The sequence below is a fragment of the Telopea speciosissima genome, chromosome 4 (assembly GCF_018873765.1).
Source record: "Telopea speciosissima isolate NSW1024214 ecotype Mountain lineage chromosome 4, Tspe_v1, whole genome shotgun sequence".
Classification (NCBI taxonomy): domain Eukaryota; kingdom Viridiplantae; phylum Streptophyta; class Magnoliopsida; order Proteales; family Proteaceae; genus Telopea; species Telopea speciosissima.
The window spans coordinates 59647447-59708394 of NC_057919.1; the positions used below are offsets into that span (position 1 = coordinate 59647447).

Here is a 60948-nt window from a genome sequence, read left to right on the forward strand (position 1 = left end):
CTACATTTATGATCCAACCATGAGTTTGTGTTTTTAAAAAAAAAAAAAAAAAATAATGTTAATCGATCACATGGTTTCTATGCCTAGATACAAGACCGTGCAAAATTACCTCTCAGCCCCCAATTAATTAAAAAATCACATTCAGTCAAATGCTCTTGTATGTGCTCTTATTGGCTCCCGCACTGATGCAGGGCGCTACATGACCAGACTGTGGTCTCTCGCCCTTTTTTTCATTTTATTTTGTTTTCAACCAAACACACTCTGAGTCAGACCAACCTTGCTCATTATTTCATGGAGAAATGTAAATCATAACCAGGATCCGGATCCTCTACTTCTGAGCTGCTGCTACTGCCGTCTGTCCCAGACAAAGCAAGGCGGTAAAGACCGCCCTACCCTGCCCGCACGGCAGTAGAGGAACCTGACGCCATCAGGAAAGTGTCCCACCAAAATCAGATAGTATCTTCGTAACTTAATAAAGTCGACCAAATAGTATGAGATCCTTCCCCCCTTAAACCCTTCGAAACCTTTCAGGAGTTCGTCTCTGCAAATGTTTACCAATTTCAATCTGCACAAAAGGCTTTGGAGACAGATCTCCCGATCACAAGTTTCATGAGTTGCATTGGAATAGTATCAACTTTCTAGCGGGATTTGGGAATCACGAATGGCTTTCAGACGATCAACGATTAACCATCTCTTGCGGTCGCTCGAAAGTCAAAAATTATCATCGCTGTGAGTCCACAAGTTTCAGTCTTTACTGCATTTCATTTCGTTGGTTTTCTAATTTTTTCCAATCCATCCTTGTTATATATATATTATTTTCAAGCGTAAACTTGTTTGAATTAATCAGGCACGGAAGCTCAAGAAATGACTCAAACATTGATGTGAAAGGTAAATTGTATCGACGCGTTATGATTTCCGATTGGTTTACAGTACTTATATGGCTTTTATGGATTAAAATGCAAGAGATTCGTTATCTGATTTAGTTGTTGACAAAGCTTTCTGTTTCAGTACTCATTCATGGGAGGAGTAATATGCTTTCCTCGTGCAAGGAGCATAGCTCGTTTCCTTGGATTCAGGGAAGTTCTGCGACCCTTCGTTCTACAATGGTAACTTCTTCGAGCATAGAATCCAAATGATTGAGCCAAAATTTCCATCTCATATGTATCTCTCTCCATTTTAGTGATTTAATTCTTATGATTACATGGGTTAGCAACAATATTTTTTTTAATTTAGTATTTATACTTTCACTTTTGAGATTGAGGGCCAGAAAAAAAAAAAAAAATTCCTCTTTAATTTTCTCAAAGATGTGTATATGCTTCTGTTGTCTTCAGGGTGCAGAGTTATCATTCTTTCTGAATGATACTAGGCTGCTAACAACGCAAGTGAAAGCACCTCCTCAAACACGACAAATGGTATGGAAACAGACTGAAAATAAAAAGAAAACGCCAATACATTGGGGTATATGATTTTTTGCTTTAAAATTTGCCAATCCAGACTGTATCCTATCTATCCAACTGTTGGATTGTCTTGCTGAATGGCAAAACTGGGTTGTATGTGGAGGAAGGCCTCCTTTCGTAGGCCGTGCTAATGACCTTCTGCCACACCTTTTTTCTGGTTAAACCTAATACAGCACAGTTGGATGGCCTTTCGTAATTGGCCATGCTTAACTGAGCTTCTTGTGCATTGAATCAATAGTATTTGATTTTGTTATTTTTCTACAAGCCAAGGATGCATATATTTGAAATTCAGTATGGTTTTTAATATGCAACTACAAGTCTTTGTCAAGGTGAGGACTCAAGATCATTTTAGAGTTAGCTCCTTTTGAATGAAAGAGTCCGCCATATGGATTATTCGAATCTTCAATAATAGTCATGTGCTTTCATTTTTTTTATTGTGGCTATTTGTTCGCTGACAGGATGTCTCTTATGATTTCATGTATCCAGGGGGCCTTAAAAGTGTCCATGCAGAGTCCTGGAATTATCTATGAGCCGTATGCACCCCGCGAGCCCATTTCATTTTGGCGAAGGTTGGTTTAAGCTCCACTTGTTTATTTCCTTTGCTGGAGGATTGAACCTCCAGCTATGTGGTCATTTACTATGATAAGACAAGTAACTGATTACTGATGCAAGACCAGAGTAATAAAGATCTGAACTGTGAATGTATGGCTCACAATAATCATAAATAACATACTCCCAGCACCCAACAGTTGATCATAGATGACCCTCTCTTCTCAGAAATTAAAAATGATCCAATCAAACTCAAACTTGCGAATGGAAAGCTTCAATAGAAGGACATTGCCCCAGACAATCTCATAAGGATTCAAACCCTAACAAAGTTTTTGTCATCCAATGGCCAAGGGTGCTTCTCAAATCCAACTCATGAGAAAATGACTTTCACTTCCAATAAACACAAAAGACTTCTGAATCTGGTAGGTTTGTACCCAGATAGACCAATGTAATTGACTTTGCAACACTTTTAAGCTGTTAATAAGATCAGCAAAACAGTTCTAAGCACTGACCTGTGTTGCTGGATGAAGAGCTTCAGAAAAATGTGAAAACCGTAGAAGAGTAACATTGGCAATCACATCAGCAAAGCTTTTAAAGTAGATTAATGGAGAACAAAATCTTCTGCTGTAGGAACATCAATAATCAAATACTCCTCCATATAAATAAATAACATCAGTGAAGCCAAGATGAGGATTTTGAGACAGATGTGGTAAAACTAGAAAGACAAAGTAAGGAGTGAACAAATTAGAGGTAATTTAGGAGTAGCTCTGGTAGATGATAAAAATGAAAGTCGTTTTAGGCAGCACGATTACGAGCAACAAAGATCTTTGAATGCAGTGGTAAGGAGTAGTGACATGATTCAGATTGGACAAGCTAAAAGAGCTGGGTAGGCGTAAAATGACTTTGAGATAATTGATGAGAAAAGGTATTCATGGTTTAGGTTTCAAAACAAGCTTGGCTTTGAGTAGAATTGAATGGTGAAACAGGACCCGTGTAGCTGAACCCATTTAGTAAGGATAAGGCTTACTTGAGTTTAATCAAATCCTCCCCATGGGATGTCCAACCTTATTTATGTTAGTAGTTGTCCTACTTAAGAAGATCTCACATTTACAGAATACAGAACCCTAACTTGCCAAAAACCTTCTCAACTTTGCCCTTTTCAGCCTAATGATCTTGGGCTGGGTTTTTGTGGCCTCATGTGTTGGGGAACATGAGGGTCAGTGACTTCGTTGGCTGCTGATCTGATATGGAGCTTTAACATCTAATCATCTATAATGGTCCCACATCAGTAAAATATCAAAAAATGTTGAACTTGATTGAAGACTTGTTAGCAATCTTATGCTGTGACTCTCATCAGTTACATGAATAAGATTCTAACCACCTAAATGACGTAAAGGGTGACAAGCAGTCATAGAAGCTTTGCCAAAAAGAAGCGATGAGGGACGAAGATTAACTACGAGGAGAGGAAGACTTGTGGCTGTTGACTGTCCTGACAAAATTCAATAGACATGGATCATTGAAGTAGAATGTTTGTATGTTGTGGCATGGGAAATATGCTTCTGCAGAATTAAATAAATAAACAATCAAAATCAAAGATACACAATTGAAAATAACAAACATATGGATAATACCGGGAGATCAACCATTGACACATTGATCTAATTTCTGAAGCATTCTGTCTGTCTTAACTGTGTCTTGGTCAGAGACTTCCTTTACTAAACCTCAAGTTCAGAATCAGAGGTTGAGGAATGATGTGACTTGTCATTAATGACAGTGGTCCTCTCTATTTATAATGTAGTTACAATCCTAATGGGGTAAAAAGGTAAAAAGGGAAAATATAGACCCTAATGTAACCTACTGTAAGGTGCTAATATTCTAATCCCACGGTTCTCGACACTCCCCTCAAGTTGGTGCAAATATATCATAAATGCCCAACTTGGAGATCAATGGATGAAACACCTTACAATTCAAACCCTTTATAAATACATCAGCAAGTTGATTAACAGAACTAACAAAAGGGATCCAGATAATTCCTTGCTCAAGCTTCTCTTTGATTAAGTGTCTGTCGATCCCAATATGTTTTGTCCTGTCATGCTGGACTGGATTATGAGTAATACTGATGGCAGCCTTGTTACCACAGTAGAGGGGCATAGGATCTTTAGAAGCAACTCCCAGTGATGCAGGTCCAAGCATGAGAAAGAAGAAGAAGCCTTGACTTGGCTGTTTCGTTGGAGCCTTTCTTTTTTCTATACTTAGTTTTTTTTTGAGCTCTTAAATTGAACCGGTCCAACCACTGGTCCAATTTAAGTGACTCTTTCTTATTGGTTGTTTTTGTTTTATTTCTATTGGCTCTTAGAGCATCTTTTGTATTTCTTTTTAAAACTTTGTTTTTAGTCTCCCCTCCACGATTTTAAGAGGGTTGAGTTATATTGTGACTATGACTATAACTAGGACTCAGGTCTGGGATTCCTAATCCAGATCTGAATATCTGTAAGGTCCTTTGGCCCCTTTTATTACTATAAATACACCTATCGTGGGCAGGCTCCCCCACTATTTTCTGCACTAAAAAATCTCCTATTTCAAGCTGTGCTTGCTGCCATCGAGCTGCTGCCTCTGCTCCTCTGTGAGTTTTGCATCCTTGTGGATCTCAAGGTGGTGAAGGGTAGGTGGACTCCTGCGACTCCTTGCATTGTGAAGATCGGGAGGTTTTATCAAGTCTTTATTCCTGCATTACAGTAAGTTCAAACCTGCAAGTTATTTTAAAGTCTTCTTCCACCTAGCCATTACCCTTCCCTTAGACCTAACCCACATCCCCTTCCATCCATCAAACCCTAAACTCCATTAAACCTGCAACTCCTACCTCAACTAGGACTCCCTTATAATTCCAGATTTAGCCCTCACCCTCAAACCTTACTTCCAGCCCACATTCCCCACATCACTCTCCACACTCGACCTTAACCCTAGCCTATAGTGTCCACTCTAACCCCTCCATCCCCTCACTCCATTAAACCCTAAAACCTGCAACCCGATTCTGCCCAACTGCAGAATTTTAAAACCCCTCCAAACCCTAACATCTTTATATCATTAAGACCTCCTAAACCTGCATATTAAAACCCTATAAACTCCATTATCATTACTCAACCCTAACCCTAAATTTGGCCCTAATTAGCCAAATCTGTCCCATTTGGCCAACCCTATTACATAACCCTATTCCCCTGGTTCCTAGTGGGACTTGTCCTACCTAGGACTACATTACCTAGATCACTCAATAATCTCTTAAGCCACATGAGTTCACAAATCTCTTGGGCCATGGCACTATACTTTGCTTCAGCAGTGGACTATGATACAACTGACTGTTTCTTGTTTCGCCATGTGACAAGTTTACCTCCAAGGAAGGAACAATAACCAAAAGTAGATCTCCGATCATCAACAGACCTAGCCCAATTGGCATCAGTAAACGCTTCCAATCTTAGGTTCCCAATGTTAGAGAAGAGAATACCTTTCCCAGGGGAAGACTTCAAATGCCTCAATATACGGTGCACAACATCAAGGTGAGATGTCCTAGGATCATGGAGGAACCGACTAACAATGCTCACAGCATAGGCAATATCAGGTCTAGTATGAGACACGTAAATTAGCCGACCAACGAGTCTCTGATACTATTCTCTATCAACCGGATCACTCATGGCACTGCACAGCTAGTGATTAACTTCACCGGAGAGTCTGTAGACTTACATTCAATCATTTCTGTTTCATTGAGAAGGGCCAAGACGTACTTTTGTTGGGAAATAAAATGCCCTTGTTTGATCTTGCAATTTCAATCCCAAGAAAGTACCGAAGAGGTCCTAGATCATTTGTTTCAAACTCCTTTGTTAACTGTGATTTAAGATGGGAGATTTCGGCATCGTTTTTCCCAGTGATCGTTATATCTTCTACATACACAATGAGGGTTATAATTTGGGTACCACTTCTTTTCACAGACAGAGTATGATCAGCTTAGCTTTGTTGATATCCAAACTTCTGCATGGCTTTCAGGATGCGATCAAACCACTCCTAGGAGATTTTTTGAGTCCATAAAGGGACTTTTGCAATCTGCAAACACGGCCAATATTAGTTGCGGAAGCCAAACCTAGAGGTAAGTCCATGTAGACTTCTTCTTCAAGGTTTCCATTTAAAAAAGCATTATTGGCTCCAACTGTTGAAGGTTCCACCCCAGATTGGCAGCAAATGATAACAATGCCCTAATCGAATTCATCTTTGCCACAGTTACAAAGGTTTCTTGATAATCAATCCCATAGGTTTGGGTGAAGCCCTTGGCTACTAGACGTGCCTTGTATCTCTCAATGGTGCCATCTGCCCTTTGCTTGACTATAAACACCCATCTGCATCCAACCAACTTCTTCCCTTTGGGCGAGGGACAAGTTCCCAGGTACCATTTTTGTCCTAGGCTTGCATTTCTTCCAGCCATAGTACTAAATCTCACGAAATCTTGGATAAGATCTCGAATATTTCGAGTATCTCGACCTGACCGAAACGAAACACAAGCTCAAATTAAAAAAATGCAAAAACTCGGTCGAAATTTCGACCATCTCGCGATATCTCGAGACAAAATCAAAATCTCGCGAGATATCGAGATTATTTTTTCAAAAGTAGCTTTATAAATACCAGAACTCGTTAGTCTCCGAGACTTAACAAGCTCTGGTTTTTTTGGGTTTTTTTCTCCTCGTTAGTCTCGGTCGTTTCTTCTCCCATACTATGTCGTGGCATTCATTTGTCCTACAGGCGGAGAACAATGCATGTCGGCTCCATTGGACTATGAGTCGATCCTGGACGTCGGAGTAATTATTATTAGAATATTTGTAAACATTTGAGTCACTAGATGACTACTTGACTTGTATTGGACTATTGGGGATATTGTCATATTGATATCATTTTCTTAACTTGTTATTTACTTATTGTACTTAATATTATGACTTAAGTCATGACTTATGAGTCATTCACTTTATGTTTCCAACTTCTAAGTCAATTTACTTGTTTAAATTGCTTATTAATCCTTAATTTATTATGTCCTCTAGTACTTAAAGTCTTAAACAATGTTTATGTGTAATTAACTAAGTTATACATTAGGATTCGACTGTACATTGCCAATCAATGTTGCAAATCCAAAACACCACTTTGGGTGACTATTTTTGCAATTCGAACATTTAAATGTGTTTTTTATTTGGTAAATGAATATATTACCGAACCCCAAGGGGGGCAGGGAAAGAGAACCAATATACAAAAAAGAAAAAGGAAAAAGGAGAGAGAGAGAGGGGGAGGGGAAAGGGGCGGCCAACCAGCCTACGCAAAGGAGGTAGGCCGCAAAAGGGCAATATCTAGGCCCCAAAAAATCACAATGTGCCTGTTCTTACGGTTATCCATGGAGGGCCTTTGACGGATGCAGCTGAGCTTGGAAGAAACCCACCGAAACATAACAGAAAAATGCAAAATTTCGACCGAAATATCCGAAATTTCGGTCAGCCCGAAACACCGAAACGAAACGAGTTTTCGAACTATGCTTCCAGCATGGCAGCCTTTCACTTTGGATCTTTGATGGCTTCTTTCCAATCTTGTGGAATAAACGTAGAAGACAAAGAGGAAAAAAAGGCCCGATTGAGAGTGATATAGATTCATAAGAGAAAAGTGGGAAATGGGATGTTGAATACAGGAACGAACGCCTTCTCTAATAGCAATGGGACGATTATCATGCATAGGGTTAGCAATATCAGGCACATTATCAGAAGTAGAGAGATATTACCTGATGGTGAAGGCAAATCTGGTGAAGACGTCACAGTGGATAGTGGTTGGTCGTTCATGGTACCCTTTTTCTTGGATCTATTCCGAGTGTAGGTTATCATTTTTGGACCTAAAGCAGAGTGAACCAGCATCTCCCCCTCACTACTGGTACTGTCAATTGTAGGCTCCCCCTGAACTTTAACTGGAAGGCTATCAATAACCATAGGGACTACTGGTAACGGCAACTCTTCCTCAAGACTCTCCCCCTGAAGATGTATCGTTAAATATGGTTCAGACTCATGGAAGGTGACATCCTTGGTGACATAAAGATGGTGAGAAGGAGGGAATAACATTTATAACCCTTTTGAAAGGCCGATTAACCAAGTAAAATACACCAACGAGCTCGGAGATTCAGTTTAGACCGAGAAGGGGAGGAGTTATGGGCAAAACAAACACACCCAAATATTTTGGGAGGAAGGGAGGAGGCAATGGTGGGGTCCAGAAGAAAGGAGAGAGGTGTCTTAAAATTGAGGATACTAGAGAGAACCCTATTAATAAGGTAGGGAGCAGTAAGGACAACATCTCCCCAATAGGTTTTAGGGAAACTAGTAGTAAACAACAAGGCACGAGTCACGTCTAGGAGATGACGATTTTTCCTTTCAAGAATGTCATTCTGTTCTGGTGTCCTAACACAAGAAGTTTGGGAGAGTATGCAATGGGAAGCATGATATTGCTGAACCCTACTATCAATATATTTTGTACCATAATCACTTTGAAGAACCCTAATAGTGGCATTAAATTGAATTCGAATCATGGCATGGAAAGATTGAAAGCAAGAAAAGGCATCAGATTTATTATGTAGAAGGTAAACCCATGTGAGATGAGTGCAATTGTCAATAAATGTAATGAACCAACGAAAACCATTACGATCAACAGTCCTAGAGAGACCCCATATCTCAAAATGAATAATGGAAAAGGGAACATTACTTTTAACATCACTAATAGGATAAGAGTTTCTAGTGTATTTAGCAAATTCACACACATCACAATGTAGTTGTTCTAAACCCCAAACTTTAACTAAGTCTAGAAACATAGAACGTAAAATATGAAAAGAAGGATGTCCCAAACGGCGGTGCCAGTAATGAAGCTTTGTCAATGCGCTATCAGAACGGTGGGTGTGAGATGAAGATGGGAGTGGTACTATTGGTGTAGATTCCAATTAATAAAGACCATCACAGACCCGACCATACCCAATCGTTGCACCCGTCACCAGATCCTGAAATAAGCAATGAGTATAAAAAAAATTGAACAGAACAACACAACTTGTTGGTTAAATAGTAAATGGATAATAAGTTTGCACGTAATTTTGGGACATGTAAAACAGAGGAAAGATGGGAAGAATAGGAAACTAAACCTTTACCCGAAATGGAGAACATAGACCTATTGGCAACGCGTACCTTATCCCGGCTAGAGCAAGGAGAATAGGTTGAGAAGGCCTCTGGGTTACTAGTCATGTGGTCAGTAGCACCAAAGTTAATCAACCATAAGGGACTCGTAAAAGAGACATGGAAATTACCTAATTAGGCAAGGTTAGAGACATGAGAAGAGGAAGAACTAGTGGTCAGCTATGTTTCCAATTTTTGGATAGCAGCCATTTGATCTGGAGAGAGATGTTGTAGTAGAGGGAGCAGGGCAATTGTCAGGTGCTTTAGAGAGATGAGCTTGGGAACAAGTCATGCCCTGTTTAGGATTGTGGCCACCCTTGGGACACCCATGGAGTTTTCAACAAGTATCCCGTGTATGACAAGGGCGACCACAATAATTACATTTCACGGGTTCCCGCGTAGAAGGAGCCTTGGAATAATTTGCAGTGAGAGGTGCAGGTGGTGTAGTGAGCAAGGCAAACCATACGGGAATAGCTGGCAGCATCATAACAATTGTTCTTCGGACTGAACCAAATTATATGCCTGAAGAAGAGTAGGGAATGTATCACGCTCTAGTATCTATACCCGAACTTGATCATATTCAGGGTTCAAGCCGGTCATAAATTCATGCACACATTCCATCTCCCTCTCCTTCTGAAATGTACCAGCATCAATAAAAGTCTAATTGCTGCCAAAGAGTGGTCAAGGCAGAATAGTAGGCAGTGAGAGATAGCTCCTTCTGAGTAGTGCTACGAACCTGACGTTATATCTCATATATTTGGGCATAATTCCCTGCTTGCGAGTAGGTCTGTCAAACTGCATCCCATAGTTCCTTGGCAGAATTAAAGAGAACAAAGCTGGGACTAACGGATGGTTTCACAGAGTTGAGCAGGAAAGACATAACCAACACATCATTAGATGACCATGTGGTAGTTGTAGTAGGATCCGTTGGCTTGGGGTGCCTCCTATAATGAGGCTAGAGTAATTGTGTCCCCAGAGTGTGAGAAGAGATGCATGGGTCCAGGTGAGGTAGTTCTGACCATTTAACTTCATGGGGCTAGGTTGGAGAGTATGATGCCCAGAGTTACTTGAACAACCAAGTGGGTGTACCTCAGTTATGCTAGTGGAGGGCACATCGGTGGAGGTAGCACTAGCATTTTCATTGGCCATGGTAACTGCAAAGTAGGAGTATCACTCTACAACCAGAAAAGCATGCAACACCGGCTGTAGGAGAGACCGGTGGAAGGGGCGCGACAACAAGGAAGGCTGCGGTGGCATCGACAAGAGAACCAGGCCAGTGAGAGGGGTGGCGACTTTGTGGGTCCCGGCGGGTCGAGGCAGCGATAAGGGAGGCCGGCGAGAGAGCCGTGGCGACTAGGGTTGCAGTGGCACTGGCGATACAGGCCGGTGGACAGAGGTGCGACGAGTAGAGTCACGAAGGACGAAGAAGGTGCAACGACTGGGTCGTGGTGGCATTGGTGATAGAGGCCGGCGAACAGAGGCGTGGCAACTTGGGTCGCGTCGATTGGATCGCGACGGCAGCATCGAGAGGCGACCAGAGGGGTCACTGCTTAGTGCTCACTGCAGGAAAGGCACGACAAGAGGCGACCAAAAATGTGGTCGCGGTGGTGGGAGAATGTGCAGTAAGTGAGGCGCGATGGAGAGAAAAAACTAGGGTTACATGGTTCAGGTGTTGTCTACCATACAAGACGAGGAGGCAATGGCCTCCAATAGGCGGCAACAGTGGTGGAGAAGAGTAACGCGGAAAATGAGAAAACTTTCTAGGGTTTTGGACTCTGATACCAAGTTCAGAATCCGAGGTTGAGGAATGATCATGGTTCAAGAACTCGCGAGATCTCCATTTTTTGAGAAACCAAGTCGAGTCCCTATACGATATTAAAAATTACACTTTCTTGGCGAGATCTCGGATCTCGGTTTGACCCAGATCTTGACCCATCTAACACTTTAAAGTTCACCTAACTCGACGAGACTCGACAAAACTCGATCGAGTTTTGTCCAGAGCCTCTTTTCTTCTCCATTTGAAGGCTGTGACTTGAACTTGAGTCATTTTGGCTATGGATTTGAACTTGTAACTTGTGGGAGAGGTGATTCAGCTGCACATATGGAAGATTCAACTACAAATCTTCAAGATTCATCAAAAATTTGAAGGATTTTTCAAAGGTAAACTATTTTTCCCCAAATCTATTTTTTCAAAAAAAATTGTTCAATCCTTGGTAGATTCATGTCATTTTAAGATACGTTACATAACTTGGATGATCTATCACTTGATGGGGTCTGAATTTTTTTTCTGTTATTATTATTTTTATTATATTTCCTGCACACAATGATTTTTTTGAAAAAAGAATTTGAAAAAAATAGGATGAATAGTGATTGTTTGGAAGTGATTTTCATGTATTTTGGACAACTTTGGATGCTCTACAGCCTCATAGAGTCATTTTATTTTTTCACCCATTAAAAATGTAACATTTGTTTAAAGATTGATGTATTGTACACTTTAACATTTCTAATGCTTATTTAAGTTGTTTTACATTAATTGAATGTTTTGATTGCTTTCTATTACTAAACTATGTGTAGAGTAGGGTATTTAAGTACGTTGTCGCCTAGCAACTTATGGTCCGAAGTGAAACTCATATTTGGACTTTGTTTTGGCAAAATCTGATAGTGCTATTGTGTTTAAATGGCCTAAAATAGGTTGAATATCAAGTTTCAGACCCAAACTAGGTTTAAAACCCACCGAGTTGAGGCTTCGAGTCGGGAAAAAAAAAATGCACCAACGCGGCGAGATCTCGACTCGACTCAGTTTTTCCAAGGGTTGAGTTGGTACCGAGTTCCGAGTGTTAGTACCTTGGGAATGATGTGATTTGTCATTAATGATACAGGTTTTCTTATTTATAATGTAGTTATAACCCTAAAGGGGTAAAAAAGTTAAAAGGGAAAATAAAGTAAAACCTAATGTAACCTAATGTAAGGTTATTCTAATCCCACGGTTCTCAACACCTCCCAAATTTTTAAAAAAAATGGACATATATGGTTTCTCTTTCACATGCGTAGACTTGGGACTTGGTTGGCAGGTTGTGCCCAGAAATCTGGGAACTCCTCAAATTCTTTCTAATGCAGCTGCTTTACATCTAGTATTATTATAAAATTTTATGTGAATTGTTATATTTACATCAAATCGCACAATCTAAATGATCATTATTCATACCCAAAGAAAGGCTTGTGCATAATGATATTTCTTGCATGCTTTTTGTTCTTAGAGAATTGTGATTTTGTGGGTTTTTACTGACTTTTTGATAATTTTTGAAGCAGATGGTTCACAAGAAGTGGTTGGAAAAGAACAAAGGAGGATATGATTCTAGAGGTACCATTTGATTGCTTGCAGTTATAGTTCTCTCATGGAGGCGTTATAAAAGGTTTTAGTGTAAAACTCAGAACAATATGTAGGGAAACAAAATATATAACATGTCACTATTATCCCCCCCCCCCCCCAAAAAAAAAATCCCTTTACGTGGCATTCTTTTTTGTGTAAAGAAAAATAAGCTACCTGGCTATTCTACATTGTGAATAATTAAATATGAGTGGTTAATCTAAAATGCACATATGGTTTTTCTAGTTAAAACTTAAAAGCATCAGTTTACACATCATTTTCGTTGCTACTCTCTTTCTAAGACATGCATAGTTACTGATGAGATTCCTCCAGTGACTGAAGTGGTTTATGTGCTGCATCACAGCCAGTAGTTCATGGATTTAATTCCAGCTTAACCCCAAAAAGATATAAGTAGTCATGAATTTTTCTGGGCTTTAATGTTTGCAGCTCAAAAGTGCTTATGCTATTAATAAATTAAGGAAATCTGGATATAACAAGCAGAAGTTTTATCGAGAGGCGGTACAGCTATACAAGGAGGTGATCTTATGTTCTAATTTTTAGTTTTGATTTTTATTAAGCTATTTGGCTTATTTGTTTTCTGGAAATATCCTCTCTACGAAAGCAGGGGTAAGGCTGCGTACATTATGACCCTCCCCAGACCCCGCAATGGTGGGAGCCTCGTGCACTGGGCATGCCTTATTTGGCTTATTTGTTTGCATTAGCGAGTTTGTTGACAACATTCCATGGTGACACAATTTGAACATCAATAATCAGATTCCCTATAGCATACTGTGCGCTGCCATGAAAATGGGGAAAAAGTATCTGATGGGCAGGTGCATACAAAAACTTGCATTGTTGTCATTGATATACCCCCTTGCTTTTCCCCACCTACTCAAGAGTAGCTTTATGAAAGCTACTCAAAGCCGAAGCAACAAATATAGAGGATCCATGTTGCCAACATGAGCCGTGACTAAGCAAAATCTTGGCCCACTATACTGGATGAGTTCAGTAGTACATAATGTTTGTTAGTCTCAAGCAATTGTGTACACATAATTAGTTGGTTTAGCTCCTATGGTCATGGTTAATTTATCCACTCATTAGGCTCTTATACTGGTTAGTTCTGCTTTGGGGTCCATGCCTTTTGAATTATTCAATCACTTTGGCTTGCCTTCCTCGTAATGGACCTTTTGGAGTCGGCCAAATGCCATCTTGCTTTGATTGATGGAGCTGCTCCTTGAAACCTTCCATTCGACTTGTATGTAATATTATAATCATATGTTAGTTTTAATTCTCATTTTCTATAGTATTATTTTTCCTCAGATAAACACTTTAATAGCCATTGGGGACAAAACATCTGTAAGGAAACTAGTTACAGAGAATATGTACTCAGTAAGTTTCCATTCTTTTGTTGTCCACTGCTCTCTATTATATATCAACAATCGTTGCATTTGTGCTCAAGAATGAATGTTGTGTTGCTTTTTTTTCCTTTTAAAAAAAATATTAATGCCATTATTTTCCAATTTGATATTTGACAGGGCCTTAAGAATGAAATTAAACAAAGAGAATCAAAGTGGAGTAGTGTTTACTGGGAATTGATTGAGCCAGTGGTTAAAATACGAACGCTGCGAGCTCGTCTGGTAACTATCAGTTTGATGACTATATGTATATGCATTATCATAAGAGAGTGAGCTAGACAGATGAGCTTAGTAGGTGGAATCGACAAGGGAACCAAGCAAACCAGCCATACTTTGAAATTTAATAAACAAAGTAGCACCTAGGTTTCTTAAACCCCATGGGGAGAAAATAAGAAAGAAAGATCTCTGCTTTTTTTAAAGAATAACAAGAACTCCTACTTAGCTTTTGGCCATTCAATGCTTGTATAAGGAAAACCCTTCTAAGAACTAATCTTGACCCTCTATTCTAATCTAATAGCTAATTTTTATTACTACAATAAATAAAATATCCTTGATATTCTAACTAAGTCGCAGATGGACACCCATCCAATAATCAGTCAATAACTTTCTCGATATAGCTCAAGATCGCAATATCTTGGTCCCATGGGATAGGTAACCGAATAGCCTTTTGAATGGCATCAAAATCACCAAAACGGATTAGTTTTATCATCCAAAATTAATCCTAAAGAATAGTGATGGACTGCTTTGTAGCTACTGAAATGTCTATTCCCATGCCATTGATCTACCGTATTTTTGTTTACTTTAATCTTCCATCAATATCAAAGAGATCTTCTATTGATTAGACACATTTAATCTTTATGAATTTGCTTATCTCCATCTTATATAAAATTTCAAACGGCCTCCTTACCTTGTGTTAGTAAACCAGAACTTAGTAATCAGATCAGAGCATAGAGGAATAGAGGAAGAGAAGAGAGAAGAAGAGAGGAGGAAGAAGACCACGCAAGTTCCAAGAGGAGAGAGAACCTGCGGACAGAATTGAATAATCTGCCGCAGGTCTGCCCCTCATATATTTATATTAGAATCCAAAATAATAAAGGACAGATATGCCCTTACATAAAACGACATAGCAAAGAGTAGAAGTAAAAGAACAATAAAACAGAGTACAAAGACAATTTTGCCCCTATAAATACATATTTCAACACTCCCCCTCAAGCTGGAGCATATATATCACCCATGCTCAGCTTGTTACAACACGACCGAAACCCGGGGCAAACAAGGACTTTGTGAACACATCAGCTATCTGATCAAATGAAGAAACAAATGGAGTCTAAACTAGCGGTCACTAGCCGAACCTGCCCAATTTGCATCAGAATAGGCAACAAGTTCCATATGTTTATTTGGACGATAAATCAGTCCCTTTTAGGGGCACCCTTCAAATACCGAAGAACCCAAATTGCTACATCCCAGTGAGACTTAGAAGGGTACTGCATAAACTGGCTAAGAACCCCAACTGCATAGGATATGTCTGGTCTAGTGACAGTCAAATACAGCAATTTTCCAACCAAGCTTCTGTAAGCATGAATATCCTTAAGACCATCATCAGAGCCAAACTTGTGATTAGGATCCATAGGAATATCTACTGGTTTTGCAGCAAGCACACCAGCTTCGGTCAAAAGGTCTAATACATATTTCCTTTGGGACAGGCTGATTCCTTTTTTACTTCGGATAACCTCAATCCCAAGGAAGTAGTGAAGCTGGCCCAAGTCTTTAGTTTGAAAATGCTGCTGCAAGTAACTTTCACCTCCTTGATCCCACTCTCATCATTTCCTGACACAATGATGTCATCAACATAAACAACCAGAACAACTAACTTCTCTCCTTAGCGACGAACAAACACAGAATGGTTTGAGAAGCACTGGATAAAACCAAAATCAGTCACAACAGAACTAAACTTCTCAAACCATGCTCGGGGAGACTGTTTCAGCCCATAAATGGCCTTGTGCAGCCTACACACGTGTCTACTATTCTCCCCCTGAGCAACATACCCGGGAGGTTGCTCCATATAGACCTCTTCAAGCAGGTCACCATAAAGAAAAGCATTTTTAATGTCCAACTGGTACAAAGGCCGATCAAAATTCACAGCAAGAGAAATAATGAGGCGAACCGAATTCAGCCTAGCCACAGGAGAGAAGGTCTCAAAATAGTCAACCCCATAAGTCTGGGTGTACCCCTTAGCAACCAGACGAGCTTTAAGCCGCTCAACAGACCCATCAAAATGATACTTAATAGTATACATCCATCGACACTTGACTAGGTCTTTACCAGGAGGTAAATCTACTAACTCCCATGTATGTCGAGTCAGTAAGGCATCCATTTCTACATCCATGGTAGTCTTCCAAGCAGGGATAGTAAGAGCCTCAGTGTGAGTGCGAGGAACAGTGTAAGAAGACAAAGTAGTAGCAAAACTACGAGGACAGGACGGAAGATGGGACAAGGAGACAAATTTCTCAATGGGATAGACAACTAAAGACTTTTGTGTATAGGAACTTTTACCTTTCGAGTGGCAATGGGTAGTTCAGTAGGATCCGGATCAGCTGGTAAGTCATCAGGAGGAGTAGGTAAGAGCGGATCTCCACCAGAGGTTGAGGAAGGTACAGGAAGCGATGCTGAGGGGCCAGTCTGATCTGAATGGATTTGCCCAAAGTGCCTCTTGCACTAGTACACCTGTAGTAGAGGAGACAAAGGAACAATGGCGGGAATGGGAGGAGGAGTAGACATAACTAATGGATCACTAGACACGGTAGGCTGATCAGAAAAATAGGATGTACCTTCGAAGAAGGTGACATCCGCACTGACAAACTGGCGTCTAACACCTATATCCCTTCTGGGTCCTAGAGTAACCCAAGAAGACACACTTGGTTGACTGAGGGTCCAATTTATCACCATGGAGATGGTGATTATGAACAAAACAAACGCAGCCAAAAACACGAGGAGGCAAGTTAAAACTCGAAACACCCGGAAACAAAATAGAAAAAGGAAACTTGTTGCCCAAAACAGACAAAGGCATTCGGTTAATAAAAAAACAAGCAGTAAGAACTGCATCGCACCAAAAATGTTTGGGCACAAGCATATGCAACATGAGAGCCCGGGCAACTTCAAGTAAGTGCCTATTTTTCCGCTCCACTACCCCATTTTGTTGAGGGGTATAAGAGCAACTAGTTTGATGGATTATTCCATTAGTAACACAAAAAGAGGATAGATCAGAGCATAGAGGAATAGAGGAAGAGAAGAGAGAAGAAGAGAGGAGGAAGAAGACCACGCAAGTTCCAAGAGGGGAGAGAACCTTCGGACAGAATTGAATAATCTGCCGCAGGTCTGCCCCTAATATATTTATAGTAGAATCCAAAATAATAAAGGACAAATATGCCCTTACATAAAATGACATAGCAAAGAGTACAAGTAAAAGAAAAATAAAACAGAGTACAAAGACATTTTGCCCCTATAAATACATATTTCAACACCTTGAAACTAGGAAAATGACATAGGCCTCTTAATGCAAACTGGTTCATCAGAGAATATATATATATATATCCATGCGGTCGACCCCAGTTAGTTGGTCTTTGTTGTGTGTTGCCGTGGTTTATATTTACCCCTATTCGAGACTTAGCGCAAAATGTTGGGCAGTTAAGAAGCGGTACATAGTTATGAAAAGTCGATGCCCTAGAGTATTGGGCATTGAGGCTACCTTTTTTTTCTCTTTTCCAGGTTTAAAGATGTCCACAGTAATATTTGATTTGTATTTCTATTTCTTTTTGTCCAGATTGGAATTGATAAGAATAACCTCAACAAAGTATTCATACAGCTTACTCTTGAGTTCTTGTCTAAACAGGTATAAAAGCTCACCTTGAACTTGATTTCTTGATTCAATCCTAAATATTTATCTTCATGACTAATGTTTTGTAAATAACAACTTTAGATATTAGTTTTGCTTTAGTGTTACAAGGAACATATATCGATATAAAGTGATGTTTTGCTTTTATATGTGGAGAGCAAGATAGCAGAAATTTAGAATAGAGGCCGAGGCATCCATTGATGTGCTTTCCTTGTTCTGGATTTTTCTTCTTCATGAAGAATCGTTGGTCATTACAGGCTGCAGCCATCTAACTCTAGGATTCAAGTATCTTTGTTCTCGGTTTCATGGTGCACAGAAGACGACCAATGATTTTGCAAACTCGGTGACCCATTTACAGTTTTCTGCTATTTTTTACATTTTTTTCCAGTTTATTTTTTCAAGCCTGTTCGTGAGGTCAGCATTATGTGGACCCAGCCACATGAGCACGCCAAATCCAACCAAAAGCATCAAGTGCCATCTATTATGAAACCATATTCTCAATTTCTCATTCCTTTAACTTTCTGAGGATTGTCTTGGTGTCATGTATTTGCATTGGTATTTTTATTTTCTAATAAAGGTGTGGTCCAAGGTGTGAGCATTCAAGCATGACTATTTTAAAACTAAATAATACATTAGAGTATATGACATCTTTATATAAAGATGGTGAAATAAATCTTTTTATAGGAAACAAATGGTATTTGAGGCATATAATCCCACAATTTTATGGAGTGAGTTAAGTGCAGTATATACTTTACACAGTTACACGAAGTGTAAAGCTTAAGCCTTGAGACAATTTTCTTTTTTGGGTGAAGTTTGCCTAGAGGTGGGCCTCAAGATATAAGTCTTAAATGCCTTTAAATTCAGTGGTTTGTGCATGCATGCATGTGTGTGTATGTGTCTGTGTGCACGGGCATGTGTGTTTGGGTGTGTATTGGTGTGATGTGTGTTTTCTTCCCTCTATGTTGATAGTTGATACAATCCATCTCTTCAATCTGTTAACATCAGTATGCTTCTTGTTTTTTGCAGAAGTTTGAGGCATACGATTTAAAAGGTGCCATCATTAAAGGGGATAAAACAAAAGAGGTAGAAATTATTTAATTATTGGCTTCTTTTAACATCTCTGCCCCAAAATGTTAGTCACTAAACTTTTACTTTACAGACATTACCAATGAAGAATCATTACTTGTTAAGCATTTCCATTTCTGTCTTCTAGTTTTCCTAGAAAATATCTCAATTCTTTTTTCTCCCAACATGAAATGGGTCAAAGTCAAGCATTTTAGATAATTTTCCAGCATGAGTTACATTGCCTGGATAGCAAGGGCACTACCCATCTATGGCATTTGTACTTGAAAGTGATGTGCCAGACATGGTTATGGCTCCTAATTTGCAGTTTCCAGTCAGCATAGGTATGATTACTTATGAAAAAATAACAAGCACCCATTTCATGGGTCATAAGGATATTTTAGTAAATATGTAGCCCTAGATGTGTAACTCGGCTTTTTGGCCATATCTTGTTGGAGCAATGCCGGGTGCCGCAACACGTTAGGTTGCTTTTGCCCCTGCGTGCGAAGAAAGCCGGGATGCACTACCGTGGCCCAACAATCAAACTTTATTTGGTGTGCTTGAATGCTGTCAAAATTGCTCTGAATGAAATTTTTTTTTTAGGTATCAAAACAAAATGATAATTTTACCGCTCCTTTGGTTTTTAGCAATATTTTATCATATTAAGATTTATGGAATTTTTAGATTTGAAAAAGACCTCGGCATTAAAAAGTAGAAAATTTCACCTATTGCCGAAAATCTAGTTTTTGTTCTTGAATTGGGGGGCAGGTTGACTTTTTATCCTTTTGGAATTTGATTTTCTAACTATTTTTATTGGATTCAAATGGGGGGGGGGATTTGCTTATATATGAATAATATATTAAAACTGTAAATAAAACCAGATTTAATGGAGAAGATGGAGAGGAAGAAGATGAAGAAGAAGAGAAGTGGCTGTAATCCTTTGGGGAGAACTATCGAATGAAAATTGTTCTCCCCTCTTCACCAATATTATTAATAATAGGGTAGAGCTAACACACAAGAGAAATTCCCAAACTACCCCTGACTAACAACTCTCATCTTCTAATTACTGTTCACATGAACAGTGTACAGTACTGTTCACGACATTATTCACGTGAACAGTACCCGAAGCACATTAACACTCCCCCTCAAGCTAGAGCATAGATGTTAATCATGCCCAGCTTGTTACCAATATAATCAATTCCCAAGGACTTAGTAAAAATATCAGCAAGTTGCTCCCCTGTACGAACATGTTGTGGAGCAATAAACCCTTCTTATAGTTTCTCTCGAACAAAATGGCAATCAACCTCTATATGCTTCGTCCTCTCATGAAACACAGGATTGGAAGCTATATGGATGGCAACTTGATTATCACACCACAACTGTATAGGTAACTCCTTCGTAAATTTCAACTCAGTCAACAACTGCTTCATCCACATTAGCTCGCAAGTAACCTATGCCATAGCCCGATACTCTGCCTCTGCACTAGATCTTGCTACTACTGGCTGTTTCTTGCTCTTCCAGGACACCAAATTTCCCCCCACAAAGACACAATACCCAGTGGTAGACCTCCTATCCACAGGAGAACCAGCCCAATTAGCATCACAAAATCCCTCAACACGTCTATGACCATGATCAGTGTAGAGTAGACCACGACCTGGAGCTTTCTTGAGGTATCTCAGAATTCGAATCACAGCATCCCAATGTGATGTCCTAGGAGAGGACAAAAATTGACTTACTACACTAACCGGAAAGGCAATATCCGGTCGAGTCACAGTGAGATAATTTAATTTTCCAACAAGTCTTCTATATTTTTCCGGATCATCAAGAGCATCACCACTATCAGCTGTCAACTTCAAATTTGGGCCATTGGAGTATCCAAAGGTTTAGAACCAAGCATACCTGTTTCGGAAAGTAGGTCAAGAACATATTTCCTCTGGGAGAGAGAAATACCTTTACTAGACTGAGCTACCTCAACTCCAAGAAAGTACTTCAACTTACCAAGATCCTTGGTTTGAAATTTACACTGCAAATGTAACTTAAGCTGCTTAATGCCTTCAACATCATCACCAGTGATGACTATATCATCTACATATACCACCAAAAATATCCTGCCAGCCTTGCTATGCTGGTAGAACACCGAATGATCGCTGCCACACCGAGTCATCCCAAATTCCAGAACAACATCTGAAAATCTCCCAAACCAAGCCTTGGGAGATTGTTTCAAACCATACAACGACTTCTTAAGTTTGCACACTAAACTAGACTCCCCCTGAGCAACAAACCCAGGAGGTTGCTCCATATAAACCTCCTCATGGAGATCACCATGAAGAAAAACATTCTTCACATCCAACTGAAAAAGAGGCCAATGATGGGATCCAGCAAGAGAGATCAAAAGACGAACAGATGCAAGCTTGGCAACAGGGGAAAAGGTATCAAGATAATCAACTCCATAAACCTGTGTATAACCTTTGGCAACTAAACGTGCCTTCAAACGAGCCAAAGAACCATCAGGGTTCACTTTATCCACATATACCCATCGACAACCAACAGCCTTCTTGCCAGTAGGTAACGGTACCAAGTCCCAAGTGTGATTTTCAGCCAAGGCAACCAATTCCTCCTCCATAGCTGTCCTCTAGCCAGAGTGGGATAAGGCCTCTGAAACAGACTTAGGGGTAGGATAAGACTCAATAGTAGAGAGACAAGAAGTAAAGTTAGCAGATAAGCCTGTATAAGAAACAAAATGAGACAAAGGATGTTGAGTACAACTACGAACACCCTTACGAAGAGCAATGGGAATATCAAGATCAGAAGAAGGAATACTTAACTGAGGAGTAGAATCCGCAGGCGAAGTTGAAGTTGGAGGATCAGTAGAGACCGGGGGTGCTATATCATCTCGAGGACGCCGAATAATTGTAAACCGAACTGGAGGACGGGCAGGCCGAATAGGAGGAGGCGGAGGCGAAGGTGGCGGAGACAGAGCAGCAGCCGGTTGACCATGGGAAATAGTACGTTGCACCACATATAAAGGAAGATCCTCATCCAACTCCGAGGAAACAAAAGATGTATCATCATAAGCAGTGGACTCAAAAAAGTTAACATTAGCAGAGACAAAAGTACTTTCGAAGAACTGGTGAATAACACCGATAACCTTTTTGAGTGCGTGAATAACCCAAGAAAATACATTTAATAGCCTAGGGATCTAATTTGGACAGACCTGGACGATGGCCACGGATAAAGCAAACACACCCAAAAATTCTAGGTGGTAAAACAAAGAGAGGTTCAGTAGGAAATAAAAGAGAATGAGGAATCCCACCCAGTAACACAGAAGATGGCATACGATTTATAAGGAAACAGGCAGTCAAGACAGCATCAGCCCAAAAGATTTTTGGTAATTTCATCTAAAAAAGAATTGAACGGGTCACTTCCATTAAATGTCTATTCTTCCGTTCAGCTACACCATTTTGTTGGGGTGTATCTGAACAAGAAGACTGGTGCAACATGCCACGGTCAGCCATAAAAGAATTAAATGGAGCAGAAAAATATTCAAGGGCATTTTCACTACGTAAAACACAAATATTCTTATTAAACTGAGTCTGAATTTCAGTAACAAATGTACGAAAAATGGCAAACAGCTCAGAATGACTTTTCATTAAATAAATCCAGGTGACTCGAGAATAGTCATCGACAAAAGTAACAAAATATTTAAATTCCATCTTAGAAGTAACAGGGCAAGGCCCCCATACATCAGAATGCACTAAAGAAAAAGGGTACGCAGACCGTTTATTGACTCTGGGGGGATAACTCACACGGTGGAGCTTTCCAAACTGACATGATTCACACTCTAAACTAGAAAGGGAACTAAAACGAGATCCAACTTCTGTAAACTCTGCAAAGACGGATGGCCCATCCGACAATGAACTTGGTGTGGAGACAAAACACTGGAATAAGCAACTGAAGGAGAGTCTTCAAGATGATACAACCCCCCTTGCTCACGTCCCCTACCAAGCATCTTCTTTGTCATAAGATCCTGAAAAACACAGGAATTAGGATAAAAGGTCACTGAACAATTGTAGGTTTTAGTAATTTTACTAACAGAAAGCAGGTTATAAGGGAAGTCAGGTAAATGGAGAACAGAAGACAAGGACAAGGACTTAGTTGGGTTGACAGTACCCGTGCCAGTGACTTTGGCAAGGGAACCATCAGCCAATGTAACACTAGACTCTGAAGACCGAAAGGAAGAAAAATTACCTGACACACCAGACATATGATCAGAAGCACCTGAATCAATGATCCAGGGACGAGAAGTGGAGAAACACGCAGTGGCATTACCTGTCTGGGCAAAAGTAGCCGTGGAGGAAGATGTAGAAGGCCGAGAAATCTGAAACTGTGTGAACTGAGCATAATCCTCATCAGATAACCTTACTAACTTACCCTCATAAGGTGTAGCAGGAGACTCGGTACTAGCTGCTGAATTAGCATACTGCTGTTGCGGTGGCTTCCCATGAAGTTTCCAACAAAAGTGTTGGATGTGTCCTGGTCAACCATAGTGATTACAAGTCTTCACAGAACCAGAATTTTCACCACCATTACCACTACCATTGCCTCTTCCACCTCCACGGCCAGCTATACCACCACCACGGCCCCCATTACGTCCACCATTACCTCTCCCTTGACTAGAAGCAACAAGGGCAGAGCTCTCACCAGGAGCAGTTGCTGGTTCATGGGAACTATCACGAGAAACACGAAGAACGCGAGAAAAAGTTTCTGCAAGTGAGGCAATTTTATCTCCTCCAAGAATAGTGGAGCGTACTGAGTCATATTCCTAGCCCAGTCCTCCCAAAAATCCCATGACCGCAAGTTGTTCACATTGATCTTGCATCTGTTTCGCATCCGAACTAATGGGCAACAATGCATTTAACTCTTCGAACATTCATTTATAATCGGCAAAATATTGGGTCAACGGACGTCCCTTCTTATCAGCACGATAGAACTCCTGTGACAGCTCATATATACGGGATAGATTATTCTGTCCAGAATACAAAACATGTAAGTAATCCCATAACTCCTTCACAGTATCTATGTGAGTCACTAAGTCAACAATTTGTGAATCCATACTATTCAACATCTGTCCCAGAATGCGTGCATCTACAATTTCCCACGCTTCATCATCCTCTGGTTTGGCCTTTGTAAGATGTTTCTGTTGGCCACGACCAGTCAAAACAACCCACACAATTTTCTTCCATTGCTGGAAATTACTTACTCCTTCCAATCTCTTCTCTGTAATAGATTTGGAAGAGCCCGAAACAACCTCAGAGATAACACCTTTAGAATCTTCAGTTGGGTCACCCATCTCGATCAAGCAAACCGATGCAGAAATTCACCAACAACTAATAAAAACTGAGCAAAAGTGATGAACCAGCAAGCAAACACGATTGCCAATAGCCAACAAAAAATTCAGAGATCGATTTTAGAACAAAAATCGATGCAATCTCAATATACAGCAAGGATCGATTCAGGGAAAACCTTACAAAGAACCTTCAAACCACCAAAAAGAAGAACTGAAATCGAAAAAAAATAATCACCTCCCAAAACCCTGAATCGATATCAAACAATCACCACAAAATCGAGACTAGGTTCCTTTATATAATCATGAACCAGTCTCAGCAAACTCCATCAAACGCAGCATAGGGTGCTGCAGCCCCTTCAAACTGTGGTCATGAAAACCTTCAAACGTGAAGCCTTCAAAACCGCAACACTGTCTTGATCAATTTGAGAGTAATTGAGTAGGTCCTAAGATGTAGAATCGACTCCTAAGATCCTAGCTCTGATACCAAGTAAATAAAACCAGGTTTAATGGAGAAGATGGAGAGGAAGAAGATGAAGAAGAGAATTGGCTGTAATCCTTTGGGGAGAACTATGGAATGAAAATTGTTCTCCCCTCTTCACCAATATTATTAATAATTGGGTAGAGCTAACACACAAGAGAATTTCCCAAACTACCCCTGACTAACAACTCTCATCTTCTAATTACTGTTCACATGAACAGTGTACGGTACTGTTCACGTGAACAGTACCCAAAGCACATTAACAAAAACATTTACTTGAATGATAATTGGCATAAATACGATGTTTCAACGAGATTCAGGTCGAAACTCCAAGGTTTCATCAAGTTTCGATGGGGATGAGTGAATTTATATGGGTTGTTCATGTTGAAACGTGCGAAACTACCGAAATATGATTGAAACCTGTCAAAAGTCAAAACCAAGATATCTCAGTCGAAACTTCAAGATTTAGAACCATGAATGGAAGAGGAGATCAAAGTGAGAGAAGAGAAGTGAAGAGAAGAGAAGAGGAGAGGAGACAATGAGAGGAAGAAGAAAATGAGAAACAGTACATGCAATCCTTGGGGAGAGAATCAATTTCTCTTCCCTATATTGACTTGCTTATAATATGAGAAATTACATAAATACCCTCATACTAATATAAGGTAGCACAGTACATATATGCCCGACTTGCTCAATAGGGTACTGAACTGGTGAGAGTTGAGCCCTTTGGTGAAGATATCAGCCAACTGGTCGGCTGACTTTGCAAAAGGAGTGTAGATGTACCCAAAGTCAATTATCTTTGATGAAATGAAATGTCGATCCACCTCAATGTGCTTTGGCCGGTCATGTTGCACGGGATTATGGGCTATACTTATAGTAGCCTTGTTATCACAATAAAAACGTATCGATACCTCAGTATCAAACCCCAACTCTTGGACTAACCTTTTTTTTGCAGACCAGATCCAACTAATCAGTAGAAGAGAGAAGAAGAAACTAGGAAAGAAGAGGAATAGAAGGGAAAGACAGACTGCCGAGAGAGATGGAGAGAAGAAACAGCCTGCGGTAGCTAGGAATACACTACCGCACGAACCAACACATATATATAATATTAGAGAGGAAAATAGAAAGTAAGGAGGTTAGGGGTTTATAATATTACCCCTAAACCCTTACCTTATTACAGACTTACAACTGAGGACAAAACAATAATAAAATTACTCTTAACTCCAAACCCAAAACTATAAGACCAAAATACCCCCAACTCTCAACACTCCCCCTCAAGTTGGAGCATATAGGTCTCCCATCCTCAGCTTGTTACAAGTTACAACACACGCGAAAGTTAGGGGCAAACAATGACTTGGTGAAGACATCAGCCAGCTGATCCGAGGACGAAACAAACGGAATCTCAACTAATTTTTTCATAACAACATCATGAATAAAGTGACAGTCCACCTCAATGTGCTTGGTCCGCTCGTGATAAACTGGATTACTAGCAATGTATATAGCAGCCTGGTTATCACAATACATCTTCATAGGTGTAGGAACAGAAAAACTCATCTCAAGAAGAAGAGACCTGAGCCACATTAACTCAGCGGTAGTGTGAGCCATGGCCCTATATTCAGCCTCCGTACTTAATCGAGCAATAGTGGTCTGCTTCTTACTACATGAAACAAGATTACCCCCAACAAAGGTACAATAACCTGTAGTAGAATGACTATCACTTGCCAACCCAGCCCAGCGAGCATCTGAATACGCTACTAGATCCATATGCTTATTAGGACGATAAATTAACCCGTTACTAGGAGCACTCTTTAAGTATTGAAGAACGCGGACAACAACATCCCGATGAGCCTTTTGAGGAGTCTGCATGAACTGGCTCAGAACACCAACAATAAATGAAATGTCTGGTCTAGTAACAGTAAGGTATATCATCTTCCCAACCAGACTCCTGTACTGGTGTACATCCTTGAGAGGGTCACCATCATTTACCCCATACTTCTGATAGGGATCCATAGGTATATCCAATGGTTTGGAGGCAAGCATACCAGTATCAGACAAAAGATCAAGCACATACTTCCTCTGGGACAAGCTGAGGCCTTTCTTGCTTCTCACAACTTCAATGCCAAGAAAATAGTGAAGATCACTGAGATCCTTGGTCTGACAATGTTGGCGTAAATAATCCTTCACTTCAGCAATACCCATCATATCATCACCAGATACAATAATATCGTCAACATAAACTACCAAGACAACCAACTTGCCATTACGCCGACGAACAAACACAAAGTGATCAGAGTAGCATTGAGTGAATCCACACGAGACAACCGTCGCACTAAACTTCTCAAACTAAGATCTAGGCGATTGTTTGAGACCATAGATTGCCTTCCGTAACTTGCTCACTCGAGCACTAGTCTCCCCCTGAGAAATATAACCTGGAGGTTGCTCCATATAAACCTCCTCATGAAGATCACCATATAAGAAGGCATTTTTAATGTCTAACTGAAACAAGGGCTGTTCAAGGTTAACGGCTAGAGAAATAAGCAAGTGAACAGAGTTCAGGCGTGCAACAGGAGAGAAAGTCTCAAAGTAGTCAACTCTAGTAAACTCTATAAGTCTTAGTATACCCCTTGGTAACCAAACGGGCATTGAGCCGCTCAACAGAGCCATCAGGTAGGTATTTGACAGTGTAACTCCAGCGACACTTAACAAGATCCTTACCAGGAGGCAAATCCACTAAAGTTCAAGTATGACGAGACAAGAGAGCATCCATTTCCACATCCATGGTGTTATTCCAACCGGGAATGCGAAGAGCCTCAGTATGATTCTTAGGAATAGGATTGGCAGACAAGGACAAGGCAAACTTATGAACAGACAAAGGAAAGTGAGAAAGAGAGACATACTTATCAATAGAATACGCAACATTAGACTGTTGGGTGCAAGAGTGGGTACCTTTGCGAAGGGCGACTGGTAAGTCATCAGAAGAAGAGGGAGCTTCACTAGAGGAAGAAGGCGGTAAAGGTGGTGAAGTAGACAAAGCTAGTGGAACCTCCTCCTGTGATGCTGTCCGGTTCTGCCGTTGATAGACCTGTAATGGTGGGGGATCGAAGGGAACAAGGACGAGAACATGAGGAGGATTAACAACATGCCATTCATCCTCAGAGGGAGACGATGGAAAATATGCGTGCTCCTCAAAGAAAGTGACATCAGCACTAACAAAATACCGGTGATTGACAGGGTCATAACACTTATATCCTTTCTGAGTACGAGAATACCCAAAAAGAAAAAAAATACATTTAGTTGACCGGGGTGAAAGTTTATCAGAGTTGACATGAAGGTTTTGAACAAAACACATACACCCAAAAACAATAGAAAATGACAAATTGTTGTCAAGAACAGAAGACGGCATGCGATTAATCAAATAACAAGCAGTGAGAACCCCTTACACACCAAAATTGCTTCGGAACATGCATATGGACCAATAAAGTGCAAGCAACCTCAAGTAAGTGTTTATTTTTGCATTCCGCCACCCCATTGTGTTGTGGGGTGTAGGAACAGCTAGTTTGATGAATCATACCATGAGCAACACAAAACGTAGAAATCTCATTTTGAACATACTCCAAAGCATTATCAGAACGAAAAACTTTAATAGACATGCCAAACTGAGTTTTAATTTCATTATAAAAATTTTGGAATACAAGAAGAAATTTTGATGTAAGACGAGAATGGTCGTCCACAAAAGTAACAAAGTACATGAACCCACCCTTATCCCGAACACAAGAAGGACCCCAAATGTCTGATGAACTACGGAAAATAAAGACGAACTACGAGCCACAGAACGAGAAGGGAAGGAAGTACAGTGATGCTTGCCCAACTCACAGGCTTCACACTCTAAACGAGACACAAACTTGAAAGAAGGAAATAACAACTGTAACTTAACTAGAGACAAATGACCTAAACGATAGTGCCACTGGAGAGGAGTCACCCCACCAACAGAAGCAACAAAAGAAGAAGAAGCAACACCACGGTTAAGGTAGTAAAGTCCATCCTTTTCACGCCCTCCACCAATCGTCTTCCTCGTGTGAAAATCTTGAAAAACACAATGAGTAGGAAAGAATGTCACAGAACAATGTAAAGCATTAGTTAGTTGACTCACAGAAAGAAGATTCAAAGGTAATTGAGGCGCATGCAACACAGAAGATAAACTAATGGATGAAGTATGAGCGACAATACCCTGCCCAAAAACAGGGGTAGATGAACCATTTGCAAGTATGACAGGAGAAGATGGATGGTTATGAGAGTAAGAAGTAAACAGGGATGACTCACTAGTCATATGAGTTAAAGCCCCAGAGTCAATGACCTAGGGTGGTGTAGTAGTGGTAAAAAGAGCAGGTGTACCTGCATGTGCTAGAGTAGTAGAAGAGGAGGATGGTCCGGTGGATGGATGACTGGATGCCTCGAGGTGTTGCAAGCGCCGTAATATCTACGAGAGATCATCACGGTGTGGAGCTGTAGTAGAACTGCTACCTGGCAAGGGACCTTGTAAAGAATCACTATGAGGAACTGTTAAGAATAGTTGTAAGGGGTATATATGTACATAACCCCTCTTTTATGTATTCTCTGTGTCATTTGTATGAGGCCAATGGCCTGTATGTAAGTATATTTTCTTTTCAATATAAGCATGTTAGTCTCTTGTTTTTGAGACATAACACACCAAACCAAAACCGTGGCTGCTCTCTTGAAGTTTCTTCTCTTCTTCTTCTTCCACTCTAAAAGTTAACATGGTATCAGAGCATTGATCCTGCTGTTTGCAAGTGTTTGAAGGAAGTTTGGAGTGTGAAGAAGGGTTTCATTCACTGTTTCTGTTCTTGTTCGAAGAATTGGTTAGGTCATCTTCTCCAGCTTGTTTCTCTCTTGTTTGGAATCCAAATGGAGTGCTTCTTGGTGGTCTAGTTTCGTTTGGGGGTCCTCTTTGATCTCCTTTGCGTCTCTTTAACCTTCTGCAAACACCCATTCATTCCCATTGCATCTCGGTTGGGCTGTGTTCGCCTGCAATTTCCCTGACTAGAGCTCTTGTTTGGCTGCTCTTCAATAGAGCTTTGTTTGGCCATTTTTATGGTCCATTTGCATCGTTTTTGGGTAAGGAGCATTACTCATCTTTACTCCGCTGCTATTTGAGTATTTTTTGAAGTTCTATAAGTGTTTTGAGCCTTTTTTGGCTATTGTTTGCCCTGTTTTTGTGCCTACTGTTTCGAGACAAACCTGTTTGCTTGAAGTGCTGCTGCTTCCTCCTTTTAAGTGGCTGATTTGAGATCAAATATGGGTGAGAAAAATGTCGAAACACCCTTGCCTCTTGTGGAAACAGCTCCATCTCTCCCTTCTTCCTTTGAGAGCCCCAATATCCAACTTCCTATTGCCAAGCTTGAGAACCACAACTATTTGGATTGGTCCTGATCCATGAAATTGATTCTTCGACGTCGGGGGAAGATGGGGTACATAAACGGTAGCATCAAGGCCCCTCTTCCTACCGAGCAAGGGTACTCCAAATGGGACACTGAGAATTCTCTTGTGATGGCTTGGCTTCTTTTCTCAATGAAGCTTGAGATTGGAAGAAGGTTTATGGGCAAGGAGACTGCCAAAGACATTTGGGATAGTGTGGCCCGTATCTTTGATCGGGCTGGGGACTCTACAAAGGTGTACCAACTTCTCCAACAGATTGTTAGCCTGCGCCAAGGCGATAGAAGCATCTCTGAGTACTATAGTCTTGTTGTGGGCCTGTGGGAGGAGTATGATCACTATAGAGATCTTCAGTTGTGTCCTGATGATGACGTCAAGGTACACCGGTTGTTTGAGAAAGAGAGGGTCTTATTTCTCCTTGGCGGCCTTAATTCTGACTTTGAGCCTCTTAGGGTACAAATCCTTGGCCGACCAAGTCTTCCCTCACTGGAGGAGGTGTGTGGATATCTACAGAGTGAGGCGACGCGTAGGGGTGCCATGGGGACTACTCCCACTGTTGAGCACTCTGCTCTTATTTCTTCCACCCCTCAGGACTCCACTAAAGGAGCTGATAAAGGGGCTGCTAAGGGAGCTGCGAAGGGCCGATTCTTATGTGACCATTATGGCAAATCTGGGCATACGAAGGACTTTTGCTGGGATCTCCATGGGAAGCCCCCTCCTGGTTCCTCTGGGGGACTGAAGGGACAGCGGAAGAAGGGGCCTAAGGCTCATGTTGGAGTCATTGAATCTGATCCATCCTCTCTTTCCAAAGAAGACATTGTTGCATTTCGCTGGATTATGGCCCATCTGGATGGTTCCTCTGCTACTCCTACTTCTACTGCACTACAGGCCTCTTCCTCCTTTGGCACCACACCTTGGGTCATTGACTCAGGTGCCACGGATCATATGACTGGTAGGTCTCAGCTATATAATTCCTATTCTGTTTGTTCTGGGAAAGATAAGGTAAAAATTGGTGATGGTTCCTTCTCTTCCATTTCTGGTAAGGGAGATATTCAGGTTACACCACTTTTACCCTTGAAGTCTGTCTTTCATGTTCCCAACTTTGCCACTAACCTTCTTTCAGTTAGCCAATTGACTAAATCTTTGAACTGCTTTGTCACCTTCTTTCCTACCCATTGTCTTTTTGAGGATTTGGTGACGAGGAGGGTGATTGGCAGTGGTTGTGAAACTAACGGCTTGTATGTTTTGGAGACTGGTGCTTCCCCTGTTGTGCAAGCCCAGTCCTATGTTTGTGGGCAAGAAGGTGGACGTACTCAGGAGGATATTTTGCTTTGGCATCGTTGTTTGGGGCACCCTTCTTTTTCTGTTATGAGGAAACTGTTGCCACATTTATTTACTTCTTTTCCTATCACTCATGTTTTTCATTGTGAACCTTGTCTGTTTGCCAAAAGTTGTAAAACAGTTTATGCATCTAATGGTAATAGATCTACTTCACCTTTTCATCTTATCCATACTGATGTTTGGGGGCCTTCCCCTGTTACCTCTTTGCGTGGCTTCCGCTACTTTGTTTATTTCATTGATGACTATTCTCGTGTTACTTGGGTTTACCTTTTGAAACACAAGAGTGATGTCTATGTTGCATTTAAAATTTTTTATGAGTTAGTGTATACCCAATTTCAAACTCGGATCGAAATTGTTCGTTCTGACAAAGGTGGGGAGTATATGTATAGTGGTTTGGAAACCTTTTTTTCTGACCATGGCATTATCCATCAGTTGGCCTGTGTTGATACCCCACAACAAAATGGGATGGCTGAAAGAAAAAATCGCCATCTCCTTGAAGTGGCTAGATCCCTTAGGTTTACCATGCATGTTCCAAAAACTTTTTGGTCTAATGCTCTACTCACTGTTGTCTTTCTTATTAACCACATGTCGTCTAGTGTCTTGAACTTTAAGGTTCCTCTTGATGTCTTACCCTCATGGTCTTCTTCCTTTTCTCTTCCTCCAAGGGTGTTTGGCTGTATTTGCTATGTACATATTAGCAAATCTGCCCGCACTAAATTGGATCCTAAGGCTCTAAAGTGCATCTTTCTTGGGTATTCCTCTACCTTCAAAGGGTATAAATGGTATCATCCTCCTGCTCGTCGGTGGCTTCTCTCCAAAGATGTCCATTTCTTTGAAACCATACCGTATTTTCAGTCACCTCTTCAGGGGGAGTGTTCATCTCTTGGTGGTGGTGTTGAGGGTGAAGAGGTTCCCGAGTTTGTTTCATTTCCTTTCTCCTCTCTTGTCCCTATTTCCCCTTTACAGATTGACAAGGGAAAGAAAATTTCTGTGGATACTGTTGTTGAGGGGAACCTTCTGTGGATACTGTTGTTGAGGGGGAGCCTCCTAGTGCACAGGTGAACAGAGAACAGGGGGAGCTACTAGTGTATACGAAGGACAGGAGAAATCCTTCTTCATGGCTTCCTATAAAGAAGACCTGCCAAAATCCTTCTCCGTCTCCTCATCCTGAGCCTCCATCCATCGAGACAGGTATACCTTCCTCTACTCCCACATCCTCAGACTTAGATCTTCCTATTGCTCACCGCAAAGGAACTCGGGCATGTACTAATCCCATTGCCAAGTTTGTTTCCTATGATTCTATCTCCCTTACAGGTATAGCCTTCACTGTAGCTATCTCATCCATATCTATTCCCAAGAATGTAGCAGAGGCTATGGCAGATCCAAAATGGAGAGAAGCAATGAACACAGAGATGTTGGCTGTTGAGAAGAATCACACTTGGGACCTTGTTGAACTCCCTAAAGGGAGAATCCCTGTTGGATGCAGATGGGTATTCACAGTCAAGTTCAAGTCTGATGGTACTGTGGAGAGGTATAAGGCAAGACTTGTCGCCAAGTGTTATACACAGGTGTATGGCATTGACTATCAGGAAACCTTTGCTCCGGTGGCCAAGCATAACTCCATTCGTGTACTTCTCTCAATGGCTGCAAATCTTGATTGGCCATTGTACCAACTTGATGTAAAGAATGCATTCTTACATGGTGACCTAGAAGAAGAGGTATATATGCACTCTCCTCCTGGGTTCAAGCATCCTGGTGACAATGGGAAAGTGTGTCGTCTTAGGAAGGCTCTCTATGGACTCAAACAGTCTCCTAAGGCTTGGTTTGAGAGGTTCAAACAAGCCCTCCTGCAAAATGGATATACTCAAAGTCAAGGTGATCACACATTGTTTATACAAAGGAAGGGCAACACTATTACAGCTCTCATTGTTTATGTTGATGACATTGTGGTCACGGGAAACAGTGAAGTTGAAATCTCAAAGCTTAAATTTGGCTCGGCAATTTGAGATCAAAGATCTCGGTCCCATTGAAGTTTCAAGATTCAAGCAAGGGATCAATGTTTGCCAAAGGAAGTTTGTTCTTGATCTACCTACAGAGACATGCTACTTAGGATGCAAACCAATCTCCTCTCCTATTGAGCAGGACCATAAACTAGGGGAAGATTGTGGTGAACCTCTTGTGGATGCTGAAAAGTATTAGAGATTAGTAGGTAAGCTAATCTATCTCTCCCTTACCCGGCCTGACATCACCTACGTTGTTGGAGTGGTGAGCCAGTTTATGCATGCACCCAAGATGGGACATCTTGATGCAGTTTACAGGATCCTCAGGTATTTGAAGTCATGCCTTGGAAAAGGCCTTCTCTTCTCTAGGAATGGTCACTTGAGAATTGAAGTATATACAGATGCTGATTGGGCCGGGTCTATTTCTGATAGAAGATCCACCTCTGGACACTGTACCTTTGTTGGGGGAAATTTAGTCACCTGGAGAAGCAAGAAGCAACCTATGGTAGCTAGGTCAAGTGCTGAAGCAAAGTTTAGAGCCATGGCTCATGGTGTGTGTGAAATCTTGTGGTTGAAGAAACTTGTTCAAGAATTGAGATTTGATACGACTGAACCTTTGAGTCTATATTGCGATGACAAGACAGCCATAAGTATTGCTCACAACCCAGTTCAACATGACAGGACAAAGCATGTTGAGGTTGACAGACACTTCATCAAGGAGAAAATAGACTCTAAGACTATTTGTACTCCTTTTGTGAAGACAAATGAACAAGTGGCAGACATCTTCACCAAAGGACTTAGCTCTTATCACTTTAGTTTTATGTTAGACAAGCTGGGCATGTATGACATATACCACCCAGCTTGAGGGGGAGTGTTAAGAATAGTTGTAAGGGGTATATATGTACATAACCCCTCTTTTATGTATTCTTTGTGTCATTTGTATGAGGCCAAGGGCCTGTGTGTAATTATATATTCTTTTCAATATAAGCATGTTAGTCTCTTGTTCTTGAGACATAACACACCAAACCAAAACCGTGGCTGCTCTCTGGAAGTTTCTTCTCTTCTTCTTCTTCCACTCTAAAAGTTAACAGGAACACCATCATGACCATCATCTGACACAACATGATTGGCCGACTGAGGTGCCCAATCTGGCTTACCATGCTTGTCCCAACAAAAATCAACAGTATGACCTGTCTTGTCACAATGAGTACATTTGCGAGTAGATCTATCACTGGATGAACTACCAGTACCTTGTCCACCACCACCACGACCACGCCCTGGACCACGGCCAGCAACAAGAGCAGAAGTATCCTTGGGAACAGAATCTGTCTTCTCAGGAGTAGAAATACGTTGAAGACGAGAGAACGTGTCAGCAAGAGTGGGAACAGACTCACCAGCCAGAATATGTCCCTTAACCGACTTCAATTCAGGATCCAATCCAGCCAAAAATTTGGAAACAAAGAACTCATTCCTTTGGGCCTTTAGTTTGTCTATGTCAGTAGTGAGAGGCTAAAAACATTTAATTCTTCAACCAGCCCTTTGAAGGAGCTGTAGTAGTCCTGGAGAGGCTTATTGGATTGACGGAGCTGAAATAACTTTTCATAAAGATCATAGGCACGATTCATGTTCTTCTCCTGAGAGTAGGTGTCCTGCAAATCTTCCCAGACACCCTTAGCAGTAGTATGGAACATCACATTTGCAGCAATATCGGGTTCCATGCTGTTCCACAACCAAATTACGATAACAGCATTTTCCTGCATCCAATCCTCATAGTCCGTAGCATCAGAGGCAGGGGGTCCAAGGTAATGTACTTGAGCTTCTTCCTAGCCATAATATATACTTTCACAGCTTGGGCCCATAACAAATAGTTGGAACTGCCCTTAAGTTTAATGGAGGTGATAGTGACATTCACGGTTTCATAAGGAGAAGTAACAACAGGTGTAGTTTTATTGTCCCCCATAATCAACAATTAACACAACCAGCAGCAGGAACCTTCAATCAAAAGCTCAGATATAGGGAAGCAACACAAAACTCACAGCCAATATTAACACAACCAGCAGCTGGAACCTTCAATCGAACACTTAGATATAGGGCAGAAACACAAAACTCACAGCCAATGGCCTCACACCCAACTAGGATACCAGGAAGGCAACAGAACAGCAATGGTTTCAAGGGAAACCAGCAATCAACCAATAAAAAGAAATACTGCCAAAAACAAAATCGACTGGAGCAGAAAAACCCCAAAACAGAGCACTTGCGGCTGCTATATAGGAGCTTTTTCAGAACTTACACACAGCAGGGTTTTAAGGGCTAATATGGTGATCGAAGATAGTACCTGGAGGGAGAATGAAACCCCAGAAGGGCAGGTGGAGAAAACGACCAGATTAGAACCTGTGAAGCCAACTCCAGGTCTCAAAAAAAAAACTCAGAAAACAGTGCATCCGACAGTGTGAATGAAGACATCCCAGAATTAACAGATCAGGCCACCACACCAGAACAAGAAGAGGATTGAGTCTCCTTCCAAATAGGTACAACCATCCCCCAAAATATGAGAAACATCACTTGGCAGAAAATCACTTTTGTTTGAGCTCAACCAGAATTAGAAACTGGGCTCAAAAACTAGAAACTGAGTGCTATCAATGGCAGAATTTAGAACATTATTTATCCTTCAATCAAATCTTCGAAGGGTCTTCAATCACTAGCAATCACAGCAACAGGGAGAACTCCTTTCATTCAAATAGGAGTCTTCAATCCATACCAAGAAACACCAGCAACAAGTGCTACACACCAGAGAAGCTAGAATCTGAAAAGAAGATCAGCAGAAGGAGATTTAGAGGAACCCTTGTACTGATTAGTATGGCTCTGATACCATGTTGCAGAACAGATCCTAACTAATCAGTAGAAGAGAGAAGAAGAAACTAGGAAAGAAGAGGAATAGAAGGGAAAGACAGACTGCCGAGAGATATGGAGAGAAGGAACAGCCTGCGGTAGTTAGGAATACACTACCGCAGAAACCAACACACACACACACACACATATATATATAATAATAATAATAATAAATCAACTCAGTGTAGCCTTCAATCCTCAAATGGTTGTGGCTGGTGTACAATAGCCATTTTTCCTAGGGTAGCCTTGAAGTACCTTAGGATGCGATACACAACATCCAAATGCCTACTCTTGGGAGGATGCATAAACCGACTCACTATCCTAGCAACATAAGTAATGCAAAAAAAAATAAGAAGGATCGATGAACTGGTTGAGAACCGGAAAATTATAAGCCACTAGATGAGGGCCTTTTAGTTTGATGATGGAGATGGATGATGATGATAATTGATGGAGGTAGATAGTTTTGGCTGCTAGAGTCCACTAGAGCCCCACCAAGGAGATCCACCTTGGATATGATTGCTGAATCCACAGCCCACTTGAGTCCACAAGCTAAATCTCACAAGAGGGTTCTTTGTCTTCAAAATCTGGTGTTATAGAGAACAGCCCATGGTTTCATTATGTAGAGGGGAGGCAGATCCCATTTTCCTAATGTAGAAAAGTTAAACCAGAAAAGGAAAAAACAAAAACCGTGAGGATAGACGGCCTCCTGTCAAAAAAAAAGTTAAAAAAGAAAAAAAAGAAATGGCAGAGACCCCGAGGTTACAAAACCGGGCAAGGGGGGGAGGCTGGAAGAGGAAAATAGGCAAAATACAAAAGAAACCTTGTAATCTACGACCCCCTTGACCTTTAAGCCAAAACCAAAAAAAACTCACACAAGCCACTCATAAAATATACACATTTCCACATTAAAAGCCCTCATCTACCTTCATCAATTATCATCATCATCAACCACTAATGAAAAGACTTTTGGATTTTCAACACCAAGAAACTAAAACCAAGACATAGGGAACTACAACCAAGAAAATGACTTAGAAAAACTAAAAGACTCTTAATGACTAATAACTAATACCTAGGTGTATGAACAACCTCATAACTCCACCTAGGAAACTGAAAAGACACGTATTAAGAGTAAATACTAGCCTAGGAAAATGAAAACGCAGAACCACTGGGTTTAATTTACCCAGGCCAGCATAGGTGTCGACCTCTGGGCTGGGCCTTTTAGGCCTGGTCCTGCTGGTTCTGCAGGCACAAATTTGGCCTTGGGCTAGGCCTGGCAGGCTGGCTGAATGCCCTACATCAATAAGTGATACTGGACGGGTCAGAGAGAGATCAGCTTCCCCACTAATCTTTGATACTTCCCTGTATCAATTGAAGATGGTCCATAGTCTTCACAGAACTTGTGATTTTAGTCAATAGGTGAGTTGATTGGTTTACAACCCAACATTCCTGTTTCTTTCAACATATCCAACACAAACTTCCTTTGACAGATATTTAGCCCCTTACGTGACCTTGACACTTCCAACTCCCAAGAAATATTTCAAGGGTTCAAGGTCGTTGATCTTAAACTGTTGAGCTAAGTAAGGCTTCAATTTTTTTCTTCTCTCCTCTTGGTCATTTCCAATCAACATAATATCAACTACTTAGACAATTAGAGCTATAATTGTACCATTACCTCGTCGAGTAAATAGAGTATGGTCAGTCTGACTCTAAGCGTATCCTTTCTTCAGAATAGCTTGTCTAAACTTCTCAAACCAAGCTTTCAGGGATTGTTTGAGGCTATATAGTGCTTTATTTAGAAAACATACTTTCTCTTCAGCTGAGGGAAACTTGAACCCTAGTTGGGTTTGCATATACACTTCCTCTTCCAAGTCACCATGGACAAATGCATTCTTCACATCCAACTGATACAATGGTTAGTCTCTTTTGGCTGCCAGTGATACGAGGACTCTTATCAAATTGTGTTTATTAGCCACATGGCAAATATCTCATGATAGTCAATTCCATACACCCGACTATATCCTTCGGCCACCAATCTGGCCTTATATCTCTCAGTAGTGTTATATGATCAGTACTTGATTGAGTAGACCCATCTACATCCAACCGGAACCCTCCCCTCTGGAAGATCAACAAGTTTACAAGTACAATTCTTCTCAAGGGCTATCATTTCCTCACTCATAGTTTCCTTCCATTTTAGGTCAGGCATGGCCTCAGTGACATTTTTGGGAATAGGGGTTGAGGAAAGAGTAGCTAAGAATGCAACACATGTAGGAGAGATAGAATCGTAGGAAACAAACTTGGCAATAGGATTAGTACAAGCTCTCGTTTTGTTTCGAACAATGATGGGGAAATTTAACTTAGAAGGGAGGGAAGGAGTATTACCTGAATCGGGAAGGTGGAACTCAGGATGAGGATCCAGAGAGAATTCTTGGCATGTCTTCCTTTCCCTTCTTTTGTAAACAAGTGACTCCTCCTTGTAAATTTTCTCAATACTAGGTTCCATTTCATTACTAGCTCCCCTTGAATTGTCTAAATCATCAACAACATCCACACCCTTGTGTTTCCCCACATCATGCAGAAATAGAGGGATAAACAAAGGATGAAAAGGATGGGGAATAGTAGCAGCCTATTCACTTCTAGTACTCTCTCCATGAAGAGATTTTAGATGAGAAGTAAAGAAAGGTACAGATTCAAAGAATGTGACATCTTTGGAGAGAAGCTGCATTCAGGAAGATGGATAGTAGAACTTATAGCCTTTGGTAAAAAGAGCATAACCAATGAAAATACATTTAAGGGCCTTACGATCAAGTTTAGTCTGAGCAGACTTATTATTAACATGCACATAGCACACCCACCCAAACACTTTGGGAGGAAGAGAAGGCAAAAACACGGAGGAACAAAATTTCTAAAGGACATTTGAAACCAAGGATACTAGAAGGCATACGATTCATCAAAGAAGATAGCTGTATGGAGAGCATCAGACCAAAAATTCTTAGGGACACGCATACCAAACAGTATACTCCGAGCGACTTCCAATAAATGTGATTTTTTCGCTCAGCTACCCCATTCTGTTGGGGTGTGTCAACACAAGCTAGCTGATGGACAATGTCAATATCGGTAAAAAAGTTTTGAAAGCCACCATACATATATTCCCTGTCTATCAGAACGAACAATTTTGAGTCTAGTATCAAATTGAGTGCGAATCATCTGGTATAAATTTTTGAGAGCATCATAGACATCGCTTTTGTGTTTCAACAGAAAAACCCACATAGTACGGGAGAAATCATCAACAAATGACACAAAATAGCAATAAACCAAATAAAGAAGTGGTGGGAGCAAGTGTGCACAATATGAAAGGGAACTGTAGACCAATTACCATGGTTAGGATAAGAAGAACGACATTGTTTAGCAAACAAACATTCATATTGGAATACATAGGAAGTAGAAATAGAAGAAAATAAGTGTGGCAACTGTTTTTTTCATGATACCAAAAGATGGATGGCCTAAACGTTGATGCCAAAGCATCAGTTGTTGTTCACTACGCCCGTACACATATGACTGAGCTATAGTAAAAAAACAAAAGATGGCCTGGGTTCATGAAGATAGAGCCATTTCTCCTCATCTTCAACTGATATTTGATGAGAGAGGGAGAGAGGGAGAAAGAGAGAGAGGGAGAGAGAGGGTCTAAACCAAAAGGTTGGTGGTACCGCGTGTTTTCTTTTCTTGTTCTTCAATCTGTCTTCACAGCCTCAAGTCTTCTCCATTAAGTCTTCTAGTTGATGAGAAAACACCTTAAGAAGGTCTTCTTACATATTGCAGCCTCCATTTGAGCCCTCTACTCTTCTAGGGTTCCAAACAAGAGGCACAATGGAGATACAACCTGCTGGTCAACTCTCAAACCAGCTCTGATGCCAAGTTCAAAGTAATGGAAGACATCAAAGTGAGAGGAGAGGATGAGAGGAGGAAGAAGAAGAAAAAGAAGAGAAAAAGTGCGTGCAATCCTTGGGGAGAGAATCGATTTCTCTCCCCCTATATTGACTTACTTGCTTATTATTATATGAGGAATTACATAAATATCCCCATACTAACATTAGGTAGCCTAAGGAGGTAAAAAGGCAAAAATACAGTACAAGATAATAGCAAAGTACCCTAAATACCCTTATTACATGAACTCTAACACAGCCTCCCAATGTCCGGCCCACCATTGATCAGACCTATGCCATTGTAACTTCGTTCTCAAAATTTTAATTTTTTTAGTTGAAAAACAACCGAAAGTTGGGGTTTATTTTGCCATATGGTATGGTAGTTTCGGTCTTCAATGCACTGCAGAGTTGAGGTCAGAGTGTGATCGCCAACATGTGTGGTCATTTGTGTTGTAACACGGAAATGTTGCAGTGGCCTAGATTTCTTTGGTTTGTGGTTTACCTAAGCCAAGGGTTCTCGGTTTTAGAGCTGTAGGCTTTGAAGCCTGCTGTGCTTGGTTCTTTTACCACATGGAGAGATACTGTGGCAGATCCAAGTCACCCAAATATTTGGATCCTCGTGTAACTGTTGACTGTTCGTTGTCAACATCATCCCCTGGCCCAACTTGTACTGGACTTTGATGCAGGAGATTGACTTTACATAAGGGAGAGTTTGGTGGGGAACAGTCGACTCAAGTATTAAGGTACTCTAGCAGCATTGTTCATGGTATTGTAGTATTTAGTAAAGTTATTTGAATCTTTTAACTGTCTTTTCTACTCAAGCTGTGACTGACTGAGATTAAATCACTTAATGCAACAGTTAGTGTGTCGTTCCCTGAGCATTTGGGCACTAAATCCCTACATAATGCATGCTGGGTAGGGAATGAGACATAATAAGGCTCCCTTGGCAATGTGTATCTATATTCCTCTCACCACTACACCACTTCTACAAGTAAGAATGATCCAACGGTACAGCGATACAACCTGAGATTGTTTTTAGAGTTAGGAGTACTATAAGGGGATCATCACAAAATTTGTTGCTGAAGTTTTAGAGAAAATCTGGTTGACCTTGAGGGCTTAAATATTCTTGATGTTTCTTAACAAGGCTTGAGAAATGGGCTCTTTTGCCGATGATGCATGAGGTATCTCCCGTGGGGCCAAAACTAGCCTCATGAAAGGGTATGACCTGGGTAAAGCATACACCATTTTTTTTTTTTTTTTGGCTGTCAACTAAGCTTCTATGCATCAGAAACAGCAATCTTGTATTGTCTAAACTGAAAACCAGGCATTTTATCCATACATACTGCAGCAAGTATTTTGACAATGTATCTTTACCATATTCCTGTAGGTACTTGTTCGTGACATATGGGTATTCGAGAAATCTATGTTCCACACTGATGCATATTGGCGCCTTTGTGGACGGATATCATTGTAGAATTGCTCCACAACTCAACCACAAGAACCAATCAGCCAAGAGCAAAGCTTTAATGAGCTGTGGCCCAATTTGAGTGGCAGTTATCACCAGGCAGAGGAGATGTCTTGGTAATTAATGGTGCCCATCCCCTAAATTTGAAGAGTTTTATTCCTCCCTTCCATCATAAAGAAGCTTGAAAGATTAATGCAGAGAACCAGATTAGAACCAGATTGATAGCTTTGAAGTTTTGAGAGTTCAATTCTTTACTATCGCCACAAACAAATGATTGCAAATGTAATTTTGTTTATCCCAATACTCACTTCCAGAGTACTTCTTTTCTTTTCTTTCTGCACCTGACTAATTAAGGAATAGAAAAATCATGGTTGGAAATATTGTGTGGTCTGAAAGATGGCTTTACCTATTTTTAGTTTTCTTTAAAAGAATTTTTTTTTTCTCTTTAATCTACCAGTGGCGAAAGCAACTGAAATGAAGATGATTTGATTGAACCCATTGCATTATAGTAGGAAATTAATAGTTTAGAAATGTAAGAATACAGACATAGTAGTGCACCACTTTGAACATGACTGTATTCTTTGCTGTGAGAGGTCTAAAAGAAGCTATTTTTGTGGGATTCAAATGACTCAGGCTGCTGCCAGATTCTCAAGCGACTGTGTACTCAAAGGGAGAATCCCATGGCAATGGCAGGCACGGATTAAAAACCCGAATTGGTATCAAATCGGTCCCAGCTGATTCTAGTCCGGATCAGAACCAGAATAAGTCGGGGTCGGTCCCAATAAGCCCTAACTCTAGTTTCTGCATAGGGATTGGCCAATCTGAATTGATCAAACATTTGGGGTCGGTTCATCCTGATTTTTAACACACACATAGTGAGATGATGTTCCCTCAGTCAAGAGGCCACTTTATGTGCAACGGCTTGTTAATTACAAACCATTTCGATATTATACATCTTTATAACATTGATTGATAATCCATGAGGGTGGTCCTTGGTGCAACGGTAATAAAGGTTGTTCTATTGTGATCAAGTGGTCACAGGGTCAAGCAAGAAGGTCTATCATGTGTGATGATGTTGAATAGCCCACAACAAAGCGGACCCCGAGGAGGAGAAACTTACCGTTGCACAAGGGCCACCCTCATGGAGGATGTTGTGCGTGCAAAGTTTGCAAGATGATGAGGTAATGAGGTGGTAGTTCTATCTACCTTAATAATACAAACCGAGTTAAAGTTTTTTAAATAAAGAGATAAAATATAAAAAATTAGTCCAAAGATCTCCCACGGCCAAGGCTGTTTGTATTGGAGATAGTCCACCAGGTTTTTTGAATCCGTCCAAATTTCTATAGCTAGATTTGGTCTTCCCATAGAAATTGCACTTGTGATTTCTTGCAAGATACCTCCAGCTTCTGTTTCTTCTGCTGATCCTGCTACATCAAAGTTCATACAGGCAGAAATAATTTTTTTGTGAGAAATTAATATTGATGCTCAGGCTCCATGTTTAGTAGATGATTATGTTAAGAAAAAAAACAAGAGAAATTAATATTGATGCCCAGGCTCCATGTTTAGTAGATGATTATGTTAAGAAAAAAAACAACTCCCAGAATGGCGATTTGCAGAAGAAAAACGGAATAGAGAAAGCACACAACGCACAACACAGAGATTTACGTGGTTCACCCCTAAGGTGGGAAGCTACATCCATGGCCGAGCAATAAAACAGATTTCACTATTTTTCTGGAAAATGTTACAAACCCTCTTGACCCCATCTCAAAGAGATATGAACATTATATAGGGAAGCCCTAACCCTAGAAAGTAAAAAAGTGCCCTTGGCCCAAAATTGCCAAAAAAACAGGGCCGGACCAAAACATAACATATGGCTCAAAAGTTTCTAGGCCGAAAAAGCCCTCCGAAGATCTCAACCGCACTTTCTGGCCAAAATCAGGCTTCACCAACAACAGATTGATCGTAACTGCCATCTGAGATGATGATTAGTTTGGCTTCAATTTGCAGATTTAGATAGAAATCCATTGGGGTCAAATAATTGATGGCTGCTGCTGGTTCTTTCTGAGCTGCTCAATATTGCTGATATATGAGTCTTAATATGCTTTACATGTAAAATATGGCTTTTGGGGTGTAAGATCTGAATGGGTTTGTGCCCGAAAGGATCACTGCATGTACCACTTACAATGACATATAGCCCTAAAGGCTTGAATCAAGTGTGTTTTGTAGTGATTAAGGTTATTAAACCTGGAATCAGGTTCCAAATCCAGTCGATTCTGATTTGGCCAGAATTGATCGGAATCAGTCTGAACCCTAGAAACCAGTATGGATTGGCCGCTCTGGATCGGCTGGAATCGGGATTGGCTTTCTGGGTGTTGGATCCAAATTCGGTTGTTAAATATCTACTTGAATTCGCAACTAAATTTCTTTGAATTGGAAAGAAAATAAAGATTACATCTGAAAAGTATAATGTTAAAAGTTGGTATGTTACATAATCATGATTATAAATTTCCCCCTCCCCCCTCTCCCCTTTTCAAACCAATTTCACTTTTCTTCATTTCCTCTTTACTTGCAACCAGATGGAGTTGTAATGGCAGTCTTGAAGTATCTTTCTTTACCATCTTAACCTGCTCATAGCTACATATGGCTCTTGGTTTGCTTTCTGGAATCTGGACCTAATTTATTGATGATTCAACCCAAATCTTTTTAGATTTACATCAGCTACCATGGCTTTTGCTAGCGTTTGGGGTCAGGAGACCCATAAACCTAACTCAAATGAAAACTGAATTTGTTTTTTTGTGTTAACCTGTCTTACTGACCATTTAAAATTCTCAATAATTAATCTAGAACTTACAAAACATAAGAACTGAAAGTTTTTCCAGAGAAACTACCACCAGTATAGTATAATGGACAAACAGCTTTACTGTTTTTTTGGAAGAAAGTAGTCATTAGGATTCAAAAATGAACAACCGTTCAGGGTCGAACTAGAATTAAACATAAGTCGAAATACATATTGTTTCGAAGGTCTCGACGAGTCCAACACAATACATCGTCCTTGGTGGTGATGCATCCGCTTTTTAGGCCATCCGGGCTCCTTTTGAGGTGGAAACGGCCCTCCAAAGATCCTTTGAACCACTTTCTGGACCGAAATCAAGCTTCACCAATAACAATTTGCTCCACCTTACAAAAGTTTATTCTATTTTTGTTTTGGTAGAAAGAAATTCTATTTAGATAAAATATAAATGTTATTCAAGATTTCAAAAACATTTAGATTTAAAAACCAAGGAATGGAATATGACCATGTCTTATATGTTATAGACGAGACATTCCGAATTAAAGAACGAACACAATCATTAACATCCCTAAAAATGAACCTGAAAGACCTGCTAGAATACGTTAAATGTATCCTTCTCACTTGATAGAACCACTACAGACATTGGGGCGTCAGACTTGATAATCATATTCGTCATACTAAAATGACCACAGATGACAAACATAAGAGCAGTCAAATTAGACAGAAATTCAAAATTCCTCCTTTTGTCTGGTTTAATCACTATTTCAAAAATCAAAATCGGATTAGTCAAAGTAGTTGATGCCATGATGGATTTCAATTCTGAACGTTCCAGCAGTCAAATTAGTTGATTTCATGACGGATTAGTCAAAATTCCTCCTTTTGTTAGGATTCTAAGGTTTTGGTACTGGATTTTTGGGTTTTCAGATCTAGAGGCCAGATTCTAGGATTTTTGATATCCATCCAGCCGATTATAGTGTTTTGTCAATTCTCATTGATTCTGGTTTGTTCTGGATTGGACTTGGACCGATTCAACCCCAATTTCGAGTTTAAAATTCTTTGTTTAATTCACAAGAGATTGCTATAATGACTTTCATGAAATTAAAATTAAATAATTTCTAATTTTTCTTTGGGAAAAGTATGTTGTCGAGTCATGTGCAGTCTACGGCCAGATACAACCCCCCTGAAATGACCGTTCCAACCCTTGTAAAATGAAAAATCCCCCTAGTCCCCCCAAGGGGTCAGCTCAGTTGGCAAAAGACCTACTCCTCAAATAAGAAGTCATGATTTCAAATCACCTTGGGGCCTATCCCCATCCGCTACCCCCCCCCCTCCCCCCTCCCCCCTCCCATCCCTATTAAAGCTCTCCAATTCAAAAAAAAAAAAAAAAAATCCCCCTAATCGATGTTACTGTGCGTCCTCTCAGGGGCCACGTTCTTCTTCCCTTTGCCTATAATGAGAAAGATCGAAAATATGGAACAAAGGCTAGAGACCAAGGTCTAAAAAAAAAAAACTAGGAATCGAATTGTTCATTGCTGATTTTGATCTGAATCAGCTGGAAACGAAGTAGAAATTGATTGGAATCGACTGTATTGTTCACAATTGAATCCGATTCCCAATTCTTAAAACCTTGCTAGAAACCCCACTGAAATTAACCTGAACAACCCCCATTGTAATCCAACAAACAAGAGGCCAAAGATAAAAATTGGGGGCTCCTCTATGACACACAAACATCCTCTCATCACTTAGGGAGGACATGCTAATACTTGTGAATTTGTACAGCTTTGGCCTCAATATCATTTGGTAAACCCACCTACTTTTCCTTTATGTGAAATGAGACTTATAGCTGATCAGATCCCAATTACGATTATTATTCTCTCCAATTAGATCGGACCGTTGGATGCGGTAGTTGCCAGGTGTAGGCATCTTCACGTAACATTGCCGCACTGCCACACTTTAAAAAATTGAAGAGAATAATTTTCCACCTTTTTGAGGGGTTTCCTAAACCAAACCCACTGAGACATCTCCTATCACTTATGGTTTTATAGTTCTTCCTAGAGATTCATTCCTGTTTAAGTAGGACAAAACTCACATAAAACTCTCAACCAAACAGTCCCCAAGGTCCAAAACCATGGGTAGTTCCTATATATTTAGTCCCACATCGGTTTCTAAAAGAAACAATTCTTTTTTATATAACAGTTTGGACGAACAAATTTTGTGTTCGTTGAAAGGAGAGACGGTTGGCATCTCCCCTGACAGGGACGGGAACAGCTTTCGGGCTTTCTTGTTACTACATCCGGTTAAGGCTACCCACTTCGGTGGATCTTTACCCAAATTTTTTTCACATATTTTTCCTTTGCCCTCTTATCTCTCTGTTTTATTTTTGGAAAAATCAGCTACTTTTGACTTTTATTTACAAAGCTGTCCTCTCTATGTTTGAGTTAACAAAAATAGACAAAAACAAGTCAAGGTTTACAAAATTGGACAAAATAGTGCCTCTCCTTTCCAAAATTACTCTTTTAGACATTTTTACCCCTGCCATTGCCTTCTTGCCTAGGCATCCTGTGTTCCTTGCAACCCACCCCTGTCCCCGCCACCGCCATTCTCTGCTATCCAAACCCGCCCCTCCCTTCCCTTCCTTGTGATTACGCAGGATGCCTGGGCGAGAAGGCAATGGTAGGGGTAAAAATTAGACATTTTTACCCCTGCCATTGCCTTCTCACCCAAGCATCCTGCGTTCCATGCAACCCACCCCTGTCCCTGCCACCGCCATTCTCTGCTACCCAAACCCGCCCCTCCCTTCCCTTCCTTGTGATTACGCAGGATGCCTGGGCGAGAAGGCAATGGCAAAGGTAAAAATGTCTAAAAAATTAAGTTAGGGTTTTTACCCCTGCCATTGCCTTTTCGCCCAAGCATCCTGCGTTCCCTGCAACCCACCCCTGTCCCTGCCACCGCCATTCTCTGCTACCCGAACCTGCCCCTCCCTTCCCTTCCTTGTGATTACGCAGGATGCCTGGGCGAGAAGGCAATGGCAGAGGTAAAAATGTCTAAAAAATTAAGTTAGGGAGGGAGAGACACTATTTTGTCCAGTTTTGTAAACTTCAACTTGTTTTTGTCTATTTTTGTTAACTCAAACATAGAGTAGACAGTTTTGTAAATGAAAACCCAAAAATAGCTAATCATGTAAATTTCCCTTTTTTTTGTCCCCTGTGGTTTCATTTCTGCGAATATCTACAAAGCTAGATAGATATATGGAATTTTGGAAAGAAAAAAAACCAAAATGAATTTAAGACTAATTTTATAATAATTTATAAGAGATGTAAAAGTGGATATGGAAATGCCTACCCTGCTGATTTTGTGGATTTTGTGAGCCTATTCAACCTGTTTACCCAAAAAAAATGATCCTTTTGAACCTTAAAACCTAACTAGCAATCAAAAAAATAAATTTTCTTGTAAGGAAGAAGATTCTTTAAGTAAATGACATAGAGAAGAAACACACTACTAATGAGATGCACTGGAATTATTTAATACATAGGAGGGCAGCAAGGTAATTTTATGAGAAGAAAGATAGAGATATGATGTTATTTATCATACTCTCCTCCTGTAGCTCAGCGAACCTTTTCCCGATTTTTTAGGGTTTTTAATCCCCAAGGATCTCATGTGACTTGGTCTTATCATCGTTCAAAAATTATATTCAGATTGGTCAAATTGACCTATTTGGATCAGAATCGATCATGACCAATCCTGATTTTGGTCGATTTGACATGACCTATTCTAGGTCCAAAACTTTAGAAGTTAGAATGCTGAGTTTTCAGATCTGAGGGCTGATTCTAGAGTTCTTTTTTCAGGACTAATTCACTACAATCCCCAATTCTGTGTTGTTAATCCTCGACTCTGATAGATCAGTGACTAATAAGTGTGGGTGTTTCTAAGAGGTTAACAAAGCTCCTATTTAAGTAATGACAACCATTGAACCTATTAAAAAAAAACACAAGGCTCTTGTATAAGTGAACTGTAATTGTTAACATAGTCGTAAAGTGATTCTCAAAGGACTTTACCGACTTAGAAGGAATATATTTGGTTAGATGCCAAATTTTTAATTGTATTGTCCACATCTCCCTTCATTCATGTGTTATATTTTAGTTAACGGGTCATTTTATTGATACTCTCAAGGTGTCAAATAATTTGTAATCTTCTTTTTTTTTTTTTTATATATATATTTTTTAATATTTTTTTGTCTTTCTAGTATTTCACACATGTTTTTTTCTTTCTAATGAGGATAATTATTATTATTTTACATGTGTTGACAATGACACCCTTTGATAATGATGTGTTCACTTTCAAATTATCTTGAAAACCCTTTAATACCCTTAAATTAAAAGCTTTTGAGAATAAGAAAATCAACAATTAAAAGAAGGTGTTAAGTTCTGAAGTTCTAAATACACCTATATAGAAGTGTTATTCAAATGTCTCTCCTGTTAGTTAAAATCATTTCACCTGATGTAATTTGAAAGTATAGGGAAAAGATTCAATGCATAGTGTGCTATAAATTGAGTTTGACGTTGAAACTTAATAAGTGACCGATTCACATGGTCATCAATCTATTCAATTAATTATCGTGTGAGTTTAAGTCAGTTGTATGCTGGTTTGAGTGACAAAAATATATATACGGAAAAAAGAACGATGCATGGTCGTATGGCCCTTGCGTCCAAACATAGGGGTGTACAAAATTACCGGCTCACCCCCCCCTCCATAAAATCAAAATTCCCATCCATGTTGATGCCACTGCGTGTGCTCTCATTGGTCCCTACGTTGGTGCAAGGGCGACATGAGTAGGCAGCGATCTCATGCTCTATATGTATATATAAAGAAAAAAAAAAAAAACTAAATGTTAAGGCATATTGTTGAGATCATAGTTGAAAATCAGGTTTTGACTCGGGAGAATCACCCAAGTCGAGTCAAAAGTTTAGAAAACCTAGTCAGGAGTCATGTAGACTCAACCAAGGTAAAAAATGACAAGACTAGATTATGAATCGTCAGAGTCAAAATAGGACTAGGCATTTTTACCGAGTCACTATAAACTCGACAAGTCAAATAATTTTTTAAAATACTATTACACTAGTTCATTACTTTTAATGTTCACTTATATTATTGAACATATTTGCTGTGGTATAAACTCAAAATTCAATGATACATGATTTCCCCCTCCCCCCCCTTTTCTTTTATATTTTTTCACATTTTACATTTTTTTTTGTTTTTTTATTATTAATTTACACATTATTAAAAAATTAAAAAACGTTACGGGCACAGAATAGGTTTGACCAGGCCGAGTCACCAAGTTGTTCCGAAAGACGAATCAACTCAGAAAACCTGGTTTTCAAACTATGGTTTGAGATAAGACATGGAATTCGACATGCTAGCTCACCGGCATCGTGTTGACTCCCTGCCCATACAAAGAAAGAAAAAAGCTCCAAACAACATAATTTATACAAAATTCCTCCCCTTGCCAGGTTAATTCACAAGACACTCTACCATGATCACCTTCATGAAACTAAAACTAAATGATCTCTAAACTTCCTCAAACGAAATAAGGCCCAAAAGAAGGAAAGAAAGGCTACAGACCCCCTACTGGAATGGAAATGCACCTGCACAGCCCCCATTTTAATCCAAAGATAAAAGGTGGGCTTCCTCTTTGGCATACAAAGCTCCTCTCCACACTTGGGGAGGACAAATAAATACTTCTCTTGATTTTGTACACAGCTTTGGCCTTAACATCATCTGATAAACCAACCTACTCTTCTTGTTTGTGAGATGTACCGAAAACCCAAATCAGAGCTAAAAAACCAAAGGTAGCAAGCTAAAGTGTTTCACTCTTTTGCACCTGGATCGGATATAGGCTCTCCTGCTTGTGTTTCTACTGGTGAAGGTAATGCAAGAAGCCTTCCCTTTTGAGCCCTTGGTGGAAGATGCCTTGCTGGTTTCTTGGGTCCCACAGTCCAAGGCAAGAATACACCTGTGCCGCCACGTGGGATCTTTCTGGGGTTCATGACCATGGGACGCACTGGGGCTAACATGACCAGTGGAGCACGGAGGACACCCCATTTAGGAACCATATCCATGGCTTCTTGGTACCCATTGAAGGCATCACTTGGCATCGAATATGGTTGTGGCACTCCTGGTTGCCACAATGTCATGGCCTTAGTCAGGGGAGGGATGGTTGATGACCGCATTTGGTTGGTGTCTAGCCGAACCTTAGAGAATGTGATGCTCACCCTCTTGTTTGAAGATGCACATATGACATGTCTTGCCATATCAGCACTGTTTCCTCTCATTATTAGAAGTGACCTGCAAATAATAGTTCATAACGATCAGTTTATCATCTATTGATCATCTTAACAGGGTTTTAAAACTCAGATTGAATCGCCCTATTTGGATCCCAATTCTACTCTTTAAAACCCTGGTTGTAGGGGTAGGGGTAAGGAAATTTTCAGAAAATCTGTTCAAGATCAAAGAAGGAAGACAGTATTGACAATCAGGGAATTTGAAGGTTGGGGGAAGGTTTTTCACATCAGCACCATGGACAAAGGAATTTGCAGAGTTTTCCAGATGCCTAAGGTGTGTATTTTATGCTAATGGGCTACCAAGTTTGTGTGATTTCACAGATTTAATGGATTTTGAATGCATACCCTTCTTTAATTGAAAGCATGAGTGGACCCTTAAAATTGCCTTGGCGATCATTCATGAGAATACGTCCAAATGCCATGGTTGATTCAGAGAGAAGAAGTGTTGATGTGGGTTGGTCCAAATGTGGTGGTTTCAGATAAGGTTGAGAGTATTCCCCCTACACAAGAGAAGAAGAACATGAATAGATATTCTAGTTGCAACTTACATGAACCAAATCTCACCTGTAAGTAAGAAAACAGAGAAAGAAATCATTGAAAGAAGATACCTACCTCATCAAAGAAATTAATAATGCAGCAGTTGGGTTTTCTACTCTCTGGTATCAGATGCCACTGAACCAAGTGATCAATAATTGCTTGGAGAACTGGTGGAATTGGTTCGATATTACCTACGAACAGACAAGGTACTGTCTAACAAGACCTTCTAGAACAGGAATACAGGATGGATAAATATTATCAAAAAAACAGAACAGAATTTTTTGGTTTCTGAGGAACAAAATAAACCAATAAACTACAAATTCATGGAAGCAAAACAAAAGTATAAACTATGATGGTTTTAATCTTACTCCTTTGAGATTTGCTATTTGTTTCATCTTTAATCTGTCCAAAAATTGGAACCCCAAGCTGTATTAGCTCTCTCTTGTTCCCCTTCAACTGCTTGTTGAATAAAATAAAAGTTTCTCCTATATTTACCATAAGATTCAGTTAGATATTTTGGAAACATAATCTAAAATTGACTCATGCATCATTTTGAAGATAGAATATCAAACAGTTTGATGCAATGCAGCTAAGATTACCAAAACAAACTTAATCCCAACCAATGTCAGGTAATCCTCAATTAAGGGTCTCTACAATGTGAACATATCAATTGAGAAAGAGAACCCACCTGAGAGCTCTCCATTTCGACCAGCGAGGCGGAGTTGATTTACAAAGGAATTGAGCTTGGAGAGTTCAGAGTCTGTGAAGATGTCCTCATACATTTTTAGACCTTTCACCACATTGACCTGACAAGCACACAATCAATAGTTGAGAGAAACATAATTCTGGATACTCTTATTTTTCATATTTCTTCTCAACAGTAAAGAGTTTATGATGAACAGAAAATAAAATGGAACAATGGAACTTGCCATATGTCCCTTCACATGCTCCTTGGCTACAAAACCTTTAGTTGTCTTGATCTGGGCTCGACGATTCTCACAGTCTTTATGGTTTGAACAAATTTGTGTGCTCTCCACAGGGAGCTGCTCTTCTTGAGATCCTAACCAAGAAAAACATAAAAACCAATGTTCATAATAGCAAAAGAAAACAATTCACAGAATCTGGTAGAAGATCTTTCAGAATGTCAAGTGTCCTCTGTTTCACTGTCCTGCTTTGAAGAGAGTGCCGAGTAGACTCAGGTAATTTGGAATTTTTTTTTTTTTTTTTTTGGATAAAAAACCTCAGGTAATTTGGACGGGTCACCGAGTTTAAAAAAAAAATTAATCGTTACAGAGACTTGAGACAAAATTTTCTTTTTTGGGTACATAAACGTGTTAGAAAAGTCAATACTGATGACAAATGTCACGGGCTTATTGGGATCAGACGGCTGGAATTGAACGCCGTTCATAATAAATGATCTCGTACATCTCAACATAGGAAGCTAAATTATGACATTCACAACTTCCCAAAAATAACTGTAATACCTCGAAGTGCTCAAATCCACACAAGCCACAGGGAAATATTTAATGATTTTTTTGGGGTCCAATATTCAATAAAATTTCTGAAAAAATAATAATTAAATCAGAAAAAATGATTAAAATATTATTTAAAAAATTAAATAATAATAAAAGATGTTTAAAAAAATCATAAATTACACTCATGAGCAAGAAACAGAATCAGTCGTGAAAGACTCCGATCGTTCCGAATTCCGACCGGTTGATGATCATCATCTCTAATTTCGAGAATTTGAAATGCGAAATGAATTCAAGTTTTTTCGAGAAATTCTGCTTAAATTAGAAGGAAAAAAAGGGAAAAAAATGTCTCGAAGAAGAGGAAATCCTGAATATTCCAGTGGATTTTTTTTTGTTTTGACTATCAAATATTAAATATTGGAGGTTAATTCGATCCAACGTCACCGAAATTTTATTTTTCTCATCGATTTATGCGTAAATTGCGGAAAAGAATTGAGACATTTGATTTGCAGTAATTACGCTCTGGATTTATAGTTGGAGCTTTGAAGAACAGCTAAAAGCATGGAAATCATATTTTAGGAAAAAAAAGGATGAGAAACAGAGTTATGCAGCTGTTTTTTAAGAGATCGTAGTTCGGAAATTGAGAAAATTGAAAGTATGGAAATGAAAATTCCTGATTTTTCTCCTAAAACTTGGTAGCTTACACTGATCTCGAATTCAGAGAGCAAATTAGTTGCAATTTTCTGTCATCTACTACTCAGAGCATCACAACATCAAAGTGTATGTACTTACCTGCTTCATCGTCAGCTTTAGGATCTGATTGAGCGTCAACGGATGAATCTTCTTCCACCACTTCATCAACACCTTCAACTTTGCTCTCCTCCTTCTTTTCATCTCCGGATTCTCCATTCGCGACCTGAACACTGTTTGCGCCTTTGCAAGTGTCCTCCTCTTGATGGAAAAAACCCTTAGCTCCTTCAATCTTCTTCTCTTCTCCTTCCTCTCTCATCTTCATTTTTTTAGCCGCAACCTTCCTAAGTTCCAAGGCAACATCGGCTATAGAGTAGTATTTCTGCATCTGAAGGATCGGGATCCAATTCAATCGTCTCCTATGAATCGCAGCAAACACCGATTCATACTCTGCTTCCTGTCCGTCAAATCCATCCAACTGAGTCAGGTGGTTGCAGAGCGCGTCGATGATGGCGTTGGCCGCAGCAAATTCTCCCCTAAACCATGCGATAATGGCGTCCCTTGCGAACGTCTCCGAAGGCATCTGCGGCTCCTGCATAGGCATAGCTGAAGCCATCTGAGCTCCATCGGCCGCCGTCGGCATCTTTAGCTGAGCTGGTTTGTCTTCTCTCCTCCTATACTATCGTTTCGTGTCGTCGAAATCTCGGATATCGGACGATACGTTTCAGATGGGTTTTCGTAGAGAGTGAGAAACAGATCGAGAGCGAGAGAAACTGTGGAAGTTTTTAGGAGATTATATAGAAAGCCCTGGGTTTTGGGGTTTGGGGAGTGGGGGTTAATGGTGAAGTGTAAGCCAGATACACAACCACGTGGCGAATTGAGAAGGAGGTTTGTTGGCTCGGAGCTCAGAAGGGAAGTTGGAGCAAGTGTTTGACGGGAAGCACTGGGTACGTGAAATTACAAGAATAGCCTTCCTGATTTTGGAAGTCGTTAGAAATTTTTTGCACGTGGGGAAATTCGATTATATTGGACATTTATGGAGATGAGAGTCATTAGATCAGATGGTTGAGAATAGAATAGGTAGACGTGGCTGTTGTAAGGCCTTTAGATTGATTTGTGTTTCTGATTCTCCAACCGATCGGGGCCTGACTCTGATATAAAATTAAGGACATTTGTCTTACAATACAATTTCCACTTTTCTATAAAGCTCCTAGCGTGGCTCACGAGTGTTGGGGACTGGTGAATAGGGCCCCCACACTCTCAACTTTTACGTTTCACCGTTTGATGATGGATTAAAAATCTCGGAGAGTGGATCATCAAAAAAAAAAAAACTCTTGGAGAGTGGAGTATCTCCAAATCTCTATTTGTCCGGGAGCATGGCCTCTGCGCCAACACGAAGGCTGTAGAAGCATTAATAAAGATAGGATTTCCCCCTTTCATTGAGGGCATGGCGATCATTTCATGGGACATGTGTCTAGACGTAAGAGCCACATTATTGAACAAACTCCTTTTTGTCTTTCTATTTAGAAGTCAATTCTACGGCACAACTTCCATGCCATTATGCGACTATGTCTCTAGAAGGAGTATCTTTGAGTATGGACTTTGGACTTTGGATTTTGGTTTAGTGTTTCAAAGTTTGAAATGGATAGGTGGATCAATGGGATTTGGATTGAAATCGGTCATGATCAATCTTAATTCTAGAAGTTTTGATCCCACCAATTCTAGGGTTTTTGGAATTTAACTGCTAGGCTTTTAGTATGAGGGGTTGATTCTAGGTTTTTTGGGGTTGATTATGGTTTGATTCCAATCCAATCCAACCACTCTAGGGCTTTTGAGATCAGGTCATTGGGTTTTTAAATATGAGGAGTCGATTCCAGTGTTTGTTGGGCTGATTCCATTTGATTCTGATCCAATTGATGCTAGGGTTTTTGGGTTTAAATCGTTGGGTTTTCAATTTTGAAGAGTCAATTCTATGGCTTTTGGGATTAGATCATTGGGTTTTCAAATTTAGGATTCTAAGATTGAGTAGGGGGTGCAAGTTTGGGCCTGATAGCCAAGCCTGCCCTGAACCCAAATAGGGTTTGGATTGAGATATTCTAGCCCTAGAGGACGGGTCAGGGGTAGGAATTTCTAGATTTGAGTCCGGCCCAGGTCAGGCCAGGGTTGAGGCATTGGAATGAGCCCGACTCAACCCAACCCAACCCAACCCTATCTTCTTCTTCATGTTCTTTCTTCTTTTTTGTCTTTTCCTTCTTCTTCTTCCTCGTCCTTTTCCTCTTCCTCTTCCTCCTCTTCTTCTTCTTCCCAGCTTGGCCAGCTCATGCATCTCCTTTCCACACCCCCCCCCCAATGGTTAGAACCAATCAGGGTCAACCCGGCTCAACTTTAAGGGCAGATCAAGGTTGGATTTTTGTAGCCCTAAGTTAGGGTCGGGTCAGGCCTGGGTCCAACTAAGGGAACTTAGGATTGGAATAGGATTTTAAAAGGCATAGCCTAACCGGACCTGTTGCAACCCTAGTTTCAGTTAATTCCGTCCAACTAATTCAATCTTCGATTTTGAATCTAAAATCCTTAGTTGGATGTTTTGCATTTCTTATAGAAATTTTCTTTATTTATTATTTTATTATTTTTTTTAAAAATATTTAATTATTCTGGGGTGTAGGATACCCTATTGACTCAAGAGAATCCCTACCCATTAATCTATCACCTAAACCTGGGAACCGCGTGCTCATCAGTTGATGTCACGACTCACAACTCTCAATAATAAATGGTGTTCTTGTAGAAACCAAACTTTATTTTATAAATGCCAGTTTTCATTGGTGAAAAATATATAATTATAATTTTTTTTTTATTGTGGCAATGTGCATAGACTATAAAATATTTCATTCTTTTCATAGTTCTTGAATTTATTTTTTCCTTTAATCTTCCACCAAAAGCATGGAAATGGATCTTTTCTCAAGTAGAGAAAGAGAGAGATGGGAAGGTGAAGGGACGGTTGCCACTAAAATAAAGAAGAGAAATGTGATTTTAAAAAATTTTAATTATTTAAATAATTAGATTTATTTTTCTTTAATTATTGTGTTTCAAAATTAGATGATCTTCTAAATTATGATTAGGGAAAATTATTATTGTCATGTGGCTCTTGCTCTAGATATAGGAGTGTGCGAAATTACAGGCTCACACCCTTGAAATTGAAAATCCCATTCATGTTGATGATTCTGCGTTTGTTCTCATTGGTCCTACGTTGGTGCAAGGTCTACCCGATCGGGTAGTGTTCTTTTTCCGTTAGGATTATTATATACTTTACATGTATATTGCGAAGCACATAGTACCTTAAAAATTATACAACAACAAAAAATTCTTTAGTATCGGAATTTAAGAGAATTTTTTCAATATGAATATTATTATAATAATTAATAAAGTATTAAAATATCTTAATATTAATTTGTAGTTCAAGGCGATTAGAGGTAGTTATGTACTATGAAAGCGAGCAAGTACAATGTACACGAAAACTATGTTTTTATTATTAAATTTGAATTAAAAATATCATTCTAAGAATTGATGGTATATTACAAAATGTTAAAATAATTACTTTTTTTTGGTAAAAATTTAAAATAATTATTTGCAAGTAAATATTATGGTTTTTGATACACTACTAAAGTATGAAAGGTACTGATTGTTACAGACCATCACCTTGTTTAATATTTGTCATTAGAATGTTAATTAATTATAATAGAAAATATATGATGTTTACATTGCGGGAATGTAAAGAATTAATTAGGTCAAAACAACTATTTGATAGAGTATACATCACTTAATACTCTTAATCTCCACCCAAATTTTTTTTTTTAATGACCTGCTTGTCAAGTTTATGTGGGGTTCTATATTGATTTCATAACGGCCAAGTATTAAACTTAGGAAAAAGATTCTCTAAGCAATCAGGGCAAAGTACACTCAGTGATTTAAAAATCGGATCAGATCAACCAAGGCTGGTCTTGATTTCGATTTGTCCACCGATCTGGATCAAGCCAATCCCAATTGAATTTGTAGTCCCTAACATATAAAGGCTGATTATAACGCTTTTCAAGTTGGGAGTGATCCTGATCCCCATTCCGGGATTTTAAATCTTAGGTACATTAGCATCGCCGTGTTTATCTTTCTTCTTTTTACACGAAAGAATATTATTGCCCTTCAATATACGATACCATTTTATCGCACATCATTGGTATGTTCCCCTATGTTGTTTTCTTAGATTAGTCCTCTCATTAAACCTTTGGCCTAACATGTTGTTTCCATTGGGTAAACACCCGAAGATGCTAAAAAACATTTTCAATGCCTTAACACCAATTGAGATCCTCTATTTCCACCTACCCGTACTGTCGTGTACGCCCCAGACACAGCAGGGTGGTGAAAATACTGCCTTACCCCTACTCGAGCGCGGGTAAGACGGTATTTTCTGCTTTGCTGTGTGTAGGGCGCACGGCAGTACCATGCAGGTGGAAGTAGAGGATACAGATCCCCTTAACAATGCCACGTTCCAACTTCCAACAACTGTTGAGAGTAGCTGGGCATAGTGCTGCTTGTGGTAGCAGTGACCATTGGCATGTCTCGTATTCAAGAGCCCCCCCTTAGTTGCCTATGGACCCTCCCTCCCTCCCTCCCTCCCTCTAGTTGGCCTATAGATAAAATAGATAAAAAAAATTGGCACATGGGAAAATGCAATTTCTAATAATTATTATATAAATTTAGGGGAAGTGATTCCTATGGAGAAACGTGGTCTCTGCGCACATTGGGGTCAATGAGAGTGTGCAGAAGTATTAACAGGACGTCATTTCACATTGTTGGTTTTTCAAATCAAGCACTTACTGCTACACTAAAAGCAATTGGTAGTAATAAGGGCACAAATCTATTTCCTTATACAGGACAGGTGGTTAGTCCCAGAGTCACGAGGAGATGCTGACCTTTTATACCCAACAATCCCCTCTCAGTGTTTGCTGAGTGACTCAAACCTGCGAGTCTTTTGGATCAAACACTTATCAATGCACCAAAACCAATTTGTAATAGTGAGGGTACAACTTCATTTCCTTGTGCAAAGTGAATTGTTAGTCCCAGCGTCATGAAGAGACGCTAATCTTCTAGATCCAACAATCCCCCCTCAGCATTTGTTGAGTGACTTGAACTTGCGAATCTTTCAAATCAAATACTTATCATTGCACTAAAACAAATTGGTAATAGTGAGGGTACAACTTTATTTCCTTATGTAGGGTGAGTTGTTAGCCCCAGAGTCACAAAGAGACGCTGACCTTCTAGACCCAACATGCTTTAGAGCGATCATTTTGCCTCCCCATATATTTGGGTACATGCATCACGCTCCCCCATAGAAATCATTTTCCCATAAATTTATGGTGACCGGTGAGAATGTGCACTAAGTAATTACAAATTTAAATCATCTCCAATTCCCTAAAAGTACAGTGCGGTTCAGTTCAAAACTGGGTCAATCAAGCTCAGCATTGTTGGATTTAACATTTTCCACGTGTCGAGCTCTCAGCCCGAAATGCACTGCACTCACTTTTAGGGAATTGGAGAGGATTTTGATCCGTAATTTACCACATGGAAATTACTTTGGTTTGTGTAAAATCTGTTTCCTTGATTGATATAGGGCAAGAGAACGCCACCCAGTCAGTGTAGCGCACCGCCACCCTTGTGCCTGGACACAGGAGCACGTGTAATTCTAGGGGATGCAGTGGTCATTATGTGCGCCCCTGTGTCTAGCGCAGGGTGCGGCTTGTGCTACGTTGATCGGGTGGCTTTCTTTCTCCCATTGATATATTAGTCCATTAATAAATAAATGGGACAGAGGGATAGGTATGTTAGTCGTATACCGTATGCTAGCACCCTATGTCTCTCTCTCTCTCTCTCTCTCTCTTTCACCCTTTGAAAAGACTTCTTTACCCCTCAAAAGGAGGAAGAGAGAGATAGACACATAGGTTGCTAGCATAGCCACAACGTTTTCCCTAAATGGTGAGAGGACTTTAAAGATAATTAATGGAAAGGGCATTATGGTCATTTTGAGGTCAAAGTCAAATTGTTGATGACATGTCATCTACATTGGATTCGGCAGGAGAGTGGTCCTAAAAAAGATAGGTAGCTTTGAAGTCATAGGCCGTGGGCCGTTGGTTGGGGGCCCACAGGGGGTGGGAGCTTTATAGTCTTTTTTTGGTTGAAAGAAGCTTTATTGGAAGAAAGGGCAAGTTACAGCCGAGACATCCTAGTAACATAAATCTAGGAGCCAAGGATTGGAATTTAGCCAAATTGTCCTACGTGCAGAGGATAAGGCCTTCCTAGCTAGGAAATCGGCAACACCGTTCCTATCCCTAGAAACATGATTAAAGGCAATAGATGTAAACTGACTCGCTAAGCATCGAATATCATGGATGAAACTGCCAATAGATAGAGGGGCAGGATCATCACCGTTGATATAAGAGATCAGGGCGGCGCAATCAGATTCCACCATAATATGACTCACTCCAGCTTCCACTGCCACTAAGAGGCCTGCTCGAACAGCCATGGATTTGCCCATCAGAATATTACTCATAGTTACTGGATCTGATATGGCCAGAATGCTGTGTCCCAGATCATTCCTGATGATGAAGCCTATTCCACCGTTGGACTCTCCTCTAGGTAAGGCTGCATCAGTGTTGAGCTTCACTTGACCGTGTGGAGGAGGAATCCACTGCCTCTGATCAGTGGACGGCGACTCGACCAAGGACTGTGATGTGCAGATAAGACTTTGAGACAGCTTCCCAAACTCCTCGCAGGCCATCTGTGCATGATTAATTACTTCCTCAGGGGTCCAACTTTTACGCTTGAAGATACGATCATTCCTAATGATCCATAAAGACCAACACATGAACGCAAACAAACTCAAGGTCTCCCTCCCCTCTTTCTTGCTTGCAAAGTTCAGCCGCTCCCAACTTTGAAGCACCCCTGCTAGCTTAATCTCTTCATTCGTAGGAATGATGAAGTTCAAATTACTTCCAAACCAAGAGGCTTTAGCAAAGTTGCAATTGAAGAGAATATGATCGGTGGATTCTAAAGCAGAACCGCAGGCAGAGCAGCTAGGATCTATAGGAACTTGCCTCTTAGCAAGCCCTTCCCCTGAAGCGATGCCGTGGGCACAACAGTGCCAGAGAAACGCTTTGATTTGGGGGGGGGGGGCATGCAGTTCCAAATACGTTTCCATTCTGACGGGGTGATGTCCTCCCAC

The 60948-nt window shown here is 40.2% G+C and overlaps 3 protein-coding genes and 1 non-coding gene across 5 annotated transcripts; 2 read left to right on the forward strand and 2 right to left on the reverse strand.

Moving 5' to 3' along the window:
• The first annotated feature begins 494 nt into the window (after positions 1 to 494).
• LOC122657388 lies at positions 495 to 42187 on the forward strand. Its single transcript, XM_043852081.1, has 12 exons — positions 495 to 729; positions 848 to 888; positions 1009 to 1106; positions 1332 to 1412; positions 1944 to 2026; positions 12536 to 12587; positions 13041 to 13130; positions 13914 to 13982; positions 14129 to 14230; positions 17829 to 17897; positions 18927 to 18983; positions 41776 to 42187. Exons 1-12 carry the CDS (start codon positions 662 to 664, stop codon positions 41860 to 41862), a joined length of 897 nt encoding a protein of 298 aa, XP_043708016.1. The 5' UTR covers positions 495 to 661; the 3' UTR covers positions 41863 to 42187.
• A 4671-nt stretch (positions 42188 to 46858) lies between these two features.
• Positions 46859 to 46983, forward strand: LOC122660606. The gene has a single exon (XR_006332719.1). It is a non-coding gene; the product is annotated as a U6atac minor spliceosomal RNA (small nuclear RNA).
• Positions 46984 to 50429: 3446 nt separating this feature from the next.
• LOC122660010 (RNA demethylase ALKBH10B-like) lies at positions 50430 to 54343 on the reverse strand. 2 transcript variants are annotated; one of them, XM_043855183.1, is made up of 9 exons: positions 53784 to 54343; positions 52449 to 52579; positions 52208 to 52325; positions 51888 to 52004; positions 51743 to 51745; positions 51595 to 51710; positions 51328 to 51482; positions 50496 to 50986; positions 50430 to 50459 (listed from the first exon to the last, which is right to left on the reverse strand). In XM_043855183.1, the coding sequence occupies exons 1-8, from the start codon at positions 54322 to 54324 to the stop codon at positions 50509 to 50511; spliced, it is 1659 nt and encodes a 552-aa protein (XP_043711118.1). In that variant the 5' UTR covers positions 54325 to 54343; the 3' UTR covers positions 50430 to 50459; positions 50496 to 50508. The 2 variants fall into 2 exon arrangements, with proteins under 2 accessions (XP_043711118.1, XP_043711119.1); XM_043855184.1 differs by lacking the exon at positions 51743 to 51745 and having other exon boundaries at positions 50432 to 50459.
• A 5606-nt stretch (positions 54344 to 59949) lies between these two features.
• On the reverse strand, positions 59950 to 60591 carry LOC122659481. The gene has a single exon (XM_043854586.1). The coding sequence runs from the start codon at positions 60589 to 60591 to the stop codon at positions 59950 to 59952; it is 642 nt and encodes a 213-aa protein (XP_043710521.1).
• Between the last annotated feature and the right edge of the window lie 357 nt (positions 60592 to 60948).

Excerpts from the sequence above, each read along its gene's own strand:
- LOC122657388 (XM_043852081.1), top strand. The coding sequence starts at position 662 with ATGGCTTTCAGACGATCAACGATTAACCATCTCTTGCGGTCGCTCGAA. Across the intron at positions 12,588-13,040 it reads AGGAGGATATGATTCTAGAG|CTCAAAAGTGCTTATGCTAT; the intron begins GTACCATTTGAT and ends TAATGTTTGCAG. Across the intron at positions 13,983-14,128 it reads TTACAGAGAATATGTACTCA|GGCCTTAAGAATGAAATTAA; the intron begins GTAAGTTTCCAT and ends GATATTTGACAG.
- LOC122660010 (XM_043855183.1), bottom strand. The coding sequence starts at position 54,324 with ATGCCGACGGCGGCCGATGGAGCTCAGATGGCTTCAGCTATGCCTATG. Across the intron at positions 52,326-52,448 it reads AGCATGTGAAGGGACATATG|GTCAATGTGGTGAAAGGTCT; the intron begins GCAAGTTCCATT and ends TGTGCTTGTCAG. Across the intron at positions 50,987-51,327 it reads ATGCTTTCAATTAAAGAAGG|GTCACTTCTAATAATGAGAG; the intron begins GTATGCATTCAA and ends TATTATTTGCAG.
- LOC122659481 (XM_043854586.1), bottom strand. The coding sequence starts at position 60,591 with ATGTGTTGGTCTTTATGGATCATTAGGAATGATCGTATCTTCAAGCGT.